We start from the raw sequence: 72,089 nt of genomic DNA on the forward strand, positions 1-72,089 counted from the left end.
CCTATAGAATGCTTTTTTCCCTGCACTTACTACTGCATCAAGGCTTCACTTCCCGAATAACATGGTGATGTCACTTCCTGGATAACATGGTGATGTCACTTCCTGAATACATGGTGATGTCACTTCCTGAATAACATGGTGATGTCACACCCTGGATAACATGGTGATATCACGACCCGACTCCCAGAGCTGTGCGGCTGTGGCTGCTGGAGAGGATGATGGCAGGGGGATGCTCAGTGTCCCTCCAGTGCCCTGTGTCCCTCAGTGTCCCCCTGCCATCATCCTCTCCAGTCACTGCTGAACAAACTACAAACAATTAATGATAAAAGAGATCCAGGCCAATGATCAAATGGTCATCAATGGTCAAATAGGAAGGACAAAAACAGACTTTAATTTCATTACATTTTTTTTTATTACTTTTTTTTTTACTACATTTTTTTATCAATCATTATACAAAACAAACAATACAATGATGTTTCTTCTAGTTTATCAAACAAAATACCCCCAGTAAACCGACCTCCCCCTAATGTTACATACTGTAGGCTGAACCATACTGCACAGGTTATCAGTCTATCTATCTATCTATCTATCTATCTACTAATCTATCTATCTATCTATCTATCTATCTATCTATCTATCTATCTATCTATCTATCTATCTATCAGACCTAGGCAATGCTGAGTACTTTGCAGGGACTGTAGCTCCAAGTGTCTGACTCTTGAGGTCTAGAGATGGGAAGATGGTTGCTTCCCACCTGCTTACACTTTGCTAGTTAGAACATGACGACTCCTATTACAAACATGATTTTCTTTCTTAAGGCTGAGAGGGGGTGAACAAAAAAACTGACCTCTCACTTTTTAGGGCGTTCTCCCATGATTAGCTATGGGCTTAAACTGAGAGAAAGCCCTAGAAAGTGGAGGGTAATAAGAGGGTAAATAAAAGATAAGAGCCTCCTGTGTCCTTCTGCTTAGCCCCTTATGTACTGCAGTGTGTAAGTGACCCAATGTCTACTTACATGCTGCAACACAAAAAAGGGTTAACAGGCAAAAGACAAAAAAAACTTTGCTTCCCTGCACTGATAACCTCTGACCTCTGTTCTCACTGTCTGCTGTGTAAAGGTCAGGGGTTATCAGTGCACCAGCAGTAGAGCAAAGATTTCCTTGTCTTCTAAACATTGGGTCACTTAGGGGCCTATTCCACTGAGCGAAAATCCGATTCGGCGATTATCTGTCCGTGGAATAAATACAACGATCATCCGGTGACAACCATCAGTGCTCGTTTACAGTTATTCTTGCACCCCCATCGGCCAGTGGAATAACACCCTTATACACTGGAGTACATGAGGGGTTAAGCAGAAGGTAGTCAGCTCCTGGACCTATTTATCTATCCATAAGAGCTCCTAATGGACCCTTATAGTTAAATATAGTGGACTGACAGAGCAAGCAGCCATTGGCTCTCTGCTCTGCCTGTCAATATTGTGGCTGCAGACAGGACTCTGCCTCTGGCCACAGGAGATTTTATTTTTTGGTCACATCACGGAATGTGTGTGTGTATATATATATATATATATATATATATATATATTATATATATTGCTTTATATGGTGCGTAGGGGAGGGGGGGCTAACAGTTTTTTTGCTATGGGTCCCTGTGAATCCTAGCTACGCCCCTGGCTAGGTGCAATAGTCTGGAAGCAGTAAGAGTAGTTCTACCTCCTGGTTCTGTGTGTGTGTGTGTGTGTGGGGGGGGGGGGGGGGGGGAATCAGAGGGAAGAGTAGAACCAAAGATTAAGCCTGTTACTGTCACCTCTACCCTGTATAGATTTCCAGTGATACTAGAGGGTAATACAAGAACTTTTTCTTTGTGTTCTTATAGAAAGGATATGCACTCTCCAATTGTCACATACAGGGGGAGTCCTTCACTAAAGTGAAAAGTGTCAGATGTTTTGTGCCATATAGAATGTAGAGATTTTGAGTCTCTTCAGTTCTGGTGATTTTCTAATTTTAGAAGGTGTTGTGTTTCTCAGGCTCTGTGTCAAACTTTTAACCAAAAATTGTGAATTTGTATTTGTTCTTACAGCACATTACACTTTGACAATAAATTGGACGAAGACGCCTAGAAGTGTTAAGTGCTGGGTGCCATGTAACGAATATAGCGCTGAATATATATTTTAAATTTTTTTTAACTTAAGAGAACCTGCAGGTAACCTAAAAATGAACTTGTGAACTTAATTTTAATAATGTGAGTGGCTATTAGGCAATGGGCATGGACCAAACCCCCTCCCTTACCAACTTCAAAAACCCTTACATATGCACTTTCGCTCGAGATGACACGGGAGGTCATTCCATAGATTAATGTCTCCTATAACTTCTGCACAGTGTTCATTATTACGGTCATTGTTGGGTTCTCCTTTGTTCCAGGCACTGTAAGAAAAGACAGGTAACCCATTGTTACACAAATAATTTACAGTTACTGGCATTAAAGACCTTGGACTGGTAGGAGACAACTTAGTGGTTGCTTAACCAGTATACTGGCACTATCATCTTATCGGTGGTGCTCAGCTTTGACCTCTTAATAATGATGCCAATTTAAAGGGAATCTGTCATCTCCTGGGCCCTACCTAAGGTGCTGACAATGTGCTGTAGCTGGCAGCCCCCAGTGAGCATGGTGCCTTTCTGGTAATTTTCCGTGCAGCGGATTATGTACAATCTTATGTCATTATGTAATTGTTCCGTGTAATAGAAGGCAACAATCAGCCGACATCAACGTTGCAGTTGTTTGTCTTTCAACATTGTTAAAAGACAAATGATTCATACAGCAACGATCTGCTGCTGTCGCTCCGCGGAATAAAAGCGGCAGCAGACTGCTGCTATATGCTATGGGCTGCTTGGACGATCTAGCGATCACCCGGCCAATCCCCTGGCAGCTCCCCGCAGCCCCCCCAGATTCACCCACTCGCTGCTGCCGCGTGCAATAGCTGCAGCAGCAAGCGGGAAATGAGGAGCAAACAAGCGCTGACAGGGCTCGTTTGCTCCTCATAGTCGCCCTGTGGAATAGGGCCTTTACTGTTTATGCCAAGTCACAGCTGCAACCATATCTCCGCCACTGATTGATAGCATTTTCTTACCTGTATGTCAGCGGGGATCCATCTATCCACACCCATGTGTTAATGTTGTTAGGATTTCGTTTCAGCCCTATCCAGTATCTTCCTTCACTTATCGACGGCCATAAAGAAGTCTGGAAACAAAGCCACAGTGATTTGGGGTTCTTTTACATGGGGTGATTAACGGCAGGCAGAAACCCTTACAGCTTTTAACTGGTCTGTGTAAACTTTTTTTAATCTAAGATTTTCTCTGAAACACCTCAGTCATTCAGAGTTTCATCATGTTGGGGCACTGACTGAGAAGTACCTGTTTTATGCTGCCTGTATGTTACCTTTGATGAACTTCCATTAGCAGCTCAATAATAGATAAGCCGAAAGGACCACAGTATGCCTCTTTACTAGAGATGAGCGAACCTGGAGCATGCTCGAGTCGATCCGAACCCGAACTTTCGGCATTTGATTAGCGGTGGCTGCTGAACTTGGATAAAGCCCTAAGGCTATGTGGAAATCACGGATATAGTCATTGGCTGTATCCATGTTTTCCAGACAACCTTAGAGCTTTATCCAATTTCAGCAGCCCCAGCTAATCAAATGCCGAATGTTCGGGTTCGGATCGACTCGAACCCGAACCCGGTTCGCTCATCTCTACTCTTACACAAATCTGTGGATCTTTCATTGTACTTATACACCAATATGCCACCTAAATTTTTTTTTAATATACTTACAGTATATACTGTACCAATCAACCATAACATAAAAAGAAATCCTGTGCAATAATGTGAAGGTTCCGTTCATCCTACTTAAACAGCTCTGACCTATTAAGGCCTGGACTCTAGAAGACAACTGAATGGGGACTGTGGTAAGTCAGTTACCACTTTAATCTCTTTGTCATGTTCTCTATATCTTTTATTTTCCTGAATTTGTGTTAGTAGTTTGGAACGCTAATTGTGGAGAAAGTGTGTGCACTGTTGCATGGCAACAGCAGGGTCATAGTTCAGCGAGGAAACCAGGAAGTGATCAGATACAGAGATGAGAAAAACAGTACAGTCATGTAAGCTACTTAACTAAAGACAGTACGTTTGTTCTCCTTTACATAGTACATCGTACACGTCCTACACATCTGATTTTACCAACTTTGCTTTATGACACCACCCCTTTAACACATGCCTCAGAGATCGGTGAATTTGGCCGACAATAATGAGGTATGGCCACTTACGATATGTTGGTTTCTCTGGACTTACCATTTCAGACTCGTCTTTAATTACAATGAGGATTCCATTGTGTTTAACACAAAACTCTTTGCTCTCTTCCCATGTTTTCAGATTTGTTGAAAAATAATAACAATCGGATCTAATCTGTTTCCATTCAGGACGACAAGTATTGCGGGTGCCTCCTGACATGTCCACTATGGAAGAGAAGAAGACATGAGACATAACTGGTTATACAGTAAACCAGCTACTGTATGGATATTGTCTAATCTAGGAAAAGGGAACACTTGCACTTGAGTATTTAGGGTGGATGTCTATACCCTGGACAGTGGAGGTACAGTATGAACATCACTGAATTTCTGCTGAGGTTTTCTCATTGTATTAGTATCTAACCGAAAGATACACATGTAGGGCCACCAGTGCAATAAAGGGATTTTCTTGGATTTTAGAATAGCGCAAAACAAGCTTGTAACCTATGCGTTATGCGTTACTGAAATAAAGGAACCTGCATTGCAATTTTTACTGGTCAAATATCATTACCTATATGGACTAATGAACTTGGTGAGCACCCCAGTAAACATCACTTCAATGGAACATTAGCGTGTTTGCTCGTTCTTATACCTGTAGTGCTGATTGCTCTTTTTTGTTTAATTATATTATATTATTATATTATATTTACAATTGTTTTTATTTTAAAAATTATGGACCGTATACTATATTGTCTAAAACTTGTATGGCTTAGGCTATGTTTACAGTATGTAAAAACAACAGCCGTTATTTTTAACCCTTTGAGGACCAGGCCCAAAATGACCCAGTGGACCACGCAAATTTTCCTTTTTGCGTTTTCGTTTTTTCCTCCTCCCCTTCTAAGAGCTCTAGCACTTCCAGTTTTCTATCTACAGGGCCATGTAAGGGCTTGTTTTTTTACAGGATTAGTTGTACTTTGTAATGACGTCTTTCATTCTACCATAACATGTATGATCGAACCCAAAAATTATTATTTATGAAAATATAAATTGGTGAAATCGTAAAAAAGAATGCAATATGGTAACGTTTGGGGGGGGTTCCTGTGTCTACATAAAACACTATACGGCAAAAGCGACATGATACTATTACTCTATAGGTCAGTCCGCGATTGCGGCGTTTAAGGGGTTAATGACACGCTGCAGCGTGTCATTAAGGGTGAGGGCCGGGCTGCTCACTGCAGCTGGCCCCCACCTCCTATGAAGCGCGCTCCGCTCCAGAGCGGGTTTCATAGCTCAGGGCGTACAGGTACGCCCTTGGTCATCTGGACACAGAATTCCGGGGCGTACCTGTACACCCTAGGTCGTCTAGCGGTTAAAAAGAACGGTCAGTGTTGTGCAAACAACATTGTGTTTACATAGTGTGAACATAGCCTTACAATGCAGAGGGAGGGCTTTAGCCATCTTTTGCTCCCTGAACAACCCCTTTAAGATCTCAAGTTCTAGGGACGTTAACTTTCTATCTCTTACCCAAGGTTTTGTTAATAGCTTTGATATTCTGGATAAATAGTTTCACATCATCTGTAATAAAGGAGAATTGTGTATAGTCATCAGAGAAATAGAAATGAAAGAACATCTTTAAGCTATGTTCACACTATGTATGTGTGTGGCTGTATTTTTTATGCGGCTGGAAATGTGCGGCTGAAACTACGGCCGTGGGAAAAAATAGAATGCGGCTGAAAACATACGGTCATTTACTTGGAAATCTGGTTCAACTAAAAATAACAAATAAAATCTTAAGAAAGTGATGCAAACACCTCTGGATGCATCTGGGAAAGCAGGGAACACAGTTTACATGAATCGCTATTACCGGGGTTTGCGATCCTCTGCAGTATGCCGATGTCTCTCATGGTTAATATATTGAATTAATAAAACACATTTTCTTTGTAATAAAGTCTCTTTCATTGTTCAATAATTTAATTTAAACGATTCCATCATTTTGCAATTAAATATACTGTTAAAATAAATATATATATAAATAAATGTATATGTATATATATATTTATTTTTTGACAGTATATTTAATTGCACTATAATGGATTCGTTTAAATTAAATTATTGAACAACGAAACTGATTTTATTACAACGAAAATGTGTTTTATTAATTAAATATTAATTAGTACAGGAAGCTCTATAAGCCGTTAATTCATATGCCGGCAATAGAGCTTTCTGTACTAATCATCACTTTACTGTAATTAAAACATCAAATGTTTCTTCTAATTATGTTATGACAATAGCATTATTAGAAGAAACATTTAGAATTATATGTGCGCTCAGCTGATTGGCTGAGCGCACATATAATTAGTGGGTCCGCAGCACAGTGACTTCATTGTGCTGCGGACCAGCGAAGAGGACACATCGGGGTGAGTATAGAGCTCTCCCCACCCCCTCCCCTGCACTGCACCCCTCCCAGCAAGGAAGGGGGGTCACTTAACCCCTTCCTTGCTGGGATGGGTGCAGTCTGACATCAGTCTGGCCCCAAAGGGGTTAAGGGGGATGCAATACATCCTCCCTTAACCCCTTGGGGGCCAGACTGTAAGCAGCGATCTGTAAAGATGCTGCATACTGTAAGGTGCACAACACCGCTCACAATGATGGGTGTTGTGCTCCTGTTTGTGTGTTTTTTGTGTTTCTCCCTTTTTGTTTTTCAGATATCGGTATCCTGTGGATTACGTCAGATTCCGTGGACTACGTCGATGACCAGCGGTTGTTTTTTTTGTTTTTTTTAATAAAATGGTCAATGAGGGGTGTGGGGGTGTTTTTATTTAAATAAAAAAATTTTTAACTTGTGTCTTGTCTTTATTTCTTTACTTTATAGACTTAGTAGTGGAAGCTGTCTAATAGACGGAATCCATTACTAAGTCGGGGCCTAGTGTTAGCGGTATAAAATGGCGAACACTAACCCCCCATTATTACTCCAGTACCCAATGCCACCAGGGGTACTGGGAAGAGCCGGGTGCCAGTGGTCCCGAAGCGTCAAAATTGGCGCTCCTGGACCGGGCGGCAGCAGGCTGGTAAGATTTAGGCTGGGGAGGGCCTAAAACAATGGCTCTTCCCACCCTGGTGTTACCAGGATGCTGTCGTTTGGTTTTTAACCCGGCTGGTTATAAAAATAGGGGGGACCCTATGCGTTTTTTTGGGTTTTTTTAAATAAATAATAAAAAAAAAAACGCATAGGGTCCCCCCTATTTTGACGCTCCGGGACCACTGGCACCCGGCTCTTCCCAGTACCCCTGGTGGCATTGGGTACTGGGGTAATAATGGGGGGTTAGTGTTAGCCATTTTATACCGGCTAACACTAGGCCCCGACTTAGTAATGGATTCCGTCTATTAGACGGCTTCCACTACTAAGTCTATAAAGTAAAGAAATAAAGACAAGACACAAGTTCAAAAATTTTTTTATTCAAATAAAAACACCCCCACACCCCTCATTGACCATTTTATTAAAAAAAAAAACAACAAACAACCGCTGGTCATCGACGTAGTCCACGTAATCTGACTTAATCCACAGGATACCGATATCTGAAAAACAAAAAGCGAGAAACACACAAAAAACACACAAACAGGAGCACAACACCCATCATTGTGAGCGGTGTTGTGCTCCTTACAGTATGCAGCATCTTTACAGATCGCTGCTTACAGTCTGGCCCCCAAGGGGTTAAGGGAGAATGTATTGCATCCCCCTTAACCCCTTGGGGGCCGGACTGATGTCAGACTGCAACCATCCCAGCAAGGATGGGGTTAACTGACCCCCCCCTTCCTTACTGGTATGGGTGCAGTGCAGGGGAGGGGGTGGGGAGAGCTCTATGCTCACCCCGATGTGTCCTCTTCGCTGGTCCGCAGCACAATGAAGTCACTGTGCTGCGGACCCGCTAATTATATGTACGCTCAGCCGAACAGCCAATCAGCTGAGCACACATATAATTCTAAATGTTTCTTCTAATAATGCTATTGTGATAACATAATTAGAAGAAACATTTGATGTTTTAATTAAAGTAAAGTGATGATTAGTACAGAAAGCTCTATTGCCGGCAATATGAATTAACGGCTTACTGGAGCTTCCTGTACTAATTAATATTTAATTAATAAAACACATTTTCATTGTAATAAAATCAGTTTCGTTGTTCAATAATTTAATTTAAACGAATCCATTATTGTGCAATTAAATATACTGTCAAAAAATAAATATATATATAAATATACATTTATTTATATCTATATTTATTTTAACAGTATATTTAATTGCAAAATGATGGATTCGTTTAAATTTAATTATTGAACAATGAAAGGGACTTTATTACAACGAAAATGTGTTTTATTAATTCAATATATTAACCATGAGAGGCATCGGCATCGGCATTACTGCAGAGGATCGCAAACCCCGGTAATAGCAATTCATGTAAACTGTTTCCCTGCTTTCCCAGATGCATCCAGAGGTGTTTGTGTCACTTTCTTAAGATTTTATTTGTTATTTTTAGTTGAACCAGATTTCCAAGTAAATGACCGTATGTTTTCAGCCGCATGTCTATTTTTTCCCACGGCCGTAATTTCAGCCGCACATTTCCAGCCACATAAAAAATACAGCCGCACACATACATAGACCACAGAGCAGCACAGCACAGCCTGAACACAAACCAATTAGTAGGATCTCTAAAACCTTAACCTAGGGGTTACACATTACATGAGAAAACCAAAATTTGGAATATTACAGATTTTTTACCTCACATATAATTTCTTTTTTATTTCACTGTATATTTGCCCCTTATTAAAGGTGTTGGCCACCTTATAGTAAAATAGTTCAGTGTATAGTATTAGTAAGTGTACTCACTGTATATACTGACAGCAGCTCCCTGTGTATCTCATAGAGTCTTCCCTCCTTCAGGCTGTGCTGAGAAAACCAAAATTAACCCCCTGTTGGCAATAATAGCACAATAAACTTATTTATATCATTAATCAAAAAAGTTTATTTGTTCCCTGATTCCCAAAATATCCCCTAAAATCAACACATACACAATAGACATTTAAAAACAAGGCGGAGGGGCACCATATCACTAAAATCACATAAGTATCAATTCATGTAGCAATGAGGGCTATGCTCATATCCTAATAAATAAATGACCTATGCTGTGTCCAAAAAAAACTATTAGGCTATGTTCACACTACGTATGAGACCGGCCATTCCTTGACCCCGGCCGGGTCACGGAACGGCCGGTCTCTGGCCGGGTCATCTCGGCCAGTACTTAAGTACCAGCCGGGTGATCTTTCCGGCCGCCTAGCTCTGATGCGGGCGCATCAGCGCTCGCCCGCATCAGAGCCTCCCATAGCCCACAGTGAAGCCAGCGTCCGGAGCCGCTCACTTCACTGTGTGAACTGACAGGTCTTTCTGCTGCCGGAATTCACTGAATTCCGGCCACAGAAAACTGACCTGTCAATTTTTTTCCGGCGCCGCACAGGATCCCAGCTGGAGCGTATACGATGTGTGTACGCTCCGGCCGGGATCCAATTGACAATAAGACTATGTTCCACACCGCAAAACTATGGCCGTAGTTTTGCGGAGAGAACTACAGACGTAGTTTTACGTTGTGTGAACATAGCCTTAAAGTGCATATAATATAATAAATAATTTATACACAATTCATCCCAAATTTACAATCAAAGGCTGCATTGCCTACACAATGGTGCTCAATGGACACACACACAGCACAATAGCGCCCATATGCTAACAAACCAACCCCTCCACCTCACCCCCCAACACGTTTCGCTAAGTCTTTCTTAAGGAGTGGTGAGGCGATAGGGGCATAGACCGGTTTAAATGGGGGGCATCCATTTGCACTCACGTTGTGCCAGTTTTTTTCGCAAGATCAACACCTTTGGATCCCATGTGAATATAATCTATTCCTCGAACCTGTAGTTCTTTCCACCTCCCATTGTGGTTTACACGGAAATGCAGAGCTATTGGCTTCAGTTGTCGAATGACAAAGGGAGTGTCCATGGCTGCCTTTATGTCACGGATATGTTCTTGTATCCTGACTCCCTAGTAGTCAGTCCTATATAAATCATATCACAAGAACATAAAAATAACGCCGCTGGTCCTGCAATCAATATGATGAACAATACGGTATTAACGTTCTTTGAATGAATCCCAAAATCAATCCATCTTCACCATTAGTGGACAAATGGAGCATCTTCCACATGCAAACGTGATTGAAAAATAAATTTTGAATTTGGTGGTATATAATGGCTCTGTACAAGTTCATCCCTTAAAGATCGACTGCATCTGGGCATGATCAATGGTTGGGGAGATAGGATTCTCTTCAAGTCAGTGTCCTGTGATAACAAAGACCAATATTTCCAAAATACCTGTGTCATTTCAGTCCAACTCATATGATAACCTGTGATGAGTCGAATGGAATTATCATCACTCCTTTTCGGGCGTGAAGTCAGAAGATCCCTGCGTCAGGCCGATCTGACTCTAATGATCCCGGCATCAATGTCACCAGGTCAATACCCACAATGATGGAATCTGCACTCCATGTCCTTGGCTTGTGTTTCAAATTCCTCATCCAGATCGCATATTCTACGCGCCCGTAGAAACTGGCCTGATGGTATCGCCTTAAGTATGTGTCGTGGAGGGGGGGCGTGACCGGAAGTCCATGGGTGCAGTCGCATAGAAGGGAGCTCCGCTTCACACTGCCTAGAACAGCGGTTTTCTTGCTCCTAAACGGGACCGAACTGACCCATGAAGGGGAAAAAGCACTCCCAGAAGGCTTCCACCCGAACAACTCTGCAATTACGCTCCGCTCCGGGCACACTGGACACCTACCTCCGCAGCACGAGGCAGACCGCGGAATCCAAAATGGCGCTGGCGCCGGAACGGCGTGTACGCCGAGCCTCAGACCCAGGGTCCCCTCCTCTGGACTCCTCACAGTTCCCCCCGCTGAGGTCTGAAGCTGTCGGGAGCCCTCCGAGCCTGCCTGCTCGAACCCCTGAGGCACCTGGGAGGGATGCGGATGCCCGGCCGGAAGGGGACTGCAGTGAGGTGCCTGCGCCGCCATTACAGACCGCAGTGAGTCGGGGTGCCCCCCATACCCCTGAGGGTGCGGATCGCCCCTCCGGTAGCCAGACACCAAGTGTGGGGACAGTGCATAGCCTCCCCCCTAAGCCACAACGCGCCCTCTCTCAGCCACGTGCACCTGCACGGGTCCAGCCTGTAGCTCAGCCCACAATACAGTTACAGCAGCATGAGGATGCCAAGCGCCCAGGCACCCAGGCATCTGCTGACAGAAATGAATGGTGGTCTTCCCAATCCTCCACCTCTGACAGGGAGGAATTCCCCACACTAGCAGACGATAACTGGGCCCATTTTCTCCAGCACATGCCCTCCAAAGAGGATTTTCGCTCCTTAATCACAGAGGTTAGGGCATGTAAGACTGAAATCACAGCGGTCAGACAAGACCTTCATGCTATATCACAGAGAATTGACTCTCTAGAGGAGGACCATGACGATACCCGGCGATATATTATAGACCTGCAAACCACAGTTTCCTCACAACATGTGGCCTTATGTGAATACCAGCGCCACCTAGAAGATCTGGACAATCGTGGGCGCAGGCACAATATCAGGGTCAGGGGCCTTCCAGAAACAGTGCGTGATAATGACCTTCGGCATACCCTTGAGGAAATCTTCAACCAGATCCTGGGCACCCCACGTGACCATAAAATCCAATTGGATAGGGTTCATAGGGCACTTAGACCCAAAGACTCCTCTCCGCTGCCCAGAGATGTGATCTGCTGTGTTACCGATTACCTAACCAAAGACGCCATCATGATGAAAGTTAGAGACCTGAGAGAACTGGAATTTGATGGGGCCTTGTTGCAACTATTGCCGGACCTGTCGTGGGTCACCCTGCAAAAGAGGAGACGCCTCCGCCCCCTGCTTCAGACTTTGCGTGATTCTAATATACCCTACCGGTGGGGCTTCCCTTTCAGCCTGACAGCTAGAAGGAACGGGCGCTCGGCTACCCTGAAGGCTGCGGATGACTTAGCCGACTTCTGCGGCATATTGGATATCCCTCTCCCTAAACTCCAGAACTGGGAACTCCTACCTCCTCCTCCGCCGCCACCACCGGTGTGGACCCCAGTGACACAGCGCACAAAGAGGGGCCCCTGTACATCTGGACCGACCGGATCTCCTTGATTCTCCTCATCTAGTTGACCCACGAATAACTAGATAATGTCCCTTCTACATTATACCGCTATCTATGTCTGTGAAATGTTATTCTTAGGCAGTGTGTGTGAGCGACTCTCCCTTGTACTGTGAGCTCTTCTTTTCCCCACCTGAATGACCTCAGGATTTTCTTCCTCTTCCATTTGCTCTTTTCTTCTATTTAGTTTATCTATCTTTCCGAACCGACCCCCTTGGATTCTGCTAGGGTTAATGCCATTTCCCCCGAGTTGTGGGTGGGGCAGTTGTAGGGATTGTAGATTTGTCATTACTCCCTACACCTGGCAGACACTAGGGAAGTACTGGATGCTTCTCTGGTATTTGTTTGCTGATTTCTGTCTTGAGTTTTTGGTTTATTGTTTGTATGTTTACGTAATGTCTTGTCTCTCCCATATGTCTGTTTTTGTTTTCTGTTCCCTTGTGTTTCAAGTTGTGGTCTCTAACGGTTTCTTATTGGATTCTAGGAAGTGCACATTGACTGCCTCGTTCTTCCGGACGCCTAGCCTCTCGGGACTGCTCACCCATTTGAACAGGGGCTCGCTGGGACCCCGTCGTGATGACATACACGCCCCACGAGATGGGGCACAGGTATCATGCTCAGTAGCTCTCTCCCTAACCTCTCGTCATGGTGCGCCTGATCACCATTAATGTAAAAGGTCTCAATTCGGACCTCAAGAGGCGACTGCTCTTGAGAGAACTATTGCATCTGAAAACAGACATAGCCTTTGTCCAGGAGACGCACCATGACGAGACTTGTTCCTTTAAATTTGCTTTTCACAAATTTCCTACGGTATATACGGCTCCAAAAGATAAGAAGAGGGCAGGGGTAGCGATTCTGATAGGTCGTACTTGTCCGCTACAGGTTGACCGCACTGAGGTGGACCCGCAAGGACGATATATCATCCTCCAAGGTTCTATATTAGGCAATCCTATTGTACTTTGCAATCTCTATGCCCCGAATACGGCACAAATTGGGTTTCTGGAACGGGTGATAGCTAAAGTTGTTCGGTTAACTCCAGCGCTGTTGTTAATAGGGGGAGACTTTAATGTGCCACCTTCGGAGATTTGGGATAGACACGCCTCTCCACCCACCACACCCCCCAGACATACAATGCAATTGTCCGCTGCTTTCCGCAGGTTGATCAGGCGTCATCAGCTTTATGACCTTTGGAGAGTTCACTGTCCCACCTCTAGGGCCCACACCTTCTATTCCCACCCGCACCGTGTCCATACCCGGATTGACTTATTTCTAGGTAACACTCCTGGACTTCGGTCTATGACACACATGGACATCCTCCCCATTACCTGGTCTGATCACGCACCTGTCTCCTTGGATGTAACACTGTCATCGCAACCCCGTAGGGTATGCCACTGGAGGCTCAATGAGTCGCTTTTAAAGCATCTTCCTCATAAGGAATCTCTGGCTACAGGTTTGCGTGATTACTTCCAGCTTAATGATGGGAGCGTGTCTAAGCCTTCTATGTTGTGGACAGCGCACAAAGCGGTATTTAGGGGACACTGTATTTCCCTTTCCTCACACCTTAAGAAGGATAGGGAACACAAAGTCACTACACTCACAGGGCAACTAAAACTTAAAGAAACACTCCTGCTTCAGCACCCTACTATATCTCTACTCCGAGAGGTGGTAGCCATTCGTAACCAACTAAAGGATTTAGCAGAGGGGACAGCGAGCCGTCTGTTGTATTATACCAGACACACCTATTACGATAAAGCAAATAAAACACACTCACTATTGGCCTCCCAGTTGAGGGAGACCACTCTCCAATCCTCTCCTTTCGTCATGAAAGATAATAGTGGTCATTTGCATTATGATCCCAGTCGCGTGGCTGCCATCCTCGCGGAGTACTACTCCTCCCTATACTCTCTCCCTAACACCCTCCCAGTGGACCCTCCCACTCGCTCCAGACTCCTCCAGCAATACCTAGAAACATGCCACTTGCCAACCCTTCCGTCAGCGGATGTAGCGGCACTGAATGAACCCATCACCTCAGAAGAAATTGGCAGAGGTGCTTAAACACCTTCCAAATGGGAAATCGCCAGGGCCAGACGGCATTCCCTATGCGTACTATAAGGTGTTTCCTGCTATCCTATCACCACACCTCCTTACAATGTACAACTCATTCCTAGCTGGTGATCCAATCCCAACTGAGATGCTGGATTCATTCATAACAGTAGTCCCTAAAGCTGGTAAGGATCCTGCTGACCCGGCCAGCTATAGACCCATATCCCTGCTAAATGCAGATTTAAAGATCTTTACTAAAATCCTCGCTCTTCGGCTGAGTATACTCTTGCCGTCAATCGTACAAGCTGACCAGGTAGGATTCGTTGTTAATCGCCAAGCTGGAGATAATACCAGATGTGCCATAGACCTCATAGATATACTGAATAGAACGGAATCACAAGGACTTCTATTAAGCCTAGATGCAGAGAAGGCCTTTGATAGGTTAGGATGGCCATTCCTGTTCTCGGCCTTGGAGGCATATGGCATCTCTGGTGCTTTTCTGCAGGTGATTCGGGCACTCTATGCAAACCCGACAGCTAGAGTTAAATTAGCCCATGCTACTTCAGCGTCAATAAGTATCAGGAATGGGACCAGGCAGGGATGTCCTCTATCCCCGTTACTATTTGTACTCAGTCTGGAGCCACTTGCGGCGAAAATACGCCTCTCTCCTGACATACAAGGGGTGCAGGTTAGGAACCGAGAATTTAAATTATCATTGTTCGCAGATGACATACTGTTGACGTTGAGGAACCCAATGGTCTCGCTTCCTAACCTGCATTCACTACTAGACGAATATGGGAAATTGTCGGGGTACAAAATCAACCCACACAAGACGGAGGCCTTGGCGATTAACATCCCGGGCACACTGTTGGCCACTCTACAGTCCTCCTATCCTTACAAGTGGGGGGAACACTCCATCCGGTATCTGGGTACTAATATTTCACCTACTTATAACACACTATATAAGCGCAACTTCCCTCCACTTTTCCAGGATATAACCTTGCAGTTGTCCAAATGGGCAAAACTACCGCTGTCCTTAATGGGTAGAATAAACGCCATTAAAATGACTATACTCCCCCGGTTCCTGTATCTGGTAGAAACATTACCCATCCCCATACCCAGAGGAGCTCTCCGTAAACTACAGAGCTCGCTACTGCAATTTATTTGGCGGGGGGGAAGACATAGGGTGGCTCAATCGGTGTTGTGTGCTCATAAGAACCACGGAGGCCTGGCCATGCCAAATTTTTATAAATATTACTTGGCGGTGCATCTAAGGAATGTCCCTTTCTGGACCAATTTACTGGCATACACTAAGTGGACTGAAATTGAAAAACTATGGATAGCTCCTTTACACCCTAGTAACTTGATCTGGACCCCGTCCCTTTCAGTACACGTGCCGGTGCTCTTAGGCCCTATGCAGCACACGAGAGACATTTGGACAACGAGCTGTAGGCAATTTTCCTTACAATCTATCCCTTCCTTACTCACACCTTTTCTCTACACAGATCATATAACAGGCGCATATGACTATGAAGCTGTCTCTCCCTGGCAGGCGGCCCGACTGTTCCATTTTGCTGACATAGTCTGTCCCTTCACAAGACAAGTCTTACCGTTTCATGTCCTGCGTGAGAGGTTCAGTCTCCCTCTGAGAGCAGCGGCCTACCATGAGCGAATCTCATCCTATGCAGCCCAGATAACTGGCTACAGCCCCTTCCAGAAACCTACGATTTTTGAACAACTATGTAAGGGCACTCCTTCAACGAAGGGTTTAATCTCACAAATTTATGCCCTCATCGCCTCTCCCCAAAGGGACTCAGAACCCCCACATAGGTATATGAGGATGTGGGAGGAATACCTACACCGACCCATACCTAATAGCCTATGGCAAATCATATGGTCTCAGGCAGCCAAGTCTTCTTCGTGCATTACATACAAGGAAAACCAATACAAGATTTTGTTTTCCTGGTATCATACACCTGATCTGTTGAACCGGTTGTACCCTTCCACCCCAGCGGACTGCTGGAGATGCCAGTCGGCTAGGGGCACTCTGACGCACATATTCTGGGACTGTCCAGTTTTGGCTCCCTTTTGGGGAGGTATACAGGGTTTACTAGCTACTGTAATAGGACAAATAATTCCTCTTACCCCTCTCACATATCTACTTAATGTCCCTCCAAAAACAATGCGGAAACATACGGCCCGGCTGCTTCTATACATATTGACCGCCTCCAAATGCCTACTGGCCAAATATTGGAAACAAAGTCTGATTCCGTCTGCTATGGAACTTATCAACCGTATCCAAGAGGTTCGGCGTCTGGAATACACTACAGCGATGTATGAGGACAGGGTGGAAAAGTTCTTGAAAGTTTGGGCACCCTGGGACACATATTATGAGCAGTCCCGACCATCCTAACATCGCATGTGCTTTAGTTTCGAGGACCCCCTTTTGTCTCTGTGTTGTCTTGTCTATCCCCTTTTTCTCTATGTTTTTGTTTTTTTACCTTTTAGCCTCATCTTACTGGTTTCTGTTAGTTTGTTTAGATACATAGCAGTTTGTAAATTCTGATTGAGATCTGTGTTGGCCCGCCTAACCTTAGTTTCAGGTTAGCACACGATTTGCAGTTGGCACTCACTCTGTATTACCTACCCAGTGTGACATGTGCCTAATGTTTCTTTTTCACTTTTACTCTGGGACGGTACTGCCTGTTGCTCCCGTATGTTTGGGCTCGGGTGACCAGACACCTTTATTTTGTACTTCAGAAACGGAATTAATGATGTCCTATCTTTAATGTAAACTGCTCTGTTATCCTTTGTTATGAAAATCTTAAAATAAACAATTTATAAAAAAAAAAAAAGTATGTGTCGTGGATGCGATGAGTGGGTATGAAGCACCGAATTGACACTTGTGGTTTTTCGGTGTGTGGTGGTATGAAGCAGACCGGTCTGTGTCCCTACCGCCTCACCACTCCTTGAGAAAGACTTAGCGAAATGCGTTGGGAGGTAAGGTGAAGGGGTTGGTTTGTTAGCATATGGGTGCTATTGTGCTGTGTGTGTGTGTAGGCAATCATTGTGTAGGCAATACAGCCTTTGATTGTAAATTTGGGATGAATTGTGTATGAATTATTTGTTATATTATATGCACACAGCATTGGACACAGCATAGGTCATTTATTTATTAGGATATGAGCATAGCCCTCATTGCTACATGAATTGATACTTATGTGATCTTAGTGATATGGTGCCCCTCCGCCTTGTTTTTGAATGTCTATTGTGTATGTGTTGATTTTAGGGGATATTTTGGGAATCAGGGAACAAATAAACTTTTTTGATTAATGATATAAATACATTTCTTGTGGTATTATTGCAAACAGGGGGTTAATTTTGGTTTTCTCAGCACAGCCTGAAGGAGGGAAGACTCTATGAGAATCACAGGGAGCTGCTGTCAGTATATACAGTGAGTACACTTACTAATACTATACACTGAACTATTTTACTATAAGGTGGCCAACACCTTTAATAAGGGACAAATATACAGTGAAATTAAAAAGAAATTATATGTGAGGTAAAAAGTCTGCAATATTCCAAATTTGTTGGGGGGGGGGGGGGGATTATTTTTACACTTTTCACAGTTCAGTACAAATACATCAATACCCCAAATTCTAGAACTTAATATTCTAGGACTTAATATTTTTCTTAGAAACAGGTGTAAACTGCCCACAGCAGCCAATCACAGCCCAGATTTTTTTCCAGACCTTTGAGCTGAGCTGTGATTGGTTGTTCTGTCCAGTTTACACCTGTTTCTATTTACATAGGTTGATAAATGGAAGATGGAAATTTTTAAATTCTGAAACTTTTTCAAAAAAACCCACCAAACTCCTTCTTGATCATTTCGACTTCTTCAAGGATCATCCGCTGTTGGTCGTCTGCTGGAGATAAATTCAGGTGTTCTTTAAAAAAAAAACTTGACTTCATTGAGAAGTAAACAAGTAAAGTACAGGGGTCAGGGATTGGTGCAGATTATTACTCTCAGTGATTGGGAACAGTTAAAGGGGTATTCCCGCAATTGAATGTAGTGCCTACTGTGCCTGAGCTACTGTCTTCTATCATGCCGCTTACCGTCGTTGGGAGAAAGATGGATAAAAAATGGACTGTCTTTTTTTGCCCATATCAGCCAATCACAGCACAGCTTACATCTTATCAGTATAAGAAAAAAAAAAAATAGGCAAGAGGCGGCGCCAGTTTTCCGAAACGCATCATCATATGTGCATTTAATAATAATTGCTTTTATTTATTTCTAAGCCTCTTTTGAGACCACTTTATTGGGGTAGCACTGGCACCCAGTGAGTATAACTTACATCTTATCACGGCGGTTTAAAAAATTAAAGCTGAGCTTTTATTGGTTGGTTGATAACTGAGGCTCAATGTTTGCTGTCCGCTCTTACATCCATAGAAACATAGAAGATTGTCGACAGAAAAAGCCCCCCTGGTCCATCTAGTCTGCCCTTTTAGTGTTTTCTTTCTTATCATCTTAGGATAGATGTATGTTTATCCCAGGCGTTTTTAAATTCTGTTATTGTAGATTTAGCAACCACCTCTGCTGGAAGTTTGTTCCAGGTATCTACTACTCTTTCAGTATAATAATAATTTCTCACATTGCTTCTGATCTTTCCCCCAACTAACCTCTCACTGTGTCCTCTTGTTCTTGAGCTCAGTTTTTTTTTACTAAAAACACTTCCCTCCTGAACCTTATTTAGTCCTTTAACATACTTAAAGGTTTCAATCATGTCCCCCCTTTCCCGTCTTTCCTCCAGACTATACAGATTCAAATCCTTAAGTCTTTCCTGATATGGTTTATGCCTCACACCATCCACCATTTTTGTAGCCCGTCTTTGGACCCGTTCAATTTTATCAATGTCCTTTTTCAGGTGAGGTCTCCAGAACTGGACACAGTATTCCAGATGTGTCCTCACCAGAGCTCTATACAGCGGGATCACAATCTCCCTCTTCCTACTGGTTATACCTCTAGCTATACACCCAGTGTCGGACTGGAGTCCTTGGGCCCACCAGGGGAAATCCTTCTTGGGGCCCACCCTTCTGCCACTATACTTATCTATGGTAACATTAATAAGGGTCCAGTTACACGGCGTGATAGGGGGCAGTATATAGAGATGTGGGGCCGACAGCAATGATTATTACACCCGCACAAAAGATCTAATCAGCCAACTATGGGGCATTTGTCAGCTGATCTCTGGCACTGTTACATGGGGCTTCCTAGGAGCGCTTGTTACCGATAATTGGCCGATGTAATTGGGCTATAAGACAATTTTCTTTGCATGATAACACTGTATACTACTGTATGCTACCAATAACACCAGTATATAAAGAGCAAACATCCCCACACATATTACTGCCATACTGTTACTGACCAGATCCTGTATACCAATATTACCAATAATACCAGTATATAGGAGGGAAATATTATCACCATACATATTACTGCCATACTATTACTGACCAGATCCTGTATACCAATATTACCAATAATAACAGTATACAAGGGGGAAATATTACCGTCACACCACAACCAATACCATCTCCACCATATTGTTACTGACCAGAACCAGTATACTAAGACCAATGAACACTGCACCAGATTACAAGTAACAAATACCACCACATACTGACTAATACCATCACATACTGACTAACACCACCACATACTGACTAACACCACCACATACTGACTAACACCACCACATACTGACTAATACCATCACATACTGACTAATACCATCACATACTGACTAACACCACCACATACTGACTAACCCCACCGCTGCTACTGACTAACACCACCACATACTGACTCACATCACCACTGCTACTGACTAAAACCACCACATACTGACTAACACCACCGCTGCTACTGAATAATCCTCTGTACACAGATCACCATCACCTCATCCAGTCATATAGAGGTAGACGCAGCTCTACACAGGTTCTGTACACCATATACATTACAGTGCAGTTATAGCAGGTGACTCACAGGGGACGTCTTCTCTGATCGGAGTTCTTCCCTCTTCTTCTTCCTCTCCATCTGTCCTGGGCCGTTATGAGAACTTCTATGAGCCACGAATCCACAGAATCTGCCAGAGAAATATATTAGGTTCCTCACTCTGTCACCATCCTCATCTCTATACACACTGCACATCTGTATTGGCCCCTTTATGCCCTCATTTAGTGGGTAGCCCTGACACTATGTGTATATATCTCCCTTATAGTATATGGTCCCCTCTGTGTAGGCACCTTATAGATGGTCCTTTGTTCAGTCCCCCATATAGACAACTTACAGTGTTGTCCATGCCCCATATAGGTAGACCCCTTATGTTGTCCATCCCCATATATATAGCCCCTCCATGTTGTCCTTCTTCAATATAGATACCCCCCTTATGTAGCCCATTCCCCCATATAGCCCCCTCATGTTGTCCATTCCCCCATATAGCCCCCCTCATGTTGTCCATCCCCCCTAAAGCCTCCCTTATGTTGTCTATCCCCCCATAGCCCCCTTATGTTGTTCATCCCCCCCATAGCCCCCTTATGTTGTCTATCCCCCCCATAGCCCCCTTATGTTGTCCATCCCCCCTATAGCCCCCCCTTATGTTGTCCACCCCCCCTATAGCCCCCCTTATGTTGTCTATCCCCCCCATAGCCCCCTTATGTTGCCCATCCCCCCCATAGCCCCCCTTATGTTTTCCATCCCCCCATAGCCCCCTTATGTTGCCCATCCCCCCCATAGCCCCCCTTATGTTTTCCATCCCCCCCTATAGCCCCCCTTATGTTGTCCATCCCCCCCTATAGCCCCCCTTATGTTGTCCATCCCCCCTATAGCCCCCCTTATGTTGTCCAACCCCTCCTATAGCCCCCCTTATGTTGTCCATCCCCCCTATAGCCCCCAGTGCAGGCCATCCCCCCAATAGACCCCAGTGCTGGTCATCCCCCTCCCTCCCCTATAGCCCCCAGTGCTGGCCATCCCCCTCCCTCCCCTATAGCCCCCAGTGCTGGCCATCCACCTCCCCTCCCTCCCCTATAGCCCCCAGTGCTGGCCATCCCCCTCCCCTCCCTCCCCTATAGCCCCCAGTGCTGGCCATCCCCCTCCCTCCCCTATAGCCCCCAGTGCTGGCCATCCCCCTCCCTTCCCTATAGCCCCCAGTGCTGGCCATCCCCCTCCCTCCCCTATAGCCCCCAGTGCTGGCCATCCCCCCTATAGCCCCCAGTGCTGGCCATCCACTCCCCCTCCCTCCCCTATAGCCCCCAGTGCTGGCCATCCCCCTCCCTCCCCTATAGCCCCCAGTGCTGGCCATCCACCCCCTCTCCCTCCCCTATAGCCCCCAGTGCTGGCCATCCCCCCTATAGCCCCCAGTGCTGGCCATCCCCCTCCCTCCCCTATAGCCCCCAGTGCTGGCCATCCCCCTCCCTCCCCTATAGCCCCCAGTGCTGGCCATCCACCCCCTCTCCCTCCCCTATAGCCCCCAGTGCTGGCCATCCCCCCTATAGCCCCCAGTGCTGGCCATCCCCCTCCCTCCCCTATAGCCCCCAGTGCTGGCCATGCCCCCTATAGCCCCCAGTGCTGGCCATCCCCCCTATAGCCCCCAGTGCTGGCCATCCCCCCTATAGCCCCCAGTGCTGGCCATCCCCCTCCCTCCCCTATAGCCCCCAGTGCTGGCCATCCCCCCTATAGCCCCCAGTGCTGGCCATCCCCCCTATAGCCCCCAGTGCTGGCCATCCCCCTCCCTCCCCTATAGACCCCAGTGCTGGCCATCCCCCCTATAGCCCCCAGTGCTGGCCATCCCCCTCCCTCCCCTATAGCCCCCAGTGCTGGCCCTCCCCCCTATAGCCCCCAGTGCTGGCCATCCCCCTCCCTCCCCTATAGCCCCCAGTGCTGGCCATCCCCCCTATAGCCCCCAGTGCTGGCCATCCCCCTCCCTCCCCTATAGCCCCCAGTGCTGGCCATCCCCCCTATAGCCCCCAGTGCTGGCCATCCCCCTCCCTCCCCTATAGCCCCCAGTGCTGGCCATCCCCCCTATAGCCCCCAATGCTGGCCATCCCCCCTATAGCCCCCAGTGCTGGCCATCCCCCCTATAGCCCCCAGTGCTGGCCATCCCCCTCCCTCCCCTATAGCCCCCAGTGCTGGCCATCCCCCCTATAGCCCCCAGTGCTGGCCATCCCCCTCCCTCCCCTATAGCCCCCAGTGCTGGCCATCCCCCCTATAGCCCCCAGTGCTGGCCATCCCCCCTATAGCCCCCAGTGCTGGCCATCCCCCTCCCTCCCCTATAGCCCCCAGTGCTGGCCCTCCCCCCTATAGCCCCCAGTGCTGGCCATCCCCCTCCCTCCCTATAGCCCCCAGTGCTGGCCATCCCCCCTATAGCCCCCAGTGCTGGCCATCCCCCCTATAGCCCCCAGTGCTGGCCATCCCCCTCCCTCCCCTATAGCCCCCAGTGCTGGCCATCCCCCCTATAGCCCCCAGTGCTGGCCATCCCCCTCCCTCCCCTATAGCCCCCAGTGCTGGCCATCCCCCCTATAGCCCCCAGTGCTGGCCATCCCCCCTATAGCCCCCAGTGCTGGTAAAAAAACAACAAAACCCAACTCACCTGTCACCACGCTCCCCCGGCGGTCGCGGGCCCCTTCTCTTCCCCGACAGACGAGCAGCTCCTGGTCCTGGCAGCATCACCACCAGAGAGCTTTGTGTGCACCGCAGCGGCTGGGACTTCCGGTATGCGTTTACGTAAACCAGAAGTCCCCGCTGCCGCACTGCGCACGGAGCTCTCTGGTGATGACGCTGCCTGGGACCAGCAGCTGCTCATCTGTCAGGGGAGGCGGCGGCAGCACCACGCTTGTGACCGCAAGCAAGAAGCTGCTTGCGGTCACAAGAGTGATTGACAGGGCGGGAAGCCAATGGCTTCTCGCCCTGTCAATCGGAACACTGCTACATTTAACTGGAAGCGATCGTTTCGATCGCTTCCAGTTAAAAGGGAAGGTGCGGCAATCGGCGGCTGAGTGGGCCCCCTAGGAGCACGGGGGCCCCCGCTGGGCTTACTGGGTGGAGACCACATTCTTGTGGTCTCCAGCCCTGTGTCCCCTGACTGGGGGGCGGGGCCTACTCCTGCTCGGGGCCCACCGGGGAATTCCCCGGTCCCCCGGTGGCCCAGTCCGACACTGTATACACCCACGCATACAATTTGCTTTCCCCACCGCCCGGTTGCACTGGTGACTCATTTTAAGGCTGTCAGAAATCACTACCCCTAGATTCTTCTCTTCTGAAGTCTTTTCCAACACAGTACTGCCGATGTGATACTCGGATAGAGTATTCCTCCTCCCCAAGTGCATTATTTTACATTTGGAAACGTTGAACTTCAATTTCCACTGTTTGGACCACTCATCTAGCAAAGCTAAATCGTTTTCCATATTACTGACACCTCCAGGAATATCAACCCTATTGCACACTTTTGTATCGGTAGCAAACAGACAAACTTTACCTACCAAACCTTCTCCTATATCACTTACAAACATATTAAAAAGAATAGGACCCAGAACAGACCCTTGTGGCACACCACTTGTGACCAGTCTCTGCTCGGAATATACACCATTAACAACAACCCTCTGATATCTATCCTTCAGCCAACCACAAATCCACTGAACTATCCAGGGATTAAGTCCAATTTTCTCCAACTTCTCTATCAGCCATACCATAACCCTAATAATCTTTGTTCTTATCAGGGTAATAGGTATAAAATAAATGGGGGGCAGAGGTATCGGGTACATTGAAGCCTTAGAGTCTGAGGTGGTCTATGTATAAAATCTTTCCGGATACGGTGCTCTGGTTCCCGCAAACTTACTTCTATTCTTTACGTCACTGAGGCCCTCCTTGAGAAGCACATTTTCTTAGGACAGAGAAAAAATATATATGTTAGAACACGTAGTGATATTTTATCTCTCTGTGGTTTTCACAGGAAAATGCACCATTGTCTGTGGGTGTTAGAACTGTAACTGTAGAACTAATAAAGACAACAGGGTAGTGAGAGGTGGTGCTTAGCTGTACAGTACACTGGGTGTAAATGTTATAATTTTGCACATAATTTTAAGCAACCCTTAAAAAGGACAATCTCTATGTTAGTTGGCATTAACAAGTAGGCATTAATCTCTCTTTATGGCATCCTGGTACGTCACGGCCCAAGCTCCTGCTGCTGCAACGTCATGGCCCCGCTGATGGATTGCCTGCTCAGCCAGTCTGTGACTGCAGCCGAGTCCCGCCCCAGCCACTGATTGGCTGAGCAGATAATCCATTAACCAGGTACATGATGTTGCAGCAGCAGGAGCTTCAGGAGACTAGTTGCTGTCAGAGAATGGTAAGACAGCGCTGCGGGGGCACCGGGATGGGTAAGGAGGTATACATTTTTTACCCGCACCCCCCTGCCTGCCAGTTATTTTTTATTTTCACCGGATTTCTCCTTTCATGGAGGTAGAATATAAAATTATCTACGCATAAACGTAACAATGATAACTTGTATAAAGAAAAAACTATACTCTCCCTACCAGCACTTTCATCATGTAACACCGATACTAAGGATTAGATTAGAAATATGGTAAAAAGAAATACGGTCTTTGATGTGGTAGATACCGTGATTCCTCAGATGCGACATCTCTTCACTCATTGCCAAATCTGTGGAGTAAATAGCAGATTTGTGAAAAGACAATATCAGTTTATTCATAGCATTCAATGAGCTGTTTATTATTGACCATAATTTTTAAGGCTCTCCATCCATAGATTATCTTTGTAATATAGCATGTATAATTTTATGTTGAGCAGCAGCAGAGAGAGATGACACGGCCCCTCTGTTCCCACAAATAGCTGCTTCAGGAACTGCAGGGCTGCTAAAGCTCTTGTTCCAGGCACAGTTACATATACTGGGCCTTCCCGATGTCTATTATTGTATAGGTTTTCATTGTACTAGAAATTACACTTGGGAAAGTAGTCTGTGTCAGTAACTCTGCAGCCACGACATGCGGTAACTGAGTGAGTGATGACTGACAGTTATCTCTACCTGCTCTGCTACAGGGTGCTGAGGATGCAGCGCTACTGACACAGACTGCTTTTCCAAGTGTAATATAAAACTAGGTAGTGGATCTGTGGAGCCAGCACAAGCGATGGTGTAAGCCACACTAGGGAGCAGAGTCTAGGGGGATGCTGGTTTTCATCAGAGCCAGACGCAAGGTGGGATGGACTTGCTGCGGCAGGCGACCCCCCAGTCTCTACCCCTAGCGCAAGCTTGCTTGTGGCCGCAGCCAAGGTGATGTGTTGGACAGATGTGTGAGACAAGACTGTAGTCAGCGACAGGCAGGAGGGTCGTGGGCAGGCGGCAGGAAATACGTAGTCAGAAACAGGCAGAAGGAACGGGTACACAATAAAACTAGAAACACTTAATCAATATGCAGTGTCCCAGAACAGAGTATTTCTTTGTCACTTTATCTCTGCACCTTTATTGTAGCCAGTTCTGTTCTGGAAAGCTATGGTCCACTGCAAACTGTGTGTATTGTGTCACCTATCTCAGTATTCAGGTCTGCTATTCCATTCATTTCTTGTATGCATATTCAGTTATCAGTGCCTAGTGGTATTATGTCGCCCCCCAGTGTTCAAGTATGGTACTTCTCATGTATATTTGGTCCTATATGTCCTAATGGTGTGATGATGCAATGGCTGGATGTCACGTGACTGCCCCTGCTTCCATGGTAACCCCAATGGCCATCAAGCTTTGGCTGAGGATACCATGTGACTTCCTCTCTGCCTCAGTCTTGTCTTCCACCTTCAGGGGGACAGGTTGTGTGTGTGATCTCTCTCCCCTGTCAGGAGAGAGGTACGTGTGCTCTGCTGCTCCAGTTCCACAAGAAGTGTTCCTGGCTGTGTTCTGTTCTCAAGTTCTCAAGATTCTCATCCTAACCGCAAGATCTGGGTGCCGTTCTTCAGTCATTCCTCTTATCATCTTCTCTAATCATCAACAGCAAGTATTCATCTCAGTTTCATTCCGCCCAGCATCTTATCCTCAGTATCACTACTACTCCCATCATTCAGTACGCTACCATCACAGCCTATTGCAGCATCACCCATTACTCTGCCTTATCTAAGTCTGCCTTATACCCGGTAGCATCCGGAGAGACTGTTGCTACTAGTTACCACCGTTACAATAAATATACAACTACCGTTGTTTCTGAACCTTGGAATTGGTGTAATTATTGGTGCCCTGACTAAGGACAACGAAGAATTGCTCGGGCTCCATATGGTCAGGTTCCTGCTGGTTAGCTGCATCCCCTCGTGCCATAACCGTGACCTAACATTTGGCAGGCAGGGATCCTACCCGGTACTACCATCTACCACTACTCTCAGTGGAGTGCCCAGCGCAAATAGGTAACAAAAACTAAAGATCTGGCAATGGGTTACTGGGAGAGGCTTTGTTAAATAGAGTGACCAAAGGCCAGCACCAATAAATGGTGCACTGGCCCTTTAAATTTAAGACTAATGCCGTGCTGGCCCACTAGGGGGCACAGGAGTGCACAGTGTGACAGGAGACAAGCGAGGAGAGGTGAGAGAGGAGGCCAGGAACTAGGCATGCGGGTGTGAGCGGGTCCCAACACCTGGGACAAGTCGCCACCCGTTGGCAAAGGAGTGGGGGAGCAGCCATGGCCATGACAGGACTTTGTATATCTAACTGTGCTGGGACAGGGCTTGTGCAGCCCTGCAGTTCCTGATACAGTCATTATTTACTTTTTAACAGATCTTTCATTTAATAAGTCACTTGCAATTCCCCCCTCCTTTACTGTTCCGAAAAATTATCCCAAATCTTCTATTATTGTTGTAATTACAGGACTTTACAATCTAGTAATCTTCACTACAGATGCACAAACATTTTATAATTAAATCCATCTCATTTCTTCTCTCCATCCATCTGCTTCTGCAGCTAATAACAGCAGGGAGGAAGTAAAGGGCTGCAGTAATTCATGTCTCTTTTCCTGCTCTATACTGACATTAATAATGTGAAGCCTACAAGTAAATGAAGCTAATAAGCTCCATAGACCATCATTCTAGATTATAAGGACAGTTATAAGTTACTCCAGAGGAACCACTAGGGGAAGTAGATCATGTCATACTGATGTGTTAAATACATCCTATAATAATAGAGATGTGTCACCAACACTCACAGTATTTTAACAAGATGCTTGTGATGATGGTCAAAATGAGGAACAATATAATAAGAAGGATCAGAGCAGTTACAATTATCCGGGCTTTTGTGATGTTGCTGGGTGACTCCTCTGAAATAAACAAGATGTCGGCACAACAGGAACAAAAACTAGAAAAAGTCAAGATTATACGCAAAATTATAAAAGTATTATTTAGTCACTAAGCTGGGTTCACACTACGTTTTTTTCATCCATTAAAAAAAAATTGTTCAGTGTACAATATTAGTGTACTCACTGCAGTTACAGACATCAGCTCCCTATGAACCTCATAGAGCTAACATCAGACTCTCCTCCTCCAGGCTAAGCTGCCCTGCTCTGTGTTGAGTCTGTCCATAAGATGGCTGACATGGAGGATCATGTGACCTTGTCCCGCCCCCGTGTCCTCCATAGGCATATACAGTGGTGGACACTAGACATGGTCACATGAACAATTTTACTACAAAGTTGCCAACCACTTTAAGGGTAGCTTCACACGTACCGCATCGCAGCTGATTTTCTGCTGCGGATCCGCAGCAGATTTGACTAAGTGAATGAACACAGCATTAAATCCTCACTATAAAATCAGCTGCGGATCTGCTGCAGATCCGCAGCAGATTTGATGGTGCAGATTTGATGCTGTGTTCATTCATTTAGTCAAATCTGCTGCAGATCCGAAAATGAGCTGCGATACGGTACGTGTGAAGCTACCCTAACTGTTGTTATCAGATCGCAAACCTGGTCTTAACAGTTATTGCCGGTGCCCAACTATGATTGACAGCCAGGAACCACAGCGGATGGCACAAGCACAGAAATCTATAACGCCGTTGTAGATGTCTCTAGCTTTTCCTTTGTATTTTGCACAATAAATTAACATAATGAGTACCCACTTGATCTCTCAGTTTCTGTAAAAAAAAAAAAGACACCTCCCCAATGTTCTTTGCTTCATAGGTGGCGAGATATCATGAACAAAACTCCATGTTACTGTTACTAAGGTCCTCTGATACTGAGGCTTAGAGATGAGCAAAGCAGTCAAAAATTTGTTTCGTGAGTTTCGCAAATTTTCCGTCAACTTGTTAAGATTTAAGAGTTGAATCTTAACAAATTTAATTGAAACAGCCAGAAATATAGTAGCTACAATACTGGGACTATTACAGAAGGACAAATTTGTTGTTGAAAAATGCCAAAAAATCGGTAAAATTACTATTTAAAAAAATGTCAATCATCCAATTTGTGCCATTCCTCTCCTCTCTGTCCCTATATCACTCTCTTAGTCTCTCCCTGCTCTGCTGTAACTGCCTGCTGCCATCCTGCTCTCTCCTCCACAAACAGCCGACTGGCCACCTCCGTTACTAAACCTCCTTATATGGAGGGGGACATGCTGACATCACAGAGGGGCAGGCAGCTGATTTGCCGGGCGCTAGGGATTATGGTTATCCCTTTCTCCCGCCCAGTGATGCTTCAGACAGCATGTGCGGCTGCCATTTATATTTTTTTTTGCTAATTTCCTTAACGAATTGGCGGGAATTGGCTTTGCAGAATGGGATTGACAGTGGGATTTGCAGCAAATCTTGATTCGCCAGATTCGCTTTGCTCGTCTCTACTGAGGATCACAGATCATCCTCCTCTCTCCTCCTGTACTCACTCATCATGTCCCCTCTACCCTGTATCCCCCTCCACATCCTTCTCCCAGGCTGCTTCTTCTCTCAGGTTAGTTTGTGACTAGAAGGGAAAAACCATCTGTTCACTATATTTTTGCCCATTGACAGCTCAGCGTTATCCTAGGGAGATTGGCATCATACCAAAAAATTACAATTATTCTTTTTTTTCTACTACAAGTATGTCAGAACAAATTGGTAAAGACATGGGAAGCTGCCATCAGGCCGATGTCTATATGAGACCATGGGATGCCAGAGACTGAGGCCTGGAAGTTCTGTCATAGACAGTGATTGTGCTTTTGTAAGCCGACCCTCGTCCAGCAAAAGTAGAATGGTATTGTGTTTTTATTTAGTCATAAGAGCCAGCAGTCTGCGGGTGGTATAGGTTGGTTACCTGTTGGCAGTCATAGACAGTGATTGTGCTTTTGTAATTCACAATGATCATTCAATAGACTTTACCATTAGTTGTTGGTGCTTTGTTCTTCTTAAAGGATTTTTCTTCCGTTTTTCTTTTAACCACATTCATATATACACCTTCCGCGGTACAGATGTCTGAAAATTAGAGAAATTATAATTCAAATATCATATCTTCCAAATTGTGATACAGGATTTTGGTCCTTCTCCTTTAACCATAAAATGGTGTATTTGCAGTTTAAGGCTATGTTCACACTATGTAACTGTGCGGCTGTATTTTTTATGCGGCTGTAAATGTGCGGCTGAAACTACGGCCGTGGGAAAAAATAGACATGTGGCTGAAAACATACGGTCATTTACTTGGAAATCTGGTTCAACTACAAATAACAAATAAAATCTTAAGAAAGTGATGCAAACACCTCTGGATGCATCTGGGAAAGCAGGGAAACAGTTTACATGAATGGCTATTACCGGGGTTTGCATTATTAGAAGAAACATTTAGAATTATATGTGCGCTCAGCTGATTGGCTGATCGGCTGAGCGCACGTATAATGAGCCGGTCCGCAGCACAGTGACTTCATTGTGCTGCGGACCAGCGAAGAGGACACATCGGGGTGAGTATAGAGCTCTCCCCACCCCCTCCCCAGCACTGCACCCCTCCCAGCAAGGAAGGGGGGTCGCTTAACCCCTTCCTTGCTGGGATGGGTGCAGTCTGACATCAGTCTGGCCCCCAAGGAGTTAAGGGGGATGCAATACATCCTCCCTTAACCCCTTGGGGGCCAGACTGTAAGCAGCGATCTGTAAAGATGCTGCATACTGTAAGGAGCACAACACCGCTCACAATGATGGGTGTTGTGCTCCTGTTTGTGTGTTTTTTGTGTGTTTCTCCCTTTTTGTTTTTCAGATAGCGGTATCCTGTGGATTACGTCGGATTCCGTGGACTACGTCGATGACCAGCGGTTGTTTTTTTTGTTTTGTTTTTTATAAAATGGTCAATGAGGGGTGTGGGGGTGTTTTTATTTGAATAAAAATTTTTTTTAACTTGTTTCTTGTCTTTATTTCTTTACTTTATAGACTTAGTAGTGGAAGCCGTCTAATAGACGGAATCCATTACTAAGTCGGGCCTAGTGTTAGCCGGTATAAAATGGCGAACAGTAACCCCCCATTATTACCCCAGTACCCAATGCCACCAGGGGTACTGGGAAGAGCCGGGTGCCAGTGGTCCCGGAGCGTCAAAATTGGCGCTCCTGGACCGGGCGGCAGCAGGCTGGTAAGATTTAGGCTGGGGAGGGCCTAAAACAATGGCTCTTCCCACCCTGGTGTTACCAGGCTGCTGTCATTTGGTTTTTAACCCGGCTGGTTATAAAAATAGGGGGGACCCTATGCGGTTTTTTTTAAATAAATAAATAATAAAAAAAAAACGCATAGGGTCCCCCCTATTTTTATAACCAGCCGGGTTAAAAACCAAACGACAGCAGCCTGGTAACACCAGGGTGGGAAGAGCCATTGTTTTAGGCCCTCCCCAGCCTAAATCTTACCAGCCTGCTGCCGCCCGGTCCAGGAGCGCCAATTTTGACGCTCCGGGACCACTGGCACCCGGCTCTTCCCAGTACCCCTGGTGGCATTGGGTACTGGGGTAATAATGGGGGGTTAGTGTTAGCCATTTTATACCGGCTAACACTAGGCCCCAACTTAGTAATGGATTCCGTCTATTAGACGGTTTCCACTACTAAGTCTATAAAGTAAAGAAATAAAGACAAGACACAAGTTAAAAAAAAAATGTATTCAAATAAAAACACCCCCACACCCCTCATTGACCATTTTATAAAAAAAAAAAAAAACAACAAACAACCGCTGGTCATCGACGTAGTCCACGTAATCCGACGTAATCCACAGGATACCGATATCTGAAAAACAAAAAGGGAGAAACACACAAAAAACACACAAACAGGAGCACAACACCCATCATTGTGAGCGGTGTTGTGCTCCTTACAGTATGCAGCATCTTTACAGATCGCTGCTTACAGTCTGGCCCCCAAGGGGTTAAGGGAGGATGTATTGTATCCCCCTTAACCCCTTGGGGGCCAGACTGATATCAGACTGCACCCATCCCAGCAAGGAAGGGGTTAAGTGACCCCCCTTCCTTGCTGGGAGGGGTGCAGTGCTGGGGAGGGGGTGGGGAGAGCTCTATACTCATTCCGATGTGTCCTCTTCGCTGGTCCGCAGCACAATGAAGTCACTGTGCTGCGGACCCGCTAATTATACGTGCGCTCAGCTGATCAGCCAATCAGCTGAGCGCACATATAATTCTAAATGTTTCTTCTAATAATGCTATTGTGATAACATAATTAGAAGAAACATTTGATGTTTTAATTAAAGTAAAGTGATGATTAGTACAGAATGCTCTTTTGCCGGCAATATGAATTAACGGCTTACTGGAGCTTCCTGTACTAATTAACCCCTTCCCCCAATATGACGTCCAGGGACGTCATGAAAAGCAGTGCCAGGATGCATCATGACGTCCCTGGACGTCATGCTTTCCCTGCCTCCCCCCTCTGTCCCTGGGTGAGATCGGGCAGCAGGAGGAGGCTGTGTCACACAGCATCCTCCTGCTGCCACTGCCCGGAGGGGAGCCGCGCTCCCCCCCCGGGCAGTTAACCCCATAAACGCCACGGTCAATGCGACCGCAGCGTCTATGGGGAGATTAAGTGTCCCCCGCCGATCGGGCGGTGGGGGAGGCTGCAGAACGCTGCCTCCCCCCACCGCCACTAACAGTGTGTCCCCCGGCCCCCTCCCCTCGTCCTCCGATACCGGCGGATCGCCGCTACTACCTCTTTAGCGGCGATCCGCCGGTACCGGGCATTACCGGCGCCGCCGATAGTTTTCATCTCCCCCCACCGTGAATCCACGGTGGGGGGAGATGAAAAATGTCCCCTCAGACCCCAGATCAGCCCCCCGATCACCCTACCCGGGCGGCCATCAGATCCAAGATGGCCGCCCCCATCCCTGCTAACAAACGATGTTTGTTCGCAGGGATGGAAATGAATAAGTGATCAAAGCCCCATGCTCTCCGCCACCGGAGGTAGCGGAGAGCATGGGGCAGTGATCGGGGACCCCCCCGTGTGGTCCCGGAGCAGGCGATCGGCGGTATATACTATATACCGCCGATCGCCTGTTCCCAGTGCTGATCAGCACTTTTTATCCCCTGTCACCATAAATCATTGGTGACAGGGGATAAAAAGTGTCACCGTGCCCCCCCCCAAGTCGCCCCCCACCCCCCCAGTCACCCCCCGTCCCCCAGTCACCCCCCCCTTCCCCACATACGTTACCTGATCCACGGAGCTCCGTCCTCCTCGACGTCCAGGCTGATTCTGAAGTGCGCATGCGCTCCAGAAGCAGTTAGCTCTGAAAATTTAAAGTGACAGAGACCAATTTGGTCTCTGTCACTGAACTATGATTACTGTGATAGAAAATATCACAGTAATCATAGTAATACAGTGAAAATTAATGTATAAAGTACAAAAAGTGACAAACATACAAAAAAATAAAACACACACTTTTTATTATAGTAATAATTGCAGTTTACTCCCAGATTACCCCTAGCCCCCCCAAATTACCCGTAACCACCGCAGGTTGCCCATATCCACCCCAGATTGCCCGTATCCACCCCAGATTGCCCGTAATCACCGCACGTTGCCCATAACCACCGCACGTTGCCCATAACCACCGCACGCTGCCCATAACCACCGCACGTTGCCACTAACCACCGCACGTTGCCACTAACCACCGCACGTTGCCCATAACCACCGCACGTTGCCACTAACCACCGCACGTTGCCACTAACCACCGCACGTTGCCCATAACCACCGCACGTTGCCACTAACCACCGCACGTTGCCACTAACCACCGCACGTTGCCCATAACCACCGCAGGCTGCCCATAACCACCGCACGTTGCCACTAACCACCGCACGTTGCCACTAACCACCGCACGTTGCCACTAACCACCGCACGTTGCCACTAACCACCGCACGTTGCCTATAACCACCGGACATTGCCTATAACCACCGCATGTTGCCTATAACCACCGCAGGTTGCCCATATCCGCCCCAGATTGCCCGTATCCACCCCAGATTGCCCGTAATCACCGCACGTTGCCCATAACCACCGCACGTTGCCCACAACCACCGCACGCTGCCCATAACCACCGCACGTTGCCACTAACCACCGCACGTTGCCCATAACCACCGCACGTTGCCCATAACCACCGCACGCTGCCCATAACCACCGCACGTTGCCACTAACCACCGCACGTTGCCCATAACCACTGCACGTTGCCACTAACCACCGCACGTTGCCTATAACCACCGGACATTGCCTATAACCACCGCATGTTGCCTATAACCACCGCATGTTGCCTATAACCACCGCATGTTGCCCATAACCACCGCACGTTGCCCATAACCACCGCACGTTGCCTGTAACCACACCAAATTGCCAGTGAGCCCCTCCAGATGGTCCGTAATCAGCCCCGATTGCCCGTAACCCCGCATATTGCACGTAACCACCGCACGTTGCCTCTAACCACTGCACGTTGCCTCTAACTCCCACACGTTGCCAGTGACCCCCTCCAGATTGCCGTAACCACCCAAAATTACATGTACCCACCCCTGATTACCTATAAGCACTTCCGTTTATCCGTAACCACCCCAGATTGTCTGTAACCACCCCATGTTGCCCGTAACCACCGCAGATTGTCTGTAACCCCCCCAGGTTGCCCCTAATCACATGTAATTCCCCCCAGATTGCCTCTGACCACCGCACGTTGCCTCTGACCACCGCACGTTGGTTCCCATCCCAGATTACAGGTTCCCATCCCAGATTACCTATAAGCACTTCAGTTTATCCGTAACCACCCCACGTTGCCCGTTACCACCCCACGTTGCCCGTTACCACCCCTCGTTGCCCGTAACCACCGCAGGTTGCCCGTAACCACCACAGATTATCCGTAACCACCCCACATTACCTGTAATCTCATTTTTTTTTTTGTATTTTAGTAACTGCGCTATTCTAATAACCATTACTAGCTGCGGTTTTGCTCCAGCAAATTGGCGCTCCCTTCCTTCTGAGCCCTGCTGTGTGCCCATACAGTGGTTTATGCCCACATATGGGGTACCGTTGTACTCAGGAGAACCTGCGTTACAGATTTTGGGGTACATTTTTTCTCCCATTCCTCGTGAAATTGAGAAATTTCAAACTAAACGAACATATATTGGAAAAATTCGAGTTTTTCATTTTTACTGTCTTATTTTGAATACTTTCCTCTAATACCTGTGGGGTCAAACCGCTCACTGCACCCCAAGATGAATTCTTTGAACGGTGTACTTTCCTAAATGGGGTGACTTTTGGGGGGGTTCTCTTCTGCTGACACTACAGGGGCTCTGCAAACGCACCTGGTGCTCAGAAACTTCTTCGGAAAAATCTGCACTGAAAATGCTAATTGGCGCTCCTTCCCTTCTGAGCCCGGCTGGGTGCCCATACAGTGGTTTATGCCCACATATGGGGTAACGTTCTACTCAGGGGAACCTGCGTTACAGATTTGGGCATGCAGCTTCTCTCCTGTTCCTCGTGAAATTGAGAAATTTCAAACTAAACAAACATATTATTGGAAAAATTCAAGTTTTTCAATTTTACTGTCTTATTTTGAATACTTTCCTCTAATACCTGTGGGGTCAAATGGTCACCACACCCCAAGATGAATTCTTTGAGGGGTGCACTTTCCAAAATGGGGTGACTTATGGGGGGGTTCTCTTCTGCGGACACTACAGGGGCTCTGCAAACGCACCTGGCGCTCAGAAACTTCTTCGGAAAAATCTGCACTGAAAATGCTAATTGGCGCTCCTTCCCTTCTGAGCCCGGCTGGGTGCCCATACAGTGGTTTATGCCCACATATGGGGTACCGTTCTACTCAGGGGAACCTGCGTTACAGATTTGGGCATGCAGCTTCTCTCCTGTTCCTCGTGAAATTGAGAAATTTCAAACTAAACAAACATATTATTGGAAAAATTCAAGTTTTTCAATTTTACTGTCTTATTTTGAATACTTTCCTCTAATACCTGTGGGGTCAAAATGGTCACCACACCCCAAGATGAATTCTTTGAGGGGTGCACTTTCCAAAATGGGGTGACTTATGGGGGGGTTCTCTTCTGCGGACACTACAGGGACACTGCAAACGCACCTGGGGCTCAGAAACTTCTTCAGCAAAATCTGAACTGAAAATGCTAATTGGCGCTCCTTCCCTTCTGAGCCCTCCTGTGTGCCCATACAGTGGTTTATGCCCCCATATGGGGTACCGTTGTACTCAGAACCTGCGTTACAAATTTTGGGGTGCGGATTCTCTCATGTTCCTTGTGAAATTGAGAAATTTTAAACTAAACGAACATATTATTGGAAAAATTCGAGTTTTTCATTTTTACTGTCTAATTTTAAATACTTTCCTCTAATACCTGTGGGGTCAAAATGGTCACCACACCCCAAGATGAATTCTTTGAGGGGTGTACTTTCCAAAATGGGGTGACTTTTGGGGGGGGGGGTCCTCTTCTACGGACACTACAGGGGCTCTGCAAACGCACCTGGCGCTCAGAAACTTCTTCAGCAAAATCTGAACTGAAAATGCTAATTGGCGCTCCTTCCCTTCTGAGCCCCGCTGTGTGCCCATACAGTGGTTTATGCCCCCATATGGGGTACCGTTGTACTCAGGAGAACCTGCGTTACAAATTTTGGGGTGCGGATTCTCTCATGTTCCTTGTGAAATTAAGAAATTAAAACTAAACGAACATATTATTGGAAAAATTCGAGTTTTTCATTTTTACTGTCTAATTTTAAATACTTTGCTCTAATACCTGTGGGGTCAAAATGGTCACCACACCCCAAGATGAATTCTTTGAGGGGTGTACTTTCCAAAATGGGGTGACTTTTGGGGGGGTTCTCTTCTACGGGCACTACAGGGGCGCTGCAAACGCACCTGGCGCTCAGAAACTTCTTCAGCAAAATCTGCACTGAAAATGCTAATTGGCGCTCCTTCCCTTCTGAGCCCCGCTGTGTGCCCATACAGTGGTTTACGCCCACATATGGGGTACCGTTGTACTCAAGAGAACCTGTGTTACAAATTGTGGGGTGCAGATTCTCTCATGTTCCTTTTGGAAAGGAGAAACTTTAATCTAAACATATATATTATTGGAAAATTAAAATTTTCGATTTCTTTAAGGCCTAATTGTGAATACTTTCCTCCAGCCCCTGTAGGGTTAAAATGCTCATTATACCCCTAGATTAATTCTTTAAGGTGTCTAGTTTCCAAAATGGGGTCACTTATGGGGGTTTCCAGTATACAAGCCTCCTAAATCAACTTAAAAAAAGAACTGGTCCCTAAAAAAAAATCAGTTTTGGAAACTTTCACAAAATGTGATAATTTGCTAATAAATTTCTAAGCCCCATAACAGCCTAAAAAAGTAAAATATGTTTCCCAAATTATGCCAGAATAAAGAGGACATATTGGTAATGTGATTTAGTAACTAATTTATGTGCTATGACTTCCTTTTTTAGAAGCAGAGAATTTCAGAAGTTCATAAAATGCAAAATTTTCAAATTTTTCATGATATTTTGATGTTTTTCACAAAAAAACACACAAAGTAGTGACCAAATTTTGCCACTAATATAAAGTGCCATATGTGACAAAAAAACAATCTCAGAATCGCTAGCATACGTTAAAGCATCACTGAGCTATAAGCGCATAAAGTGAGACAGGTCAGATTTTGAAAAATGAGCCTGGTCATTAAGGCCAAAACAGGCTGCGGAGGCAAGGGGTTAATATTTAATTAATAAAACACATTTTTGTTGAAATAAAATCAGTTTTGTTGTTCAATAATTTAATTTAAACGAATCCATTATTGTGCAATTAAATATACTGTCAAAAAATAAATATATATATAAATATACATTTATTTATATATATATTTATTTTAACAGTATATTTAATTGCACAATGTTGGATTCGTTAGAATTAAATTATTGAACAACGAAAGGGACTTTATTACAATGAAAATGTGTTTTATTAATTTAATATATTAACTATTAGAGGCATCGGCATTTGGCATCATTGCCGCCAGTTTCCCGCTCTCTGTGCCATTCTTTGGACGTGCACTGGTCCCCCTTTTTCAGGGGGACTAAATCCCCTCCCCTCAGTGATGCGGCTCCATTAGAATCAATGAAGTCGCATAACTGAGGGGAGGGCATATGGTCCCACTTGGGGGCGACAAACCCGACCCCAGTGCATAGAGCCGGTCCAGTGCACGTCAAAGAATGGCACCGAGAGCGGGAAACAGACTGCATTTTAAAAAAGGACCATGCCACTGGGATCCCACTCCGGCTCAAGACAAACATGTAACTAATGGTACATTCGCTTTAAAGTAAAAAATAATTGTAATAAGTAATTTGTGCTGTTGTTTTGACTAAAACCTACAGTCCAAAAAATAGATAATTTGGTAAGTTTTCAGACTCAAAATATGACACGGAATGCTCTGAAAATTACAGCCGTAAAATGTGTTTGCACAAGTCTTCCACGTCATATTTTGAGTCTGAAAACTTACCAAATTATCTATTTTTTGGACTGTAGGCTTTGCTATAGTCAAAACAACAGCACAAAATATGGCCAAAACATTTTTGCAAAACTAGCCTAAGGCTATGTTCACACTATGTAAAAAAAAAAAAAAAAAAAAAGACGTCCGCTTGTTCTTTTTAAAAAGATGTTCCTTATTGATGCATTTTAACCCCTTCTGGACCAAGCTAATTTTCGTTTTTGCGTTTTCATTTTTTCCTCCTTGTGCTTAAAAGGCCATAGCACTTGCATTGTTACACCTACAGACCCACATGAGCCCTTATTTTTTGCGTCACTAATTGTACTTTGCACTGACAGGCTGAATTTTTGCATAAAATATGCTGCGAAATCAGAAAAAAATGATATGCGCAGTGAAATTGAAAAAAACCGCCACGCTATTCTTTTTCTTTGGGGGGGGGGGCTTTGTTTTTACGGCGTGTGTCCTATGGTAAAACTGTTTTATATGTTCCTCAAGTCAGTATGATTAAAACGATATGCAACTTGCATAACTTTTCTTTTATCTGATGGCTTGTAAAAAAATTTAAACCACTGTTAACAAATATATGTTCCTTAAAATCGCTCTATTCCCAGACTGATAGCGCTTTTATCCTTTGGTCTATGGGGCTGTGTCAGGTGTCATTTTTTGCGCCATGATGTTTACTTTCTATCGATACCTTGACTGCACGTATGCAACTTTTTGATCTCTTTTTATTACAATTTTTCTGGATGTGACAAAAATGTGCAATATTGCACTTTAGGATTGTTTTGTGCTTACGCCGTTTACCGTGCGAGATCAGGAATGTGATTAATTAATAGTTTGGGCGATTAAGCACGCGGCGATACCAAACATGTTTGTTTATTTATTTATTTATTTTCATTTATAAAATATGAAAAGGGGGGTGATTCAAACTTTTAATAGGGGCATTTTATTAATAACAAAACTTTTTTTTTTACACATATACTAGAAGCCCCCTTGGGTTTAGGGTTATTCCCCCTGGGGTTATTCTCCCCTGGGGTTAGGGTTATTCTCCCCTGGGGTTAGGGTTATTCCCCCTGGGGTTAGGGTTATTCTCCCTGGGGGACTTATAGTATATGCACACGGATCTCTTATTGAGATCTATGCTGTATATTATACAGCATAGATCGATGAGATCAGTGTTCTATTGCTTTTGGCTGCTGCAGCCAAAAGCAATAGAATTCCGAGCCGGGATCAGCGCCATTACGGTGCAGACTCTGGCCGGCACCAGACACGGATATTGTTCCTCTGTGACAACGTCACGGGGTGGGGGGGGGTGATCTCCCCACTAGACTACCAGGGAACAGCTGCAGTAAGTCTTCAGATGCAGCTGTCAACTTTGACAGCTGCATCTGAAGACTTAATTAGTGGGCACGGCGATCAGAACGTGCCCGCTAATAGCCGCGGTCCTGGGCTACATGCCACACCCGGGACCACGGCGGTTCAGAGTGGGGTCGCCGCGCGTCGCCGCGCGTCCGCGAGGACGTACAGTTACGCCCTCGTGCGGGAATGGATTAATTGGCCTCAATGGAATGGATTGAAGTCTATAGAATGACGGCCTCCTAATGCACACAGTTTATTAAATAACGGACGTTGTCTGCCCGGTCAATCAAAATAATGATCATGACAATTATTCTTGGAAGTCTTTTGCAAACAGCAGACATTATTTCACCATCTTTACTATTAATTTCAATGGACTTTACAATTAAAGACCCACCCAAAGGCCAATCAGTCCACCTGAACTAGAATAAGGTACCAACAACAGCCATTGCACTGACTGGCAGCCAAAACGCTAAACAACGGACGTCATTTTAAAAATTATAAACGGGAACCTAGTCCAAATCAGGTCACAAAAAGCAAAAAAAAAAAAAAAAATACCCCATAGTTTCAGCCATTTTTTTTAACAGCTTTATTATAATGTAAAATGTAAACACCTTGCTGGTCTCTCCTTCCTCTAGTTTCTAGTTCTCTATTTCTGTGTTTCGGTTCTATAAATTTGGGTGCTCGGTTAGCAGGAAGACGACTTTGTGGGATGATGGAAACTGCTGTTGCTTTACTGGCCAGAGTACTATTTAGCATGACCCCCCCCCCCCCCCCCCCCCCCCCCCCGTGATGGGTTTTCCTCACACTATGCAATGTTGCTGTTCCGTTGTAGAACTCAGATTAACTGTTGCATAATGTCGTTCTAAGAATATTGTTTGTATGATCTTTATCTTGGACCCATGTTTGTACCCACTATTACTTCTCATTAAAACATTCGAATAATAATAATAAAAAAAAAAAAAAACCTGTGTGTGAACACAGTTGAATGCAACACAATATAAACCGTAACCAATGATAGGTAGAGGATTTTAGTAGCAGAACACAGTGATTGTTATTCAGTTTACACCAGGTGAATTTTTTGTTTTCAAGAACCACGAACACATATGTTTTTTTTATTCAACCAGTCTTTAGTTTCCCCACTGGACACTCTTTTAACCCAAGACCTGATGGACACCATTGTAAATCAATGTGATCTTTCGGGTAGAAGAGTTGGGGTGTTATAGAACCATGGTGTGTATTGCGTGTAGGTTTTTTTAAAAACTCCAAACACTACAATTTCCTTCAATTTAAATGTATTGGAGCAATGGGAAACATTGAGATACTTTACCATTGGTTGTTAATGTGTCATCCATTTCTGTGACCAGTTCATCCCCATTACTATTCACATTTCTCTTGGAATGTTTTTCTTAGGGAAATTAGGGAGAGAAGCATCAGGGAATCATAGAGAGAGATATCTGAATATGCTTAGCTTTGAAAGAAAAACTTATAAAACATGGTAAAAAAAATTACTTAAAGAGACTCTGTCAGTAGGTTTGTGCTGTCCTATCTCAGGGTAGCATAAAGTAGTAACAGAGAAGCTGGTCAGAATGATGTATCCCTTACATTGTTATGTGCAGCTGATTCAGAGATATCCTCCTGAATTACACGGACAATAAGTACTCCTCTCCATTATGTGCATGAGCCCAGTAGTCCTGGATATTCATGAGAAGCAGAAAACTCCGCCCACTAGCTGCTGATTGGCAGTTATCTATACATGCTGTGTATAGGTAGTCATCTGTCAATCAGCAGCTAAAGAGCAGGGCAGAGGTGTGGCAAGAATCCTATTCTCCTGCATATTAGGAAAGCAGCTAAACAGAATGATATAAGTAATACACCAATCTGTTCAGTATTTCTGTCACTACTTAATGCTGCTCTCATTTGGGCAGTATAAACCTACTTACAAATTCCCTTTAAAGGCTTTTCTGTCGGCTCTATATCATGCTCAAAGCCCAAGTGTCAAGAAGGCATTGCCAAGCCACAGAATTCATGACTCCTCCCCACACCCCTCTTGGCCTTGACTTATTGATGTACCAAGCTCAGTGCTGGGATTCAGGCCTGGAAGGTAGGAGGTATGCATGCTACAACTCAGCAATGCCTCCTTGACGCTTAAAGGGAACCATTCACCCCGTGGCCCCCGGCAGAAACTGACATACAGTGACATAAAGGTCAATATACTTACCACATCGCTCCGGGTCCCGTCCCGGATCCCGTTGTTGACACGGAGAAATTGCCGATTCTTCTTCTCCCGCCCATTATGGTAATGAGCTGAGATGAGTCCAACGTTAATAGGAAACGACGGACGAGTCCAACTTATTCATGAGGTCCTCTTCTCGTCGCCGCCCATCCACGCCTCCTGGAACTTGATTGACGTCTTCAGTCTTCAGTCTTCTGACGAATTCCCGCGCAGGCGCCGTTGCGATGGTCTCATCACCTCTCTGCGCCTGCGCGGTAAACAGGATACGTGTTCGAGGCAATCGGCGCACGCGCAGTAAACAGTGAAGCTGCGGAGCGGCTTCAATTGTGAACTGCGCATGCGCCGAAAACGACTGTCACGGCGCCTGCGCGGGATCTGGCGAGAAGAAAGAAGACGAGGAGGAAGAGGACCCGGCGTCAATCAAGAGTCGGAGGCGGGGAGAAGGCTGGACCTCGGACCCGGCGGCGCTCATTACCATAATGGGCGCGAGAAGAAGAATCGCCGATTTCTCCGTGTCAACAACGGGATTCGGGACGGGACCGGGAGCGATGTGGTAAGTATATTGACCTTTATGTCACTGTATGTCAGTTTCTGCCTGTGGCCAGGGGGTGAATGGTTCCCTTTAAGCTGTAAACATGATATAGAGCTGACAAGGTTTATCTAGATTTATCTTGACTTTAATATTCATTGCCTAAACATACAATCTGTCAAAAATTTCAAATCACTGGAGTATGCAATTCCTCCCTCTCTCATCCCACCCTACCTTAACTGATTGGAAGCTGAGCCCTGTAGGTCATTTATGCAGTGCAGTAAAGGGTGGAGGAGGGAGGAGGCAGGAATGTTGCAGCTCAGCAATACATCCTGTGAGTATGACATAAAGCTAACAGTTTTCCTTTAAATAGATATATGTTGACTTGTGGGGACTTTTCTGTTGTCTAGCTTTACTATGTGTGTTCTCCTTAATACAGAAGATTGCATTGCATAGTCCCAGGACCCTTCCATTTGCTGTATGTAAAAGGCTGCAGTGTGGGAAAAAAATACCTTGCTTTACACTCTAAACAGAGTTTAAATATCATATATTCTGTCTATTTACTAAGGTTTAAATTGTCCCTCTGCTTTACAGCATACAATGAAGGGTAATGTCGGTGCAAAGGTTAACATTTCGACAGTCACATGTAAGGAAGTTAGATGCCTTGGTCACCTGATGTCTCTCAACTAAGGATAAGTGGACCCGTCGTTATTCAGAACTAGAAAAAAAATCAGGTTCAGGTACCCAAACTCAAACCTGGAATCGAATGTGGACCATATTAAACAATAGGGGCCCAAATTTTGAGGCCCAAATCTTTACAGTCTGGCTTTCAGGGGATTAGGTGGAGATGCATAGCATCTCCATTTAACCCCCTGGGGGCCAGACTGTGCTCTGTTTGGGAGGGGGATATTTAGCCCACTGGGCTCCCGGTATGCGGTGTCTTCTCTCTTTAGCTTCTTCCTACCCATACCCCCTGAGCTACTGTACATCCTGTATTTCTTTTATTAAAATGTAAACATAACATTAAATAATCACAGGAATAAACATACCAAATCATACCAAATGTAAAATAACATACAATGATCTAAGCACAATAGTGAGTATAGGTTAAAGTGTCGCTGTCGTCTAAATTTTTTTTTGCAGAGATCAATAGTACAGGCAGTTTTAAACTTTGTAATTGAGTTTATTAGCCGACAAAATGCATTTTTATCATAAAAAAGCAATGCCGGGATTCCAGGCAGTCCCCGGACACTCTCCGCCTTCCGCACGTACCGTGAAGACATCAGTAATCTAATGCGGCAGGTTAGGGAATGTTCGCGTTTGATCGAACCTAGGATTTTCCGAGGTTCAATCAACTCTAATAATGAGCAGAGAATGAGAGGAGGGGGGGGAGGGGCTGGGGAAAGGCTTTTTGAATGCAGATAATAGCATATTTGCCTAATAAACCCAATTACAAAGTTTCTTAAAACCGCCTGTACTATTGATTTCTGCAAAAAAATAAAATAAAATGTGACAGTGAAAAGTTAATAGAATCTTAAGTTAATAAGAAGGATCAACTACTAGGAGCTGGGTATCATTTACCTTTCCTCCGTGTATGATCTTGAATATTCTTCATTTCTTTATTTTTCACAGCTTTGTTGTTAGATGTGGAGTCCTGTGCTCTATCTTATAGTAATGTTAAACTTTGTGCTGGTCAGCTTCAAGTGTCACTGGGAACCTGTGCATGTAAAATATGTATAGATCTATATTTCCTCAAAACACGAGAGACACCAAGGGAAGTGAGGAACTTTGAGAAGGCAACTGTTACTGTAAAATTAACCAAACTTTCTAAAATTAATGTAGAGTTAACACAATTTAAGTTACAGAGGTTAAACTTGAAAATTTAAACAGATGTATTTGGGTTTCACTGGAACAACTAGAATGAGCTATGGCTATTGGTGGCTATAATTGATTATATGTAACTACAACAACTGTAGGTGGCTATAATGGCTATAGGTGGCTATAAGGGTAATATGTAACTATAACAGCTATAGGTGGCTATAAAGGTAATATGTAAGTATAACGGCTATAGGTGGCTATAAGGGTAATATGAAACTATAATGGCTATATGTAACTATAATGGCTATAGGTGGCTATAAAGGTAATATGTAAGTATAACGGCTATAGGTGGCTATAAGGGTAATATGTAACTATAATGGCTATAGGTGGCTATAAGGGTAATATGTAACTATAACGGCTATAGGTGGCTATAAGGGTAATATGTAACTATAATGGCTATATGTAACTATAATGGCTATAGGTGGCTATAAGGGTAATATGTAACTATAACGGCTATAGGTGGCTATAAGGGTAATATGTAACTATAATGGCTATAGGTGGCTATAAGGGTAATATGTAACCATAACGGCTATAGGTGGCTTTAATGACTATTTGTAACCATAAAGGCTATAGGTGGTGATAATGGCTCTATATAACTACAGTATAACGGCTATAAGACCATTTCTAGCACTGGGTGAGGGTGAAACTGCCAGGAACCGACTACATGCAGGATGGGGGGGGCTGTGGCTCTAGCATCAGGCTCCCTGGCAGAGGTCTTGTCATTGGAAAGGACAGAGCTAATTTTTTGTTTCTGCGTTTTTGTTTTTCCTCCTTGTGTTTAAAAGGCCATAGCACTTGCATTTTTTCACCTAGAAACCCACATGAGCCCTTATTTTTTGCGTCACTAATTGTACTTTGCAATGGAAGACTTAACTTTTGCATAAAATATGCTGCAAAACCAGATAAAAATGTAATTTGTGGTGAAATTGAAAAAAAAAACGCAATTCTTTTTCTTAGTTTTTTTTTCCGTTTTTACGCCGTTTGTCAAAACTATGGTAAAACTGACATGTTATCCATGTTCCTCAAGTTGGTACGATTAAAACGATATGCAACTTGCATAACTTTTATATTATTTGATGGCTTTTAAAAAAATAAAACCTTCTATAGAAAAAAAGTTCCTTAAAATTGCTCTATTCCCATGCTTACGCTTACGCTTTTATCCTTTGGTCTATGGGGATGATTGAGGTGTAATTTTTTGCGCCATGAGGTGTTCTTTCTATCGGTACCTTGATTGCATATTTTCAACTTTTTGATCGCTTTTCATTACAATGTTTCTGGATTTGATGCAAACAAAAGTGCGCAATTTTTGCACTTTGGCGAGTCTTTGCGCTTACGCCGTTTACTGTGCAAGATCAGGGATGTGATAAATTAATAGTTTGCGCGATTACGCACGCGCCGATACCAAACATGTTTATTTTTTATTTTTTTATTTAGATAATGGGAAAAGGGGGGGTGATTTAAACTCTTATTAGGGAAGGGGGCTTTTTTCTATTAGTAAAGACATTTTTTTCACTTTTACATCAATTAGAAGTCTCATAGAGATCAGTGTAGCTGTATAACACAGCACCGATTCATGAGATCAGTGCTCTATTGCTATGGTCTGCTGCAGACCATTGCAATAGAATACCGAGCCAGGATCAGTGTCATTCTGACGCTGAGGCTTTGCCCGGTAAGACCAAGGGATCCCCCCTCCGCGTTCGCATTGCGCGCGGGGGGGGGGGGGGATCCCGCCACTAGACACCAGGGATGGGCTGCAAATTACACTGTTAGATGCAACTGTCATGTTTGACAGCTGCATTTAACTGTGTTAATTGGCGGGAGTGGTGATCGGCCCGCTCCCGCTAATAGCCGCGGTCTCAAACTGCAGATAGCAGTCGGGATCGCGGCAGTTCAGAGCGGGGTCGCGGCGCGGCCCCCCTCTGAACTCCTCTTGCGGACATATGCCATACGGGTACGGCATATGTCCTTAAGAGGTTAAAGAGGACCTGTCACCCCCCGTGCCGGGGTGACAGGCTCCCAACCCCCAGTTAGATCCCCTTATACGTAACTCATCTCGCCGAGTCCCGCTGCCGGAGCCGGTCCAGGGACGGAGATATCCTGGTCAGAAGCCGGCACGCGCGCTCTGGAGAGAGGTCCGGCGTCCATAGAGAATGAATGGAGCCGTGCGCGCAGTGGCACTCGGCGGGATGAGGTATGTATAAGGGGATCTAACTGGGGGTCGGGAGCCTGTCACCCCGGCACGGGGGATGACAGGTCTCTTTTAAAGGACAACTCCGGCGGGATCTTAAAAAAAAACCCAAAAAACAGACACACACACACATACTCACCATCCCTACGGTGACAATGTGCACTTGAATCTCCCTCCACCCGCGACTCCCAATCAGGGCTGAGCAAGCTGGAAGGCATGTGATGCGGTCCAGTCAATGAAAAGGCTGCTGGTGCGCAAGTTCACCAGCAGCCTTTTCATGTCCCATTCACTTTAGCAGAAGACGCTGAGGAGGATGAACACCTGGCCCGCCCCCTGCTGTGACGACATCGTCACAAAATGGCACCCGGGAGAAGAGGACGGGGTCGACTGTAATCGGGTATGTATACTTTATTTCACTTCTGGGGGGGGGAATCGGGGGTCGGAAAGGGGGGATCGGGGCCAGACCGCTTATTTACACAACTTACAAAGTTATATAACTTTGTAATGTGTGTTAAATAAGCTAAAAAAGAAAAAAAACGCCTTTAAAGGGAACTTGTCACCATAACAATCATCATATTATAGAGCAGGAAGAACTGAAGAGATTGATATATATCTACTGTAAATGAGAAAGGATTAGGCATAACTTGTATACGGCACATAGTATACGCTCCGTCTGGGATCTCTAGCTTCGCCACAAACAACTGACATGTCAGTTTTTTGCGGTCGCTATTCATTAAATAGCAGCCGCAGAAAACCATGTCAGTGCACACTGTGAAGCAAGCGGCTCCGGACGTTCACTCTATAGTGTGGGGAGTTCAGATGCCGGCACGCACAAATGCGCCCGCATCAGAACACTGCGAATAAAAAGATCATCCGGCCAGTACTGCAGTACCGGCCGGGATGAACTTTTCAGAGACCGGCCGTTCCATGACCTAAGGAGTCTTGGAGAGACTGTAACCAAGGATTCTGCCCAAAACCCCCCATAAATTGTGGGCCCCCTGATAACCACGCCTTCTTTAACCCTGCTCCCACCCCACTAATCACCCTGTAAACTATGGACACTCATCTATACTAGAAGCAGGAAACCTTGGCTCTCCAGCTGTTGCACAACAACAACTCCTATTATGCCTGCACAGCCAAAGCTTTAGGGAATTGTAGTTTTGTAACAGCTGGAGGGCTGAAGGTTTCCCAACCCGGCTATATACCACATGCACTCCTCTATACCACATATATACACGAGCATAATTCGTTACAGGACCGCGCTTGTAATCCAAATCCACTCTTAAACCAAAGCAAATTTTCCCATAAGAAATTACTGAAATGCAAATGCAAAATTGGTTCCACACCCCAAAAATAATGATTTATTACTCTGAATAACATGTAAAACAGATGAAACAAACATTCAGAAACAGCAGAATATGTGATATTATAAGTACAGTATAGCAAATAGCATGTGGTGTATAATGTATAGTAACTGCATAAACCTGAAAAACAGCTGCAAGTTACTCTTAAACCAAGGTACCACTGTCTCTCTCTCTCTCTCTCTCCATATATATATATATATGTATATATATATATATATATATATATGCATTTATAGATCCTCATGTAAATTCATAACATTCACAAGACTTTAGAAAGTAATCCCTCAGGACCTTGTATCTCTCTCTATCCGCCACACTGTGTTCTGCTAATTTACACTGTCAAAAATTTCATAACTCATTTAACAACAGCCTCAACTATCTGGAAACACCCAAAAAATTACAATCATACACAAATCATAACTACATGTCACAGCATGATTACATTGGCCATCACTGCAGGCCCCTATAGACTTACCGCGGACCCAAAGAATAGACGGTATTTAGGAGCAATAGACAAAACCCATAAAACCTATACAATAAATATATATATATATATATATATATATATATATATATATATATATATACCCCTGTTGCCCCTGGCACCTGAGAGTCTCTCACCACAAGAAGCAGCAGAGCAGGGGGCAGCCTATCCTTACCAGCTGCTTCATAATCTCTCCCCGGCATGTCCTCCTCTATAAGCGCACATTTACACACTGCCACTCCTGATACTCGGCGACAAGCATGACCCACGTTACCCAGACATCCAACACTGCTGCTATCCTGTTTGGGGAGGGGGAACGGGGGTGTTGTGGAGGTCAGTAAGGTGAGGTCGGCATGGGGGTGATTAACCAGCCCTGAGCAGGTGTGTACACAGCGGGATTGCAATGGGGGCAATTTCTCTGGGCCCCCTGGAGCTAGATGCCCCGGTCGGTAGCCCAGATTGCCCTCATTTTAATCCGACCTATGATACCAGCCTTAGGTTTGTAGGCAGTATAATCCTGGCAACCGGTCTCAAAAGTTTATAACTTTTTTTTTTTTATTCCAATGATCTTCATACTGCTACAGAAACGGTAAATAAATGTGATATGTTTATTCCCTGATTATTAGTTTTATATATCCTTGGTATCGGGGTGTAGCTGTAGGGGGTGTAGAGGTAGCTGTCATTTTTAGCACATGGCAGGTGGGGTCCTGGATACAGACTTTGCAATAGGGCCCAGGAGCTCCATGTTATATCGCTGCTCAGCATAGACTGGATCTTTGTAGGTTCTTATTTCTTACAAATGTAATCCAACTTCTCAGTACAGTGTATATCATTCCAGGGTCCGGATTTGGTTTCTGCACAGTGTTCATTATTCTGGTAATTGTCAGGCTGATTGTTTATCCAGTTGCTGATAATGGATGAATGAGAAGAAACAAGTGTAAGAAGTATAATATAAGCCAATGGATTGAAAAATACTAAAGATATAGAAGGTTTAATGCGACTCTGTACCCATAATCTGACCCCCCCAAACCGCTTGTACCTTCAGATAGCTGCTTTTAATCCAAGATCTGTCCTGGGGTCCGTTTGGCAGGTGATGCAGTTATTGTCCTAAATAACAAGTTTTAAACTTGCAGCCCGTGACAAACGGGAGTATCTGTGCCCTAACTTTGCACCAGTCCCTCTGTCCGTCCTCCATACCCTCTTCATCATTAGAAATGCTCCAGGCAGATTGCCTCCTATTCCTCACCTGTGTCAGCCCAGCACATGGGCTGGATCATTAAGGCACCTGTGCAATGTTTAGCATGGAGAAAATGTGGTGAGGAGGGGCAGAGGGACGGTGCAAAGTTAGGGCAAAGATACTCCCGTTTGGCACGGGCTGCAAGTTTAAAAGTTGTTTTTTAGGACAATAGCTGCATCACCTGCCAAACAGACCCCAGGACAGATCTTGGATTATATAATCACAGAGTAGTTCAGACTGTAATATCTGACTATATCCGGAACCCTCAAAAGATAAATACTAATCACAGTTAGGATCCTATTAAAATTTAACCTTTATTAATTATTAATGATAAAAGATACTCACACCACAAGTGTGCACAACAACAACCTCCACCATAATATTAACGGACCCGAAGTCCACACGCCTAAAATATATAAACGTAACCTATATGCACGCAGATAAGCACAATAAAGTAAGTACTTGGACAATCTATAAATAAATAGAAAACAAAGTCATGTAAACCATCTTACTAAAGTGCATGCGTCATACATAGGCTATCTATTATCAGGAGCAGATCCTTATATACGGATAGGTGGTGGGAGTACCAATCCCTATAGCTCCCTATAGGTGCACCACACTACCCCTGCTCGCTCAGGGTGTAGCGGGGTGATCGCCCTAGAAAGGGCGGCCCCTGCCCCGTACTACCCCTAACGCCACTCACCCTACAGTATCCCTTCCTAGATACACTCCCGACACCAGTGTTTCGTACTGATACTCATCAGGGGGGTTTTTCGTATTCGGACAGGGTGGGCAATGTAACAAAATACAACGTAATGTGGCTCAAGCAGTTGATCCAAATAGGTTAGGATCACTGCACTCACGTGGCCCAATGGCCTCCGGTAACGGGCGGCGATGAATATGCGGCTCCTGTCCACCTTCCCACAGTATGGAGATTCAAATACCTCGCGGTCCGACATGCACCCACTGCGTCACTTCCTACTTCCGGTCCTATGGAACGCAACATGCGCTCCAAGCCGTCACTTCCGGAGTGCCGTCAGCTCAATAGTCATGTGATCGCTGTTGCTAAGCGACCGTGCAAACAATCGCTCTCAAGATTTAACAACTAGAGATTTACATGGAAAAGTTACCCACCGCATGTTACAGACACCGACTAACTTCTTGGGCTAAACTATATACAACATATTATAATGACAACCTAACAGCATACTTTATAGTGACAGGTAATCTATACATATTTACAGGAGTAACAGAAGATAAAAGAAACAGAAAAGGGGGAGGCGAGAGGGGGCGCAGTATATCAGAAAGCACCATTCCCACAGAGGTTGGGGTATTTCATCAAGGATAAAAACTATATTACATATGCTCAACAGCCAAATCGCTTATTATAAAAAGCAAGCATAAGTTAGTTGCTCATTTAGACCACTGGGAAAGACTGTGCACATCCGGAATATCCACTCCGTTTCGCGCTGGAGTATAAGTCTGTCCCAGTTGCCGCCACGAACAGGAGGTTTCACCAATTCCAGACCTTGGAACTTAATGCAGTCAGTGTGTCCTGCATGAACCGTATTAACATGTCGCGCAATGGGTTTATCGACCTGGTTTCTGATATCACATATATGCTCACCAATGCGACGACGAAACTCCCGGATTGTTTTGCCGATATATTCCAAACCACAGATACATGTGGCCTTATACACAATCCCTTTGGTTCTGCAGTTGATGTAATCCCGCATTAGATATTCTTTACCAGTCACATTGCTTTTCACCACTTTACTAACCTCTATGTAGGTACAGGCTACACATCCACTGCATTTAAAAGTACCCACTATTTTCCTTTCTAGCCAGGTACCTTGGGATTTCGGGGGAATGTAATGACTTTTAACCAGTCTATCACGTAGACTCCGCCCCCTTCTGAAAGTGATTTGGGGCCTATCACTGATCGTTTCTCTAATATCCGGATCTAGGAGGAGGATACCCCAGTGCCTTTCAAGCACCTTCCGGACCTCACTGGATGCGGCATCAAATGTGCCTATGACTCTGGTTACACTCTTAGGTTCTTGCTTTTTTTGGGGGATCAGTAGTTCTTCCCTTCTGAAGTTACCAGCCGCCTGATACGCTTTTCTAAGGACTTGATCTGGGTATCCCCTTTCCTTGAATCTTTCTCTTAGGACGGTTGCCTGTCTCCGGTATTCAATGGGGTTGGAGCAATTACGTTTAACTCTTAAATATTGTCCCCGTGGTATCCCTAGTTTTAAAGGTTTTGGATGGTGACTGTCCCATGTGAGCAATGCATTGGTGGCAGTAGATTTCCTAAATATGGTGGTTTCAATCTTACCGCTCACTCCCCTCTGTATGAGAAGGTCTAGGAATGGCAACTGTGTTTTTTCTATTTCAAAAGTAAATTTTAGTCCAATTACATTACTATTGAGTAGGTCCACAAACTGTACAAATTCCTCTCTACTGCCATTCCATATCAGAAATATGTCGTCTATGTACCTTGCCCATAATCCCACATACTGTACAAGATGGGATTGTAGTTCACCAAAAACAAGTTCTTCCTCCCACCAGCCCAGGTAGAGGTTAGCGAAAGTGGGGGCACACGGGCTCCCCATCGCCACCCCCCTGAGCTGGTGGTACATCTTGTGATTAAAGAGGAAGAAATTATGGGCAAGGACATATTCGGTTAACTCCAGGATAAATTGATTGTGTGCCTGAAACTGACACCCACGAGATCTCAGGAAAAATTCCACAGCTCTTAGACCTGGTCCGTGTGGTATGGACGAATACAATGCCTCAACATCAATAGATGCCAACCATGCATGCTCATCCAATGTAATGTCCTCTATTTTTAATAACAGATCCATGGAGTCACGAGTATATGAGGCTAAACCAGTTACAAAGGACCGCAACACCTTGTCAATGTATATACCAGCATTCTGAGATATGCTGTTGATGCCCGACACAATGGGGCGACCTTTAAGGGGATGGGTACCTTTATGTAGCTTAGGCATGGCATAAAAAGTCGCTTTTACTGGGAATTTCGGGATCAGAAACGATCTCTCCTCTTCCCCTACTAGCCCCTTCTCAAAAGCTCTATCAACCACTCCCTTAAGTTCTTTAAGGAAGGCTACAGTTGGATCTTTACTGAGCACCGCATAACACTCTCGGTCGTCCAACAGCCTCATACACATATCCCTATATTGGGACGAGTCCATCACCACCACATTACCACCCTTATCAGATGGCTTGATGATGATGGACTCGTCCCCCTCCAGGCTCAAAGGAGGTTGTTGTTGTGCACACTTGTGGTGTGAGTATCTTTTATCATTAATAATTAATAAAGGTTAAATTTTAATAGGATCCTAACTGTGATTAGTATTTATCTTTTGAGGGTTCCGGATATAGTCAGATATTACAGTCTGAACTACTCTGTGATTATATGCTTTAAACCGTTTGGGAGATGGCAGGTTTCCTGCGCAGTGGAATGAACACTGATTCATGGGCTGAGGAGGTTTCAGATGTGTTCTCTGAGAAACTTCTGGTACAAAAGAAATATACCCCCTCGTTTAAGGGAGCTTTCAGAGAACTAACTCGTGTATATAAGGAGCACTCCACCTCATGGTGGGAGGTGCAGAGCCTTGAGAACTACATTAAGAACAAAATTGTTCCTAGGGGCTTAAGAATTAACCTAGTGCCAGCTACACGTAGTAGGGGGCCCGGATTGATGCAGAAGTGGGAACAAGAGGCGACCGATAGTTCGCTACGTTTTATGAAACTTCTGCTAGATGAGGAGAAGAAAAACCTAGAACAAATAAAAGGAAGACTAAGTGATCAGGTGGAAGTTGCTGAGGGCTTTTCAGGTGAATCGGAGTTCGCTGCACAAGAACTACAACTGAAAAATACGATTGAGCGATATCAGTTTCACCTGAAAGAAAGAAAACATAAACAATATATAAGGGACTCTCAGGACTTCAAAGACAATCGGGCATATACGTTCTTGCCTAAGGGCCCCCCTAAAGCATCTGAGGCTGAAGCTTCGTCAACTGACACTGAGCTATCTGACAGTGACAGAGAGACTAAGAGAGGTGGTTATAGGGGTGGCAGGGGTAGGGGGAGACAGAGAGGAGGGGGAAGAGGAAGAGGGGGACGCACTGGACAATACAATATAGAAGAGGGACGTTTTTTAGACAGGGTCCCTGCAGAGACAGGCTATCCACTTCGCAATCGCAACAGACACTAGATTCACAGGATAGACTACAAGTAGTCAATCTATCCTCCAGAACCCTAACTGAGACCGAAATGTGTGTGTTAAGTAAGGGGCTTTCTTTTGTTCCAACAACAAAGTACAACCATTTTAACTGGACACGCGATATCAACTTGTTTGCACGTAAGATTAGATGGCATAAATACTATCAGATTCAGGCCAGAAAAAGGAGCGAGGAGCTTGGTATACCACAGGACACCCTGGCGGGGGTGGAGATACTCACTTCCTTACTATCAGAAGGTGAGAGGACACAAGGCTTAGGACCATTCACTGAATTAAAGCCTAAGAGTACTAAGATGCCACCTCCTTTTGGTGACATATCATGTATTGATGTGTTTGCTGAAATGGTTACCAAAGATTTACAATCCTTGGAGGATATGAAATATCAGAGTAACTGTAGCCACACCGAGATGGAGGCTATTTTGAGCCTGGAGGGGGACGAGTCCATCATCATCAAGCCATCTGATAAGGGTGGTAATGTGGTGGTGATGGACTCGTCCCAATATAGGGATATGTGTATGAGGCTGTTGGACGACCGAGAGTGTTATGCGGTGCTCAGTAAAGATCCAACTGTAGCCTTCCTTAAAGAACTTAAGGGAGTGGTTGATAGAGCTTTTGAGAAGGGGCTAGTAGGGGAAGAGGAGAGATCGTTTCTGATCCCGAAATTCCCAGTAAAAGCGACTTTTTATGCCATGCCTAAGCTACATAAAGGTACCCATCCCCTTAAAGGTCGCCCCATTGTGTCGGGCATCAACAGCATATCTCAGAATGCTGGTATATACATTGACAAGGTGTTGCGGTCCTTTGTAACTGGTTTAGCCTCATATACTCGTGACTCCATGGATCTGTTATTAAAAATAGAGGACATTACATTGGATGAGCATGCATGGTTGGCATCTATTGATGTTGAGGCATTGTATTCGTCCATACCACACGGACCAGGTCTAAGAGCTGTGGAATTTTTCCTGAGATCTCGTGGGTGTCAGTTTCAGGCACACAATCAATTTATCCTGGAGTTAACCGAATATGTCCTTGCCCATAATTTCTTCCTCTTTAATCACAAGATGTACCACCAGCTCAGGGGGGTGGCGATGGGGAGCCCGTGTGCCCCCACTTTCGCTAACCTCTACCTGGGCTGGTGGGAGGAAGAACTTGTTTTTGGTGAACTACAATCCCATCTTGTACAGTATGTGGGATTATGGGCAAGGTACATAGACGACATATTTCTGATATGGAATGGCAGTAGAGAGGAATTTGTACAGTTTGTGGACCTACTCAATAGTAATGTAATTGGACTAAAATTTACTTTTGAAATAGAAAAAACACAGTTGCCATTCCTAGACCTTCTCATACAAAGGGGAGTGAGCGGTAAGATTGAAACCACCATATTTAGGAAATCTACTGCCACCAATGCATTGCTCACATGGGACAGTCACCATCCAAAACCTTTAAAACTAGGGATACCACGGGGACAATATTTAAGAGTTAAACGTAATTGCTCCAACCCCATTGAATACCGGAGACAGGCAACCGTCCTAAGAGAAAGATTCAAGGAAAGGGGATACCCAGATCAAGTCCTTAGAAAAGCGTATCAGGCGGCTGGTAACTTCAGAAGGGAAGAACTACTGATCCCCAAAAAAAAGCAAGAACCTAAGAGTGTAACCAGAGTCATAGGCACATTTGATGCCGCATCCAGTGAGGTCCGGAAGGTGCTTGAAAGGCACTGGGGTATCCTCCTCCTAGATCCGGATATTAGAGAAACGATCAGTGATAGGCCCCAAATCACTTTCAGAAGGGGGCGGAGTCTACGTGATAGACTGGTTAAAAGTCATTACATTCCCCCGAAATCCCAAGGTACCTGGCTAGAAAGGAAAATAGTGGGTACTTTTAAATGCAGTGGATGTGTAGCCTGTACCTACATAGAGGTTAGTAAAGTGGTGAAAAGCAATGTGACTGGTAAAGAATATCTAATGCGGGATTACATCAACTGCAGAACCAAAGGGATTGTGTATAAGGCCACATGTATCTGTGGTTTGGAATATATCGGCAAAACAATCCGGGAGTTTCGTCGTCGCATTGGTGAGCATATATGTGATATCAGAAACCAGGTCGATAAACCCATTGCGCGACATGTTAATACGGTTCATGCAGGACACACTGACTGCATTAAGTTCCAAGGTCTGGAATTGGTGAAACCTCCTGTTCGTGGCGGCAACTGGGACAGACTTATACTCCAGCGCGAAACGGAGTGGATATTCCGGATGTGCACAGTCTTTCCCAGTGGTCTAAATGAGCAACTAACTTATGCTTGCTTTTTATAATAAGCGATTTGGCTGTTGAGCATATGTAATATAGTTTTTATCCTTGATGAAATACCCCAACCTCTGTGGGAATGGTGCTTTCTGATATACTGCGCCCCCTCTCGCCTCCCCCTTTTCTGTTTCTTTTATCTTCTGTTACTCCTGTAAATATGTATAGATTACCTGTCACTATAAAGTATGCTGTTAGGTTGTCATTATAATATGTTGTATATAGTTTAGCCCAAGAAGTTAGTCGGTGTCTGTAACATGCGGTGGGTAACTTTTCCATGTAAATCTCTAGTTGTTAAATCTTGAGAGCGATTGTTTGCACGGTCGCTTAGCAACAGCGATCACATGACTATTGAGCTGACGGCACTCCGGAAGTGACGGCTTGGAGCGCATGTTGCGTTCCATAGGACCGGAAGTAGGAAGTGACGCAGTGGGTGCATGTCGGACCGCGAGGTATTTGAATCTCCATACTGTGGGAAGGTGGACAGGAGCCGCATATTCATCGCCGCCCGTTACCGGAGGCCATTGGGCCACGTGAGTGCAGTGATCCTAACCTATTTGGATCAACTGCTTGAGCCACATTACGTTGTATTTTGTTACATTGCCCACCCTGTCCGAATACGAAAAACCCCCCTGATGAGTATCAGTACGAAACACTGGTGTCGGGAGTGTATCTAGGAAGGGATACTGTAGGGTGAGTGGCGTTAGGGGTAGTACGGGGCAGGGGCCGCCCTTTCTAGGGCGATCACCCCGCTACACCCTGAGCGAGCAGGGGTAGTGTGGTGCACCTATAGGGAGCTATAGGGATTGTTACTCCCACCACCTATCCGTATATAAGGATCTGCTCCTGATAATAGATAGCCTATGTATGACGCATGCACTTTAGTAAGATGGTTTACATGACTTTGTTTTCTATTTATTTATAGATTGTCCAAGTACTTACTTTATTGTGCTTATCTGCGTGCATATAGGTTACGTTTATATATTTTAGGCGTGTGGACTTCGGGTCCGTTAATATTATGGTGGAGGTTGTTGTTGTGCACACTTGTGGTGTGAGTATCTTTTATCATTAATAATTAATAAAGGTTAAATTTTAATAGGATCCTAACTGTGATTAGTACAGATCTTGGATTAAAAGCAGCTATCCGAAGGTACAAGTGGTTTGGGGGAGGGGGGTAGATTGTGGGTACAGAGTCACTTTAATAATCATTACAGACTGGTTCAGGCTTGACTGATCAGTCTATACATTGTTATGTCAGCTATTAGACCAATAACATATACACTGCATCTATTCGGACATGTGTGGTGTCATATCCTGTTACATAGGTGTCACAATGGGTCTCTGGTTGCAGATCAAGTCATACAGAAGCAATGAGGCCAGTTGAAGTGGCTGCCTTAAAGGGGTTTTCCAAATTTAATTTATTTGTCCCCCATCCACAAGAGGAAGAGGAGATGCCAGGGAAGTTATTTACAGGGAGGTAGATGCCTTCTTATGGTTCACCTTAAGCAGCAGAGAGGCTTGATTCTCTCCTGTTTAGAATCATACATCAGGACATGGTGGGCCATCTCAGGTGACAAGGCGTGTGGTGTCAACCAGCGAGAAAAAGCATCCCATTGTAATCATTCCTACAAGGACCTCTTTGCTCTAAGGTGGAGATGTATCAAACAAGGTGTAAAGTGAAACTGGATCAGTCGTCCCTAGCAACCAATCAGATTCCACCTTTCATTCCTCACAGACTTGGCGGAGCGGCGACGTCTTTAGCACGCTGCGTAAGCGCAGTACATCAGAGTCTTCTACTGCCATACTGCGCATGCGCTGCGTGCTAGAGATGTCGCCGTGCCGCCGATGTGGAACGCAGGTCTTTAATCATGCCCCTCCGGACGTGATTGCAGCGCTCACAACCGCCCAGGACCCTGCCTAGCTATGCCCAAGACTGTGACTACATATGCCCACTGTGACTACTTACAGCTAATTACCATACAGCGTGGGACTTCAGAAATGTAAGATTATGGCGTTAACAAGGAGGGCACAGAGGGTACAAGGGTATGTTTGTGAAGCGTGCTGGGTGATGTACCAGCACGTTTCCTTATCATTAGGGGCATATTCAGCGTGACTGGTTCCCTTTAAGGGCAGTGATTTCTGACACCTCACAATGAGTCACCAGTGCAGCCAGACAGCAGGGAAAGCTAATTGTATGCTGGGCTGTATATATAATTGTATGCTGGGCTGTATATATAATTGTATGCTGGGCTGTATATATAATTGTATGCTGGGCTGTATATATAATTGTATGCTGGGCTGTATATATAATTGTATGCTGGGCTGTATATATAATTGTATGCTGGGCTGTATATATAATTGTATGCTGGGCTGTATATATAATTGTATGCTGGGCTGTATATATAATTGTATGCTGGGCTGTATATATAATTGTATGCTGGGCTGTATATATAATTGTATGCTGGGCTATATATATATAATGGTGTGCTGGGTTGTATATATAATTGTATGCTGGGCTGTATATATAATTGTATGCTGGGCTGTATATATAATGGTATGCTGGGCTGTATATATAATGGTGTGCTGGGCTGTATATATAATTGTATGCTGGGCTGTTTATATAATTGTATGCTGGGCTGTATATATAATTGTATGCTGGGCTGTATATATAATGGTGTGCTGGGTTGTATATATAATTGTATGCTGGGCTGTATATATAATGGTGTGCTGGGCTGTATATATAATTGTATGCTGGGCTGTATATATAATTGTATGCTGGGCTGTATATATAATTGTATGCTGGGCTGTATATATAATGGTGTGCTGGGTTGTATATATAATTGTATGCTGGGCTGTATATATAATTGTATGCTGGGCTGTATATATAATTGTATGCTGGGCTGTATATATAATGGTATGCTGGGCTGTATATATAATGGTGTGCTGGGCTGTATATACAATGGTATGCTGGGCTGTATAGCTAGAGGTATAACCAGTAGGAAGAAGGAGATTGTGATCCCGCTGTATAAAGCTCTATTGACATCAAATCTAGACTACTGGCTCAGATTTATGAATCTGTAGACAAAAACTGTTGAATTTTCCCAATAGCAACCAAACACAGCTCAGGTTTCAATTTACCAGAGCACACTAAGATATGAAACCTGTTCTGTTTGTTATAGCCAGACATGTGTACTCAGACCAGGACTGCTTTATACAATAATGCCAGCATTTACTCTTTAGTGGAATTTAAATATATGTTAAAGTGTCACTGTCATTTAATTTATTTATTTATTTTTTTTTTTTCAGAAATCAATAGTACAGGTAATTTTAAGAAACTTTGTAATTGGGTTTATTAGCCGAAAAAAAGCATTTTTATCATGAGAAAGCAGTTTTAAGCTCTTTCCCCCGTCTTCATTGTTCTCTATGGAAAGGGGAGGGGTGGAGGGAGATGAGCCACCAAAACAGGACAACAAAGAGTTCATTTACAGCTACATCACTGGGCTATCTCCTCTGACAGTCAGCACTGACCTCTCTGACCTCTGAATAGAGGCTTTCACACAGAGAGAGGTGGGGGCCTTTTTGAATGCAGATAATGGCATATTTGCCTAATAAACCCAACTACAAAGTTTCTTAAAATCGCCTGTACTTGTGATTTCTGCAAAAAAAAATTAAAATAAATAAAAAATATGACAGTGACACTTTAAACAACTAAACAGGTTTTAGGAGGGAAGTGTTATTGTAAATGTAATAGATTGTTTTAACAAACTTCCAGCTTATGTGGTAGGTAAATCTACAGTAAGTGAATGCAAACCTGCCTGGTATATACATACATCTATCCTAAGATAATAAAAAAAGAAATAATATAATGGAGCAGTTGGGATTTTTCTGTCGACAATCTATGCTTTTATGTAGTTACATTATGCTTGAAAATGTAAATGACCATTTTAAAGGAGAACTCCAGGGTAGTCGGGGGCGGAAAGTGCCTCCTGCAGTTCCCGCTCCTGCAACATCACAACATGGCTCAGAAATGCCCAGTCAGTTAGTCAGTCAGTGGCATACCTTCGTCATCACAAATTCCTTCAGGGTTGTGATGACACTGGAATCCAGTAGAAACATAAGACCGGATTTAAAAATGTAATAAAAACATTGTAACAAGAAATATAAGACCGGGGGCTGAGATAGAGCTGGTGACGTTGGCCTGCAGCAGCTTGGGGACAGGTAAGTATGACTTCTTTATTATATTCCCACCACCCTCTGCCCATTCTAGATTTTTACTTTTCCCCACAGTTCTCCTTTAACATTGGGTAGTTACTGACCAAACTTGTCTTTTTTTCTGTGTTCCAGATAGGGGGAGAGGCTGCCTCTACTTGGTCGTGCACTCCACCCATCCCACCCAGGTGGTACAATTTTTTTATTGCAGGTTGAAAGTGACTGTTCCACCAGGCCCAGGCTGAAGCACTGGAGGCGGGCCGATTCACCATTAGTGGGAAGAAACCCCAGCCCCTACATGATGTGGCTCCATTAGAAACAATGGAACCCTATCATAGAGGGGCTGGGACTTCTTCCCACTAAGGGTGGGTCGGCCCGCCTCCAGTGCTTCTGCCTGGGCCTGGTGGTACAGTCACTTTAAGACGGACCTTGCATGCCCAGAGCCATGGTGAGACCATAGTACAGTGTAGGGTCTGCCCCGATATGAGGCTACCTAATTGTGGTGGGGTGGTTTACACTGTTTGTAAATGGTAACCAAGAGCCTCATTATTTTTGTGGGAATTTTTAGCAGTTGGGGGGGCTGCTTTTAACTATTTTCATGTCTGTGGTGGGTCTGTATCTTTCCATTGCGGTGAGCTGTTGCATTTTTCTGGGTTTTTTTTAGTTACTATGTAGCTTTTTCTCCTAGATTGTCACATGACGCCTCCTGCTCGGAACTTACCTATAGGTGACTTTTGTCCCATCCAGCCACCTCCAGGTCTGAATGTTTTCTGGGTCTCGTCTGAGTCCGATCCAGTATCTCCTTTGACCTTTATATAATTTATTTAAAGTTTCCTAGGAAAATTAGTAACACAGATGACCAGGCCAATTTTTGCATTTTCGTTTTTTCCTCCTTGCCTACTCAGAGCTATAGCAGTGTTATTTCTCCATCTACAGGGCCATGTATGGGCTTGTTGTTTCAGGAGCACGGGTACTTTGTAATGGCTTCTTTCAATCTACCATAAAGTGAACGTTAAAACTGACATGTTATAGATGAGTAAGGCCAGTGGCGTAGCTACCATAGAGGCAGGGTAGGCAGCTGCTATCGGGCCCGTGCAGATGGGGGGCCCGGGCAATCTCTCTCTCTCTCTCTCTAAATATATATATACATACACACATACAGACTAATATATATATATATATATATATATATATATATATATATACTTTGTACTTTGTGTTGTGTGTGGGGGGGGGGGGCCTTACAATTTTTTCTTATAGGGCCCTGTGAATCCTAGCTAAGCCCCTGGGTATATACAGTACAAGGGACATAATATACAGTACACATCAGTATAGGTATATAACAGGACATTATGCACAGTACACATCAGTCTAGGTATATAACAGGGGACATTATATAAAGTACACATCAGTATAGGTATATAACAGGACATTATACACAGTACACATCAGTATAGGTATATAACAGGACATTATATACAGTACACATCAGTATAGGTTTATACAAGGGACATTATATACAGTACACATCAGTATAGGTATATACAAGGGACATTATATACAGTATAGGCAGCTGCTATCAGGCCCGTGCAGGTGGGGGCCCGGGGACTCTCCCTCCCTCTCTCTCTCTCTCTCTCTCTCTCTCTCTATCTCATATATATATATATATATATATATATATATATATATATATATAAGAGGGAAGAGACGGCACTCCGGAATGAAGTGATGGTGTACTTTATTCACCCAACACAAATATCAACATTTCGACTCTGCTCTAGAGTCTTTCTCAAGCTTGAGAAAGACTCTAGAGCAGAGTCGAAACGTTGCCATTTGTGTTGGGTGAATAAAGTACACCATCACTTCATTCCGGAGTGCCGTCTCTTCCCTCTTATATTACTACGTTGAAGGTACCTGGGGTCGGTTACCTGAGGCGTGCACCCTCAAGCTAGAAGCTTTTTGGACTGTAAGTCAACACAGTGCCGTTCTACCTCTCTATTGGTTTATATATATATATATATATATATATATATATATAGTACTTTGTGTTTTGCATGGGGGAGGGGGGGGCCTTACAATTTTTGGCTATAGGGCCCTGTGAATCCTAGCTACGCCCCTGAGTAAACCAGGTGATCTAAAAATAGTATTCTGGAATGTGAGAGGGCTGGGCTGACGGAAAAAGAGATATGCTGTGTTTGATATGGTGAGAAGACATCTACCTGCCATTATTTGTCTGATGGAGACCCACTCTCATAGTGATACAGTATTAAAGATCAAGAGGAGATGGGCTAGTCACAAGAATCATTCAACGTTTTAATCATTATCATCGGGAGTCTCAGTATATGTGCACAATAGGATCCCATTTACACTGCTTGAGGAAAAGATAGACAGTAGAGGTCGTTTAAATGAATTTGATCTGTGTTTATGTTCCTCCTCCCTTCTCCTTTCAGGTGTTTTCCGAGCTACTTTCCTTTATAGATAAGAAAGGGGCTATTCCGTAGGCTGGCTGGACGTGTGGCGATGTCTATACAGTGAGAAAGTGGCCTTCTCCTGTTACTCAGCTTCAGTAAACGCAAATTTTCATTTTTGATTTTTCGTTTTTCCCTCCTCCCCTTCTAAGAGCTCTAGCGCTTTCAGTTTTCAATCTACAGGCCATGTAAGTGCTTATTTGTTACAGGAATAGTTGTACTTTGTAATGGCGTCTTTCATTCTACCATAATATGTACGACGGAATCCCAAATATATTATTTATGAAGATATAAATAGGTGAAATCGTAAAAAAGAATGCAATATGGTAACGTTTGGGGGGTTCCTGTGTCTACGTAATGCACTATATGGTAACAGCGACATGATACTATTATTCCATAGGTCAGTCCAAACACAACCACAGGTTTAAACATATTTTCAAATTATTTTTTTTTATATTTTATTTTTTTTTAATGAAATCCCTTTTTTTTTTTTGCAATTAATTATTAATAAAATGGGACTATTGTGACGCTTATAATGGTTTTATTTTTTCACCTACGGGGTTGTATGTGGTGTCATTTTTTCCGCCATGATATCTAGTTTTTATTAATACCATATTTGTGAAGATCGGACGTTTTGATCACTTTTTATTAACTTTTTTTATATATAATGAAACACAAAATCGGTAATCCGCGCACTTTTTTCGCTCTTTTTGTTTACGTTGATGGCGCTTGTTATATTTTAATAGATTGCACAAAAACTCGCGCTACGGTATATTATATGTTTGTTTATTTATTTATTTTAATATGTTTTATTTATATAATGGGAAAGGGGGGTGATTTGAACTTTTATTGGGGGAGGGGTAGTGTAATAATGTTTTTAGTTTTTTACCTTTTTTTTCTACACATTTTAAGTCCCTTTGGGGGACTTGTACATTCATTTATTTGATTTCATATACTGATCATTGCTATGCCATAGGCATAGCATTGATCAGTGTGATAGGCAATCTGCTCATTGAGCCTGCCTGTGCAGGCTCAATGAGCAGATCACCGATCGGACCGCGCGGAGGAACGTGAGAGACCTCCTGCGGTCCGATACAGCGATCGGGACCCCCGCAGTCACACTGCGGGCGTCCCGATCGGTAAGTGACAGGGGACTTACACTTAAACACCACGGTCGTGCGTTAATGACACGCTTCAGCGCGATCGCTCACTGCAGCCGGTCCCCACCTCCCTAGATCAGGGTGTGCAGATACGCCCACGGTCGTTTGGGGACAGACTTCCAGGGCGTACCTGTACGCCCTAGGTCGTCTAGGGGTTAAGGGGACTATTATTAAGAAAAGTGAAATATATGAAAAAGAGGTTCCATAAACAGGAGGAGGAGATAAGGCAGAAGGTAATACTAGCAGAAGGTGAATATAACAGATCTCCCTAAGATGAGAATAGAATGGGTTTGGAGGAGTCCCAAAAGGCTATGACAAACTTTTTGCTGAATCGGGCACAGCAAAGGATGTTTTTCCAAGGTGGGAAATTTTTTGTGGAGGCAAGTGAATCAGGGAAGCTCCTGGCGGATATTGTAAGAGTCCAAGGGGAAAATAGAGGCAATAGATGAGGTGTTATATGAATTTTATTTTACACTTTATAAGATGGAAGAGGAACGCTCAGAAGAGGAGACAATTTGTGGTGTAAAGGGCAGTTTTGAGTTCTCCCCATTATGTGAGAACTCATATCTGTCAGAGTTCCGGTATAAAGTAGATTTACACTTTTGGAAGAGGAAAGCGTAAATATAAAATATTTTGACCATTTAGTTTTAGTTAGATTAGGCCATGATAAGAATTTTTGCAATATACATTAATAAGCTAAAATGAACAGTTTTTTAAATACATGAAGCTGAATGTGCTCTGAGCCATGTGTCTTCTTCTGTGTTTTTTGTGCAATCCTGCTTGACACTCCCCTCCCTGGAAATCTGTCCTGTGTAGCAGCTTTGTACATACTCAGCAGCATCAGATAACAGTCCTGACACAAACAGAAACCAAACCTCCCCCCCCCCCACCTATTTTACTCTCCCCCCCCTCACAGAGGTCACTTAGGGCCCTATTCCACGGGTCGAGCAGGTCCTGATCAACTATGTAATCGAGTGCTGATCTGCTAGATCGGCGCTCGTTTACCGGGCCTATTCCACAGCCCGACAATTGTTAGCGAGGGCTGCAGGGACATCGTTACCAATGTCCTTGCAGCCCTTGTTTCATACATTACCTGTCCAGACGCAGGTCTTCTCCTTCTCCTGGTCCCGCGCGGCAGCATCAGCTTCAGAGCGGCCTGACTGAATGGACAGAACGCTCAGCCAATCACTGGCCGCGGCAGTCCTGGCCAGTGATTGGCTGAGCGCTCTTTCAGCTCAGACAGGCCACTCCTTAGCTGCTGCGGCACGGGACCTGGAGAAGGAGAAGACCTGCAGCCTGGAGAGGTAATATATGATGTTTGTGAAATCGTTGGTCGCCCTCCGCGCCTGCTATTCAACGTAGCGATGTGCGGGTGACGACCAATGATTTTAGGTTTGAACCTAAATGAACAATCAGCCGATGACACGATCATCGGCTGATCGTTCTCTCTATTCCACGGAGCGATTATCGGACGAATAGGGCCGATTCAGCCGATTATCGCTCCGTGGAATAGGCCCCTTAGCAGAGATAATGTCCAGGGTGTTGTGTGTGGAGCAGCGCAGAGGAGGAGCTGGATGGAGGGACAAGTACCCAGTGCTTCAACCAAGAGGGACATGCCAGCCATGACTCGAATGTACTACATGAGGGAGTGTGGGTGAGTCAACACACTGCGGCTGGGCAACTGATTGGCCGGACGGGAGAGCAGGACGCTGGACCCGTGCAGCGAGGAGAGGTAATGTATGCTTACAGCGGGGGAGCCGGGCGGGAGCAGAAGGGGTTAAGGGCGGTAGAATTACATACGTTCAGACCGCAGCGAGTATATAGTGTGTGGGAACTGCCAGGACCTGCCGGACTCGCGAGAATCTCGCTGCGAGTCAGTTCGTGTGAATATACCCTGAGGGTGCGTTCACACCTACAGGATCCACAGCAGATCTGCAGCAGATCCGCAGCAGATTTGATGGTGCAGATTTGATGCTGTGTTCATTTATTTAAATGAAATCTGCGGATCTGCTGCGGATTCGCAGCAGAAAATCAGCTGCGGATCCGGTAAGTGTGAACGTACCCTTAGTCTGGATTTGAGCAAGTGAAATGCATGCTCAATTGGGTTAAGATCTGGTGATTGACTTGGCCATTGCAGAATGTTCCACTTTTTTGCACTCATGAACTCCTGGGTAGCTTTGGCTGTATGCTTGGGGTCATTGGCCATCTGTACTATGAAGCGCTGTCCGATCAACTTTGCAGCATTTGGCTGAATCTGGGCTGAAAGTATATCCCGGTACACTTCAGAATTCATCCGGCTACTCTTGTCTGCTGTTATATCATCAATAAACACAAGTGACCCAGTGCCATTGAAAGCCATGCATGCCCATGCCATCACGTTGCCTCCACCATGTTTTACAGAGGATGTGGTGTGCCTTGGATCATGTGCCGTTCCCTTTCTTCTCCAAACTTTTTTCTTCCCATCATTCTGGTACAGGTTGATCTTTGTCTCATCTGTCCATAGAATACTTTTCCAGAACTGAGTTGGCTTCTCGAGGTGTTTTTCGGCAAATGTAACTCTGGCCTGTCTATTTTTGGAATTGATGAATGGTTTGCATCTAGATGTGAACCCTTTGTATTTCATGGAGTCTTCTCTTTACTGTTGACTTAGAGACAGATACACCTACTTCCCTGAGAGTGTTCTGGACTTTAGTTGATGTTGTGAACGGGTTCTTCTTCACCAAAGAAAGTATGCGGCGATCATCCACCACTGTTGTCCGTGGACGCCCAGGCCTTTTTGAGTTCCCAAGCTCACCAGTCAATTCCTTTTTTCTCAGAATGTACCCAACTATTGATTTTGCTACTCCAAGCATGTCTGCTATCTCTCTGATGGATTTTTTTCTTTTTTTTCAGCCTCAGGATGTTCTGCTTCACCTCAATTGAGAGTTCCTTTGACCGCATGTTGTCTGGTCACAGCAACAGCTTCCAAATGCAAAACCACACACCTGGAATCAACCCCAGACCTTTTAACTACTTCATTGATTACAGGTTAATGAGGGAGACGCCTTCAGAGTTAATTGCAGCCCTTAAGGTGCGTTTACATGTAACGATTATCGTGCGAATTTGCGCGATAACAATCGAATTCGAACGATAATCGTACGTGTAAACGCAGCGAATGATCAAACGACGAACGAGAAAGTGTTCATTTTGATCTTTCAACATGTTATCAAATCGTCGTTCGTCGTTCACAGAAAATTCGCAGATCGTTCCGTGTGAACAGTCGTTCGCCGATTTAACCAATGTGTGAGATAGGCTTAAGCGATCGCAAAACGATTTTCCATACGATATATCGTACCGTCTAAACGCTGATTGTTATGGAAAAAAAAAATCGTTACTCCGACATCGTTAATCGTACGATCGGGCCAATTATCGTTTCGTGTAAACGCACCTTTATGGAGTCCATTGTCCAATTACTTTAGGTCCCTTGAAAAAGAGCAGTCTATGCATTACAGAGCTATGATTCCTAAACCCTTTCTCCGATTTGGATGTGGAAACTCTCATATTGCAGCTGGGAGTGTGCACTTTCAGCCCATATTATATATATAATTGTATTTCTGAACATGTTTTTGTAAACAGCTAAAATGACAAAACTTGTGTCACTGTCCAAATATTTCTGGCCCTAACTGTATAACATTCACTATCAGATGTCTGCAGCAGTTTCCCCCTACCTCCATGGCTGACATTATCCTACAGTGTTATGAGAGCAGATGACTGTATCTAGTCCCTAGTGTGATACCCTCTGCTGGGGCTCTGTATCTAATCTTACATTGTGATACTTTATGCTGGGGCTCTATCTAATCCTGCTATGTGTTATACATCTGCTAAGGTAATGCTCAGTGAATGGAGGGACCCAGCCAGGGAGATGAGGGACAGGCCACGCCCACTTTCAGTCAACCAGAAGAAAAATTGATTTATTCTTCTGAGCCAAACAACTGGGGATATCTCAGCAAGCACCTACACTATCAACGCCGTTTAGGGCTCTTTTTAAAGGGTAAAACACGGGCATTTTATTTGAGAAATTTCAATTTTTGGCTACTTAAATTATAGTTTCCCTTTAAGAATATAATACAGATAATTGAGGGGGAGGGTCTTATGTCATTTCAGTCAATAAAATGGCACTTTGGACTGACAGACTCACAGAAATTGTGGTACTTGCAGTTAAAAGATGCCTTTGATCACACAAATAACATGCAAATTTGGAGGATTGAGTCACACAATATTATGAATTATTTTTGAAGTATAGTTCAAGGGAAGATACACTTGAGAAGTATTTATTTGCAACTAATTAGAGAAAGAAGGAATTCACATTTAATGAGAATAAGGGATAGATGGGAGGATAAGATTGGAAGGGTAGAAGATTTGACTTGGAAGTTGGAGATGAGAAACACAGATCAGGGATCAATTAATACGTCACATAGGGTGGATTTGTTAAAAATGTTATTCACCAGTTAGTCTGTATAACATGTGATCGCGTGATCGCTGCTGCCCGTCATTGACCGTGAGTACCCGGCGGCTAATAGCACCTTCTTTAAAGTGAGCTAAGCTCCTGAGCTTGCTTTATAGAGCACCCTGGACCCTATTGCGTATCAGTACTTCATTGGTGATTTTGGGAACTGGTGCCCATGACGTAGCGGTTAGTCATGGGTCGTAACTAAGTTTCATTTCCATATGCTAGGGAATATGAGTAGACATTGATGTTACTTTGTTGTCTCCTGTATAGAGCTCTTACCGATTCAGCCTTGTCTTTTACCATTACCAGAATAGAGTTCATTTGATAGCATTTATCTCGGGCCTCATCCCAGGTTGTTTTTTCCTCAGACACATAATAACAAGAGGAGCCAATCCAACTCCAACCACCAAGCCATACAGGACAGATACTCTCTATGAAAACAGAATATACAGCAGTTAGGAATATTGTGGTATATTGCTCCTATAACTCCTCCAGTTTAATATGAAAAATTCAGGTCTGAGTTATCACCAATCCCTCTGCAGTGTCCCACAGCAACGTGTAGGGTTGGGTGTTGGCTAAATCTAAATAAACTAATTTCTGTATTATTTTGCTTTATTCTAATGCTGTTTATTACTGTTGATGCTTTTGTAACTATTTGAGGCTCAAACACCCAACACATACGGTAGGCTATCCACTTATTCAGCCTGTTAATCTTTTGTGTTATACCGACATCTAGTTTTAAGACTATGAGCCACATACTGTACATTACATTATCTATAGATTTCTAATGGGGAAAGTTCCAGAATAGGGAGGAGTCAGCTAGGACCCTGCACCGATAGGAACTACCGGAGATTAGATCACAGGGATAGGAGGCATGTGCTAGTCTGACCGAAGATACCCAACCAGACCAAACCCAGGAGCCTAACCCTTATTATTGTCTCTTACCCAAGGTCTTGTTAATAGATTTGACGTCCTGGAGGAAACGTTGCTTTACATTGTCTGCAATAAAGTTATAAAATTATGTTTAGTTATCGGAGAAATTTCATGAAGTTATAATAAGAAGCTTGGGTTTGGGAAGTATAATAAGTATATGCTGAAGGGGGAGATTTGTTAATACTGGCGTACCTGAACGTCAGCCTTACCCAAATACCCACCCCCATACTCCACAGATTTTTTGAAAGGTGCACACCTCTTAATAAATCTGGCCTATCTGAGTCTGCCTTTCAGGTAAATCAGGAGGAGGCCGCACGGAATCCACACCTTCCTGCACCCCATCAAGCGTATAGGGTCTATTTTGGCAAAAAAAGGGGGGGGGGGCTGGGTCCTCTGTTCAGGATCTGTTGGTCAGAATGCAGAACATGTACTGTGCAATTTGTTGAACACTAGGGACTCTCTAAGAAAGAGAACCCCTTTAAAAAAAAAAGGACTAATTCAAGGAAGTATGTGAATAAGGTTCATGGAGGATTTCAGAGATATGATAAAGTAAATTATATGTAAATTTGCTGAGAGCCTGAGACCCTTCTGAAGGACCCACCTAAATGTGTTTGCATATCTTCAAGGGTCATCCGCAACTGGTCACCTGCTGGAAATAAATTCAGATATCCTTTAATAAAACCACATTACTTCATTGATTAGTAAATAAGTTAAGTAAATGTCTGTCTTAACACGTTTCCATTGGCACCTTGTGGCCAAAAGTGATTACTACAGGTCTGAGCAATACAATACAGGGGAGCATAGAAACTAGGGATGGTCCGAACCAAGTTCGTACGGAGTTCGTACAAACCCGAACTATCCGCAATGATTACCGCTGTCTGCCTGCTTCGTGCAGCAGGCGGATCCAGTGGGAGGAACGCCTGGAAAACTGGTATACAGCCAGCAGCCATAGGCTGTATCCCAGTTTTCCAGGTGGTCCTCCCGCTGTATCCGCCCGCTGCACGGAGCGGGCAGACAGCGGTAATCCAATGCTGAGCGTTGGGGTTCAGCCGAACCTCGGCTGGTTCGGACCATCTCTAATAGAAACCTTCTAGAAAATACAGTAGTGGTACATTGGTTCTCGGACACTATACTTGTATGTAGCTCATGTGCTTTTTTCTGCATTGCCTACGAGATAGGAGAACGTTGTTCTCATCTGTCTTATCCTGGGGCTGTGACAAAAAACCTGCTCTGCCTATGCTGCCAGGATGTCATAGCAAATCTACCCTGGCAGCCACTTAGGCATTATGTACACATCCAGTAATCAAGCCCGCAATTGTGGATTTGCAATTGCGTACCTGAGAAAGTGCTGAATGATTTCTATTGAGCTATTCACATGATCAGTAGATTACGAGTACGCAATCTGATCAACAAAAAGAAAAAGACATGCCCCCCTTTTATTTATTTATTTGACGGATTCTCCCATAGAAGTCAATGGTATTTGCTATTTTTTTACGGATTGTAACCCATCTGTATCATTCACAAAAAGATGCGGATCTGCAACGAGCAAATTGGTTACATCTTTTTTTACCTGTAAACTAGTACAGTACAGATTTAAAAGCGCAAAAAAATAAGGATGCACAATATGTTTTTCTGGGTGGATTGGGGACGTTGATAGTGGAAAGAACATACAGGCCAGAAAAAATACTGGGCGTGTGCATAAAGCCTGGGGTTTTCAGAAGCCCTTTGACCGCAATGGCAACTAATCGGCACCCTGCATTTACATGGTAGGAGTGCTGATCAGTTCCAGGAATTAACCAGCGCACAGCGGCAGTCTAGATGCATTAGTCAGCATATACAGCGGCATCTAGATAGTATAATTACAAGCCATGAGGATTGGCTCTCCGCCCGTGACTGTCAGCTGCTGCATATGGACAACACCCTCTCCATACCTCAATAATGCCATTGTAGGTTAATGGTTAAAGTAATAATTCCTTCCATACTTGTTATTATCTATTAAGTCTCCTTCCTCCAGCGGTGAGCTGCTGCTTTCTGCTGAAGACATAAAAATCTGTGTGTGAGCTTTTCTCTCTGTCTCCCTCCTCCCCCCTCCCTTCTGAGACAGATTGTGTAAACAAGTCCCTGACTGGCTTTATCTGCAACATTGTAGCTTCTTTGTAATGCCGGGAGGGTTATTCTGAGGTCAAGTTGCTAATGAACTCACTGTGATTCTCCCTTTCAGCATTACAAAGAAGCTACAATGTTGCAGATAAAGCCAGTCAGGGACTTGTTTACATGAGCCGTCTCAGAAGAGGGGGGGGGGGGGGGAGAGAAAAGCTCACAAACAGATTTTTGTGTCTTTAGCAGAAAGCAGCAGCTGAGAACTAGGAGACTGAATAGATAATAACAAGTATGGAAGGAATTATTAGTCTCACCATGGCCAGCTACATATCA

At 44.6% G+C, this 72,089-nt stretch overlaps 2 protein-coding genes across 5 annotated transcripts in view; both read right to left on the reverse strand.

Annotated features, from left to right (window-relative positions):
* Positions 1-1,797: 1,797 nt before the first annotated feature.
* On the reverse strand, positions 1,798-44,367 carry LOC138784157 (C-type lectin domain family 4 member G-like). The gene is made up of 11 exons (XM_069959671.1): positions 44,251-44,367; positions 41,235-41,312; positions 29,962-30,054; positions 27,830-27,940; positions 25,257-25,298; positions 24,475-24,519; positions 18,451-18,507; positions 5,805-5,855; positions 4,345-4,508; positions 3,128-3,237; positions 1,798-2,423 (listed from the first exon to the last, which is right to left on the reverse strand). The coding sequence occupies exons 1-11, from the start codon at positions 44,282-44,284 to the stop codon at positions 2,294-2,296; spliced, it is 915 nt and encodes a 304-aa protein (XP_069815772.1). The 5' UTR covers positions 44,285-44,367; the 3' UTR covers positions 1,798-2,293.
* Positions 44,368-49,168: 4,801 nt separating this feature from the next.
* The window catches only part of LOC138767633 (CD209 antigen-like protein C), a 33,859-nt gene continuing 10,938 nt past the window's right edge, over positions 49,169-72,089 (reverse strand). For 3 of the 4 annotated variants that reach the window (XM_069945275.1, XM_069945284.1, XM_069945292.1), the window contains 5 exons: positions 70,258-70,305; positions 69,669-69,722; positions 69,003-69,154; positions 61,328-61,440; positions 49,169-49,490 (listed from right to left, as the gene is read on the reverse strand). In XM_069945275.1, the coding sequence (XP_069801376.1) occupies positions 49,370-49,490; positions 61,328-61,440; positions 69,003-69,154; positions 69,669-69,722; positions 70,258-70,305 (488 nt within the window). In that variant the 3' untranslated portion in view covers positions 49,169-49,369. The remainder of the gene's footprint in view (positions 49,491-61,327; positions 61,441-69,002; positions 69,155-69,668; positions 69,723-70,257; positions 70,306-72,089) is intronic. The other variant, XM_069945298.1, reaches the window with a different exon arrangement.

This window comes from Dendropsophus ebraccatus, chromosome 1 (genome assembly GCF_027789765.1).
Source record: "Dendropsophus ebraccatus isolate aDenEbr1 chromosome 1, aDenEbr1.pat, whole genome shotgun sequence".
NCBI classification, from domain to species: Eukaryota; Metazoa; Chordata; class Amphibia; order Anura; family Hylidae; genus Dendropsophus; species Dendropsophus ebraccatus.

What these genes read in the sequence shown, in the direction of transcription:
- LOC138784157 (XM_069959671.1), bottom strand. Translation starts at nt 44,284, where the DNA reads ATGAAGAATATTCAAGATCATACACGGAGGAAAG. An exon ending in TGACACATTAACAACCAATG is followed by an intron (nt 30,055 to 41,234) that starts GTAAAGTATCTC and finishes TCTAATTTTCAG; the next exon opens with ACATCTGTACCGCGGAAGGT. An exon ending in AAGCATCTTGTTAAAATACT is followed by an intron (nt 25,299 to 27,829) that starts GTGAGTGTTGGT and finishes TTTACTCCACAG; the next exon opens with ATTTGGCAATGAGTGAAGAG.